At 42.5% G+C, this 72089-nt stretch overlaps 1 long non-coding RNA gene across 1 annotated transcript; it reads left to right on the forward strand.

Moving 5' to 3' along the window:
* The first annotated feature begins 17445 nt into the window (after nt 1-17445).
* Nucleotides 17446-45794, forward strand: LOC120888119 (uncharacterized). Its single transcript, XR_013431214.1, has 6 exons — nt 17446-17760; nt 20070-20155; nt 32651-32781; nt 42297-42411; nt 43179-43336; nt 44254-45794. It is a non-coding gene; the product is annotated as an uncharacterized LOC120888119 (long non-coding RNA).
* Nucleotides 45795-72089: the final 26295 nt, after the last annotated feature.

Below are 72089 nucleotides of genomic sequence, written 5' to 3' on the forward strand. Positions count from 1 at the left end.
GTTGAGGGGCTTACATAGGACTGAATCAGGCACCTGCATATTCAGAAAACCTCTTTTTAAAAAAAAAAATTTTTTTCTTCGTTGTGGATAGGTCTTTATTTTATTTATTTATACGTGGTGCTGAGAATCGAACCAGTACCTCACACATGCCAGGCGAGTGCGCTACGGCTGGGCCACAGTCCCAGCCCACCTTTGTTTTTAAAGTGTTATTCCCTGAAGAATAAGAGTGAATTGTGCCTCTACCTGGGTAATACATCCAGGTAACTTCTTCTTTTCTGGGTGATTCTGATTCACAGTTAGCTGTTGAGTGGGGCTGGGGAGCCTCACCCCATGGGTAAGGCAAAGACAGACTGTGCTTTCATGAACATGAGGTTGAGGGAGGCATCCATCTCCTTTTGAGAAGTAGCTGGGGCTGATGGGCCACTTGCTCCAGGTACAGGTGGGCCAAAGGTGCTGGGCCCTACCTGGCTAAGGGACTGCTACTGGGAGATACTCAGCATTTGTGCCCAGGCCCAGGAACCTCTATGATCTCTTGTGTGATGCTACCTTTGTTCCCAGGCAAACACCCCAAATAAAGGAAGATGAACTGTGTCGTCCCAGGAAACTGGGGTTTCAGAATGAGGATGTGAGGTTTTTGTACTTTTCTGCCTCACAGTCCCCTTCAGGGCAGGGGAACTATCTCCACCATCTCTCAGCGGCAGGATGGCTCTCCGGCATTGTAGCCTGTGCTGTTGATTAAACAAAACGAAGCTGATTGTAGCAGGTGGCTCAGAGTGGACGGGGAGTCGGTATTGCTACCAGCACACTAAGAAGCCATTTATCAAAGTTTTATCTGATCCAAAGCTCTGGATTTATCAGTCACTGCTTACAAATGGCATCAAGCTGGGCCCTGTCTGAGCGTGTCTGAAGTCGGCTTTGCTAAGTGCAGAGCTGCACCCGGTGGGTACATGGCCTTGAATGACACAGCTCAGGAGCACCCTGGGGTGAAGGAGGTGCGCTGGGGATTTTGACCCAAGAAATCGGAACGTGTAGTGATTTGGGGATGGTGCACTCATCAGGAGGGCTTGAAAGGCAGCCTGTTCGGGGAACGTGGAGCTTGAATTTCTAATTGGAGAGAGAGAATCTCAAAGTGCAACTGGAAGTCCCAAGGATGTCAAGGGACGCACCACGGCCTGGTGGGATGAACTCTCTGAGTTCTGTTCTCTTTATTTAGAACAAGTGCTGGCCAGAGAGTACCTAAAAGACCTAAAGAACAGTGACTAGGAAGCACCGCTAACTAAGGTCTTCTCTTGCAAGGCTTCAAACTCAGCAGATTTTTCCTACATATAAACCTAGAGAAAAAACCCATCTGGAAATGTACCACAAACAGAGGAAAAAGGCAAATTTGGACTGGAAGAAAAATATCTGTAGCCTTGTTCTGCTCTCTGCTATCTCACTGAAAAAAAAAATCAAAAAGAGTAATTTTGCAGGCAAAGAGAAGAGACTTAGCGATGAAATAGAAGAAGTGAAGTTTTGGAAGGTAAAAAGCAGGTGGATGAACAGGAAAGTACTTGGAGGAGTCAAGGATAATCGAAGGCAGGGGGAAAGCTTAGGGGAAGAGACCCATGGCCCAGGGATGGTCCAGAGTCTGCTTAAAAAAAATGTTAATATCTGATTCCTCCCTACCCCACACAGCTAGAAGATAGCCTTGAAGAAATCACCCAGAAAGTAGAGCAGAAAGACAAATGTGGAAAATAGGAGAAATCAAAGATCTGTATTATAGGAGTTCCAGAAAGAATGAATAGAGAAAATGGAAAGGAGGGAGGATGGAGAAAATAATTCAAGCAAATGGCTAATGACTGCAGCATCACAGCTTTCACCTTGAAAACCCGGCTCCTAGGGTGAGGACGTGGGTCCATACCTCAACTCATCCCTGCAAAACTTATCAATAAAGAAAACAGACAAATCTAAATGACAGACATACACAGGTTCATGTTTGCATGTGCATGCATACAATGATGATGATGATGATGAGGAGGAGGAGGAGGAGGAGAAGGAGGAGGAGGAGGAGTGTGAGAGAGAGGGTGGGGAGAGGGAGGGAGAGAGAAATGGTGAAATGACTTCGTTCATTTCCCCAGCAACACTGGAAGCTACAAGGCTTTCAAAATTTGGAAAGAAAAGGCTGTCCATCTTGAAGTCTCTACCCAGCCAGCTATCAATTAAAACTGAGGATAGCAAAAAAGACATTTTCAGACATGCGATTCTCAATTAATTTATCTTCTACATATCAGGAAGATGTGCTCCATCAAAACCAAGAAGAAACCTAGAAAGAGGTAGACCACTGCCTCTTTCCCCCCCTCCTCCCTCCCTTTCTTCCTTCATTTTCTCCTACTTCACAAGCATTCTCTGAGTGCCAACCGAGCGCCAGCGGGTGAGGATACACCAGTGAGTGAGGGGGAGAGACAAGGTGCAGACTGCATGGGCTTTACCTTCTAATAACACCTATGGTATCAACGCTGTGTCCCCAACTGGTGGCACGTTCAGGTGAGGATGCTAAGGCCAGAGGTCGAGGGTGCTCCTTGATGAAACTAGAACTTGAACCCACATCTCTCAATCCTTTACTCCAGTAAGCGACCTTTGACTGGCACATGCTGGTACACGCCAACTTTCACATCCCTTGGAACCGCTTCAGTGTGGGCCCTGGGAAATGTCTGGACTTTCCTCTGTGGACCATTCCTGGTCATTTAAGCAAAACAGTGACAAGTCCCAAGGTATATGTTTCCAAACACTTACTCTGGAAGGGAAAGAGGGGATGGGATGGTGCCAGTGGATGAGAAGGAGATGGAAGACCCCTACAAAGGCATTTCCAGGGAAGAGAGGGGATGGGGCTACTTTGCAGGTGACTCATTATCTGTTATCAGTAACCAAGATGCAAAAGAGATTCTGAGGCTCCTGGATGATGAGGCTGTGGGGAACAGCTGAATGGGAGGCTCTGAGATTCTAGGGAGAGACCTGGGCCATTGCAATTTTGATCACCACCAGGGCCTCAGTGCCCAGAAAGCTGTAGGTCTGAAAGGCATCAGCTGAGGCAAGTGAAGACACTGAAACAAGAAGAGAAATACAGGTCAGCAGGAAGAACTTGGGAGGAGCCATCTAAAGAGGAAGATGGGATGGAAAGAAAGAGGAACATCTCAGAAGCCACAGGAGCAGAAATTATCTAGAAGACAGAGAAGAACAAATTCATGATGCGACTCTCATGGGGCATCTTGGTCTCTTTTTAAGAAACGGAAAACCATGCTATGTGTATATACCAATGTATCAAAACGAATCCCACTGTTTTCTATAATTATAGGCACCAATAAGAAAATAAAACACAAAATAACCTGGTGCTGATGAAGAGGAGAATAGTCTGTGGTTGGTGTAATATGCTGCACTCCTCCCTGTAAAATTTGTGGATTTTATTAACTATCCTCTCAGATGCCTGAAATTCATGAACTTGAACACTACTGGGATCGCTTTCCAGTATCCTGAATGGACTTCTTTTTATTGGAAATTGAGGACATGTCACTTCATCAAAGACAGAAGTCCCTGCGAAAATGGAATATGCTTGGCTACACTTGGAGTCATTAAGGACAGACCAGCAGAGAGTCTTTGGCTGAGTCTCAAGGAGGAAACCCATTTTTGGGCGCCTCGTCCTTTGTGGAAAAAAAAAATAATCTGTAAATAGTTTATTAAGGTTGGAAATGCTGCCAGCGACCCTTTGAAAACAGATACAACATCTTTAAGAGATTGCAAAGGTAAATCTTATTGTCTGGGGAAATGACTTCTGCACAGTTATTTCTTTTATTGCTCTGTGAATGCGATGGCATTACTCAGTTTAATAAATCCTGGTGTATCTCTCAGTCCATGTAGCCTGATATAAATATCTCCAGTTATGTCACATTACCACCTTTGTACAGCTATACTGGGCTCTGATGGCTGGGCTCTGATAAATGCAAAACCTCATTTGGTTTGTGAGTGATTGAGCGCTAACACTGTTTAGATTTCTTAATATACTTGTATTAGCATGAATAAGTAATGAGCATGCCAGGCTTTTTTGAATATTTGATTGTATCTTGGTAATGGATTTGTGTCTTTCTCTTTGTGCTAATGTCATTGTAACTTTGTTGGTGTCATAACTCCAAGCCACCACAATTGATCTTTATCACCCCATCTTGAGTCAATTACCCTCTCCTTGCCGACTCATGGTTTGCTTTCTCTCACAAGTCTGGATGTTGTTGTTTGTGAACTAGTGCTGTCAACTCTCCACCCTAAGGAATGCCTTTCCTGACTCAGGTAATGGAGACTTCCAACCAAGAGGAGGAAGGCAAGGATTTCAGGTTGACAACTCATTGTGGAAACCACCCCATATGAATAGTGTCCTGACTCTCACCCCCAGCAAAGCCCTATCATTCTGTTCATTAGGACAATCTTAATGGTTCTACCATTATTTATGCACCTTCTACCGTGTGAAGATCTCCAGGCAGAGAAAACCCTTTTCTTAAAGATCCGGAAAATATCAGCAACGCTAACAAAAGCCTCTTCTTCCTTTAATGATGAGTTTCTTGTCTGAGGTGAACAGAGTACAAACACACTGTCCTTATAGACAATGAACCAATTTATTATTATTATTTTTTTATTGTTTGGAAAACTTATATTTTTATGGAAGATTCATTAATTTCTCAGATGTATTAGTAATTGACATCCGGGTTCAAATTCTTAGCCTGAATCTGTGGCCACCAGGATTAAGGGCACCCTGGGTGCTCAGGTAGCAGCCCCTTGAATTCACATGATAGGGGAGTGACCGGGAAAACCAGCTTGCATTGGGGCAGCACTGAGAGCTCACTGGAAGAGCAGGGAGCTGCTTGCATTTCCGTTTCCTGCTGAGTCATTAGCTAAGTGGGAGCTGTGGCTTGAACCAAATCCATTTGTGATGATTTGGATGTAAAAATATGTTCGGAGTTTTCCCATTTCCCACTTCATAGCAGAAATCCAGGCAGAGATGGAGCTTTCATGAAATGGCAACTGTGTGACATGTTCAAAGGGTCTCTGATAAAAGCACATAAATAATAATTATGATGATGATAGGGATCCTTCTTCTAAGCCGGATTTCAGCTTCTAAATGCTTTTCTGTATACTAATATTTTTTTGCTTCTTAGTCATAGTGTATACAAATTGAATAAATAATATTAGGTTTTTTTTTTTTTTTTGGAACTGGGAATTGAACCCAGGGGCACTTAACCACTGAGCCGCATCCCCAGCCCCTTTTTGTATTTTATTAGAGATAGGGTCTCGCTGAGTTGCTTAGGGCTTTGCTAAATTGCTGAGGCTGGCTTTGAACTCACAATCTTCCTGCCTCAGCTTCCCGAGTCCCTGAGATTACAGGTATGCGTCACCGTGGCCGGCGAGTTGTGATTTTTGATTTTGATTGTTCTTTGTGTCTTATTCTTCTTGCTCCACCTCTTGGTATCCTCTCCTTTGGCCTCTTTCTTGTTCACCACTCAGTGCTATAGTCTGGATGTGAAATGCTCCCCAGAGGCCCACGTGCTGAGGTCTTAGTCCTCAGTTTGGCACTTCGAGGAGGTGGCAGAAACTTTAAGAGGTCAGGTCTATGGGAAATCTTCTGGTCACTAGGGCTGCGTCCTGGAAGGGGATAATGGGACCCAGCCCCTCCCTCTCTCTCTCTTTTTTGCTTCCTAGGCATGAACCAAACTTTGGGAGACCTATGAGCACACTGATAGTGCCCTGGGAGAACCAAGTCACACAGTCCCTACAACCTCTTGGCATCAGAGGCCTAAAAGCAATGGGTCCAACTGCCCATGACAGAAACCTCTGAACTGTGAGCTAAATAAACCTTTTCTTAGGTGTTTACTACAGTAATGGAAAGGTAACTAAAACAGAGCTTAGTCAGACCTTTTGATTTTAGCAAGTGCTGTGTTCCTAGCTCCTGGGTGCGTCTAGGGCCACGGTAGTCTGGTGTCTGTGCCTGGCTCTGCTTGACTTCATTGTATAAAGGCACCGGGACCTGCAGCTTTCTGGGTCTCTGGCTCAGGCCGACTGGCGCGCTGGTCTCTGTGGATTGGTTTCTTCTGCTGGAGACTCTCTCCTCTTTGCCTTTGGAATCCACTCTCTTCCCTTCCTGCCTCGGAACCCCTGGGTTCCCCAGGAAGTACACCTACTGTCCTTTACCCTTACTGGATGCACATCCTTTGGATATTCTCACCTGCTGTTAGGAGCTGAATGGCGACCACCCTCCCCTATTGAAGCCCTCACCCCTAAACTTCAGAATGGGGCTGTGTTTGGAGACAGGGCCTTTAGAAGGATGGCTGAATTAAAATGAAGCCTTAGGGTGGCCCTGAATCCCCTCTGATTGGTGTCCTTATAGGAAGAGGAAATTAGAACACAGAGAGATGCCAGGGTGCACATGCACAGAGGGGACCAAAGATGACAAGAAGTGACAATCTGTCAGCCAAGTAGGGAGCAGAGAAGAACCAACTCTGCTAACACCTTGACCTTGAGCTTCCAGTCCACTTCCAGAAGTGTGAGAAATAAATTTCTGTTGTTTAAAATCTCTAGTTTTTTTTTTTTTTTTTTTTAAGGGCTACCTAAGCAGATGGCTACACCTGCTTTCTGAGGGTCCAGGTTTTGGAAGCTCATGAACCACAGGTGTCTCTCCTGGACTCCTGACCTGAGAAGCCAGTGACCTGCATCTAGGATGCAAAATTTCATTCCTTTTAAAGATTGGTGAATCTGGGCACAAGGGAGAAGAAGCCAGGGGGGAGGACTGCAGCTACTGTGTGAGGGAGAAATTTGGAGACATGGAGAAGATGTGAGAGAGGAGGAGCTGAAGAGTAAGGGTAAGAGGCTTAGTTGTGTAAAGTGGAAACACCTCTTTTAAGTTGAGGGCTTCTGCTTGGACTGCCCTTTAAAATATGATGAGGACATTTAAGAAAAAGAGGGATATTCCCAAGTCATCCACGTCACAGTATAAATCCTAGCAAGGTGGCTCCCCTCTACAGAGCTTCGGCAACAGGTGATGGTTCAGATAATGGTGAAGAGGTGGGAGACATTAGACCTATGTCTTTGCCTTCTCCAGGGGTCTTGGGAGTACAGGGGAAATGTGTATGGTCACTGTGGGGCTCTGGCTTGGGAATTCACCAGACCCAGCGGGCAGGGGGTCTGAATGGCGTTGACAGCCTAGGTGTCCAGAGGACTCCAGCCAGATCCAAGATTGTAGAAAAAGCTCGGTGGCCCCAGGCAAGACAGGGGGCAGCCACTGGGTGAGGGTGCCTTGTGGGGGGGTCAAGCCAGTGCTGGTCACCCGGTGCCAAGTTGGGACCCAGAGGGAGTCTCTGGGGTGACCGTGAAGCAGGTTCCATTTTCCCATTGAGTGAAGGGAGTTAATGGGACCATGACCCTGGGAGGGGCCCAGGCCTTGCAGGTCTCGGGAGAGTGAAGAAGAAGTAAATTGGGATGGGGGGGGGGGTGGACAAAGGTGAACAGTAATGAGACTTGCATCAGAGAAGAGGCCAAGAATCTAAATCCTCAGAGAGGGAATGAAGAGAGACAACGTCCAAGGAGAAAAATCAGTGCAGGTGCAGGTTGACCGGGAGCTTTCCCAGAGAGGATCAGGTGATCGGGCCCAGCTAAGACAAGGGCTTGACAAGCCAAATTCTCGAGCAACCCAGGAGGAAAGAAGAACCTACTTCCCAGTCCCATAGGTCAGGAGACCCCAGATAACAGTCATCTGGAGCCAGAATACTGTTCTCCAAAAATCAGCAGGTTCCAAATCCATCCCCTAGTTCTCCTTCAAACCACAGGGCAAATTTCTTTAGTAAAAGGTTCAAGAATCTTTTGAGGACCATGGGATGTTACATATGCATATTTCATTTTTTAAAAAGCACATAAAGACGTGACAGAGATTCCATATTCTGGGGTCATCATTCCTGCTTCTGCCTGGGTCAGGGATATCTCTCCCCTTTTCCTGCTATTTCCTTTTCTTTTGGGGGTGGGGGCAGGGGAGAGATATTGGGGATTGAACTCAGGGGCACTCAACCACTGAGCCACATCCCCAGCCCTATTTTCTATTTTATTTAGAGACAGGGTCTCACTGAGTTGCTTAGTGCCTTGCTTTTTGCTGAGGCTGGATTTGAACTTGGGATTCTCCTGCCTCAGCCTCTTGAGATGTTGGGCTTACAGGCGTACAACACTGAGCCCAGCTATTTTCCATTTTTATCATGTAAATCCATGGGACATCCTGAACCTTCATTTCACCCTTCTCTTTTTCTAAGTAGTGTCTTCCTCTGGGACAGTTATATAGACAGTACATGCACGTGTGCGCCCATACATGCAAACCATAGCCAGATGCCTTCTGATCTCTGCTCAGCTGAAATCAAGTCTGTCCCACAACATGTCACATGATGATAAGGAAAAAGATGTGTTAACACCGTCGACCATTTGTGTGTCTCCTTCTCCACTCGCCATCCGTGGAATTGAATGCCTGCAGCAAGCCAACTGCTCCCTAGATTTTCATCCTGATTATTAAACACTGAATGTGAAAAGCTAAGCATACAGAAGGAAGAGTTATCCTCTAGTTTATGTGAAGTCAGCAGCGAAAATAAAAATTGTGGCATGGACGTAGATGTTTATTTGCTTTACCTTATAGCCACACCGAACAGCTTTGTCTTCTGCGTCAAAGTTTTTTTTTTTTATTCCAAGCAATGACAATGGATTATTTCTGTAAGCAAGTGCTCTATCCATTATTAAATTGATTATTCAAATCTCATTTAAAAAAAGAAGCCAGATGGCAATTTTCCATTATTTGTTGCTACTGACAACCACCAACCCTAAACTGAAAGATTTTCCTATTTTTTTTTTCCTCCCCCTCTTCTACTGGCTAAAGAGCCCCGCTGCATTTCTATGCAGACCAGAGGTAGATCCCATATTGGAAACAAATAGCCAATTACTAAACAAGATTGTCGTTATTGATTATTTTAGAATCATCTTTGCATTGACAGAGCTGTTGTTCTTTTGATGATTCCATAATTAACTTATCTATATTCAGGCACAATGACTTTGTTCCCTGTAGTCATTCGGATGTGAGCATTATTGTTGTTATTTAGTTGTCATGACAGCAAGAAACATGTTTTTACATGTCCAGCATCCTGGTTATTTTAAGACCCTAATAAGTATGCCTTGCTAATGAATCAGAATAATGGCGATCCTGCAAAATAATGATTTTTAAAATTCTAAGGGAGGCTTAAAATCTAAATATGAGATAATTGCTTACACTTGTGATCATCGTGAAGTATGTTTCTTTCTCTACACGCACTCACGTGCACAGTCAAAAACATGACCTCATCCTCTCCATGTGAACAGATTTGGATATTTCTCTTGGGAGTTAATGTTCTCGGTGGCAATGGGATTTCCTCTAGCGTACCTTTCTCAACCAGCATTTGTCAGATAGTCTCACGGCTGGGGTTCTCTCTGTTTGGTATGTTTGTGCTTTTGCAAATCTCCCGAGGAAATTCATCTTCAAATTCTTTGAATTCAGCTAATTTTTAACACTTTTTATTTTATTTTTTTAAATTTTTGGTTAACACACCTCTTTATTATCCTTTGCTTGTGTGCAAACGGGGATTAGTTTTTAAGTAACTGAAAGATCACTCTTCTGGTTGATTGGATTCTTGCAGCTCAATGTGTTTTTCCTTTGGTGAGTCCAACGTCACCTGATGTTTTGAATTCTGCTGATCTTGCCAGGAGGAAAGATATTCCGGTTACATAAAAGAAACTCACTTGCCTTCTCTTTCTCTATGAAATGCATAGTCTTTGGAAGTGTCCTCAGAAAGTTAAAATGGTGGCCTCTCTATATTCCAGGGGATTTTTGTTTTCAACCTTTTTAATTAACAGTGAGCCAATTTTGTTGGCCTGTGGGATCTCTTCAAAAAAATCTGGCCAAAATAATTCAGCTGCTTCTACTTTAGTCAAATGGGATTGCTTCTTCTTTTTAAAGGTGCCTTAGGGGACACATAGAGTGGAATAGAGGGGCTGCTGTAGTTTGGATCTGAAATATCACTCAAAACCCCATGTGTTGAAGAGGTGGTCCTCAACTTGGTGCTACTGGGATGTGGTGGAACCTTAAAGAGGTGGGGCCAAGGGGAAAGTCTTCCGATCACTGATGACATGCACCTGACAGGGAGTTCTCACAGTCTCTTCCTCTCTCTCATTTTCCTTTGCCAGCCATGAAATGAGCAATTGCTCTGCCACCCATTCCCTACCATAATGTGTGCCTTGCCACAAGTGCAAAAGCGATGGAATCAACCATGGACTGAAAGATCCAAAACTGTGAGTCAAAACCTTTCTTCTGTATAAGTTGTTTATCTCAGGCATTTGTTACAGTAGTGGAAAACTGACTAATATATGAGCTGACTCCTGTTCCTGGTGGTTTCTGAGGAATGGCCACATGACTTAATAGCTAATACCCAGCTCTGTACTGAATGAACCCCATGACAACTCCCTCCCCACCCCCGAGAAGTGAAATACCTCTTTAGATTCAAGAAACACTTCCCCATGGAAAGACTGTTTTCATATTGTCAATCACAAATACACTTTTGTTCTGTAATTCAGATTATCTATTCTGGCATTAGTAAGAAACCAAATATTAACATATAAATGCTGTAATGGTAAAAACGTGCTAGCATACATGTTAAGTTTCTAATCAAACATTGCGAAAATGCATTAATCAGTATTTCATAGTTCATTACAGTCTGACTAATTTTGAAATCCCTCATGTAAATTGATTAAATGTCTTCTGCAAGCAGATAAATGGGCTTTTGTTTTAAGCAACCTTTACTGAGAAAACCATAATTCTCCGTGACTCAATTCTTGCACATTTGTGCTAGTTCTCTTCCAGGTGGCTCGAAATGACCCAGAATTTTCCTGTTGACGGTTGGACCTACCGATCAATTGTAACATATTCTGTAGGCATAAGTGGTGATCATCTACTTTGTGCCCAAGATTGTGTGGAGTGCAGGGAGAGAAATGGAGGAAGCTGAGACAGGATCCTCTTCCATCCAGAGAGGGAACAACTAAAGGCTAAAACTTGACCCACTTCATCAAGCCTGGACTGTGGGCACAGCCTGCAAGATTTCTTTACTTTCTGAAAGTGCAAACCAACTCTGAGTAGCTCTAACAAAAAGGTTGGTGCTTATTTTCTGGCAAGTTTTTTGTTGTTGTTGTTGTTTTCATGTTAAATCACAGGGCAGCGAGATCTGAAACTCTCTGTCTTTACCTCCCTTAACTGCTTCACTGAGGATCAGCCACCAGCCTTTCCACAAGGCTAGCACCTCCTTCCAGTTCATTCTGAGCTTGCCTTCTCAGAGAAAAACAGCTTGTTCTCACTGCTGTAGTAGAAATTCCTTGCAGGTGACTGATTGGCTCAGCAATCCCTGTGACCAACCCCTGTGACCTCCAGGAGGAATCTGATTGGTTCAGCTGGCTCACTCAGGCCAATCACTGTAGCCTTTGGGAGGAATCTGATTGGTTCAGCTCTGGCTAACTCAGGCCAATCACTGTAGCCTTTGGGAGGAATCTGATTGGTTCAGCTGACTCACTCAGGCCAATCACTGTAGCCTTTGGGAGGAATCTGATTGGTTCAGCTGGCTCACTCAGGCCAATCACTGTAGCCTTTGGGAGGAATCTGATTGGTTCAGCTGGCTCACTCAGGCCAATCACTGTAGCCTTCGGGAGGAATCTGATTGGCTCAGCTGGCTCACTCAGGCCAATCACTGTAGCCTTCCTAAGGACAGAGATTGACTTAGCCGGCTCCTTTGTCCTCCCCTCGGACTGTGGACTGTGGACTGTGGAATGAGTAGGTCTGAGTTGGATGCCAAATCTCTAAGTCCTAAGGGCAGCAATGACGTTAATATCTTATATCTGAAGAGGGTTCTTGGTCATGTAATCTGAAGTGGGGGTCAGGGAGTGATCTCCCCAAGAGGAGGTGGGGATTTTACTGGGTTGGGAAGGGTGAACCGGAAGGAGTAGGAAACATACAGAGGTGATCTGTGCACGTCCAGCGAGGGAGCAACGGAGGACACTGTTTGTGGGGACATCAGGGGAGACCCGTGACAGGAATGCATGAGGCCGAATATGGCAGGACTCAGAGCCCTGTCAGAAAGCTTGTCCTTGAGTGGCCAGAAAATAGAGAGATACTGATGACTCCAAAGCCGGGGTGGGGGGGAGAAGGGTGACCAGGCTACATTGGATTGATGGGGTCAGGGAGTGTCGCTGTCTAAGGGGTGCAGATTGCTGGAAGCTAGTGCTCTGAGCCGGGTAAAGTGCATGGAGATAATCTAGGAGTGAGAATGGGAGTGGAAAAGAGAGTGAGTCAAATGGCCTCTTCCCAAGGAGGGTGAGAAGAGCTGGGGGAGAGTGAAAGAAGGAGCTGATCCAACTTGAAATCTTTGCAGAATACTGTGTTTGGGAAAGAGATCCATTTAGTTAGATGTAATAATCAATGATAATTATAATCATTGCTCACACAAACTGAATGTTTTTATGTGCCAAATGCTGTTCAAAGTGTTTAAATGCATTAACTGTGAGGGTACAAGGACCCTATCAGATGGATGGTATTGTCATTTACAGATAATAAAACTGAGGCACATAGAGGCTAAGTAACTTGCTTCTGATCACACAGGTGTAACAAGGTGGGGCTGATCTTTGAATACAGCAGTCTGGTTTCAGACAAGATTCAGCTATTGGCAGGTTGAAGTTCTGGGGGTGGTATTGGCCCATCCCACCCCAGATCAGTAGAGCAAGGTTGGAAGAAGTTGAGGGAGAGATGGGAGAATGGATTAGAAGAAAAGATACAAGTTGGACTCATTGGGATATAGACATGAAATATTAAAGGGGATTCTGAGTCTTAGATCTGGAAATCTTCAAAGTTTTGCTTCATTCCAACGAAAGATCTTGTCTCAAACTTCCTTTTGGACAAAAGAAAGACTTAAAAAAAATAAGAGTCTCATAGATCCCTAGATCACTGGGTTAAGTAATTTCAAGTGTAGATGGGAAAGGTAGTACTTACCAACAGTCTGAGAACTTTGGAGAGTGATGTGGGAGGATCCCTTGAACCTGGAAATTCCACACCAAACCCAGGCAACAGAGTGAGACTCTATCTCAAACATAATAATATAAAGTAATTTAAGTGGTAACATAGACTTTGGTTTTGTTTTTATTTTACAAGTTTAGCAGCTCTAATCAGAAAACCCAAAATGTTAAATGCCCCAAATCTAACACTTTTTAAAATACAGATATGGATAGGAAGGGCAGCAGAATAGAATAGACATTATGATTGCTATATGTATATAGGTGACTCTATGACCAGTGTGATTCTGCAATCTGTACAATCAGAAAAATGAGAAATTATACCCCAATTGATTCAAATCTATGAATTCCCAAGATCATTGTAATGTCATGTGTAGTTAATAAAAAAATGCAGATATGGTGCTACAAGTAAAAAATTTCACACCTGACCTCATGTGACACGTTGCAATCAAAATTTAGTACAATGCTGTATGTGGTGGCCCACGCCTGTAATCCCAGGAGTTTAGGAGGCTGAGGCAGAAGGATCATGAGTTCAAAGCCAGCCTCAGCAAAAGCAAGGTGCTAAGCAATTCAGTGAGTCTCTGTCTCTAAAGAAAATATAAAATAGGGCTGAGGATGTGGCTCAGTGGTCAAGTGCCCCTGAATTCAATCCCCAATACTCCCCCCAAAATATGCAGGTACAATAAAGACATTGTGTAAAATTAGCTTTGTGTATAAAGTATATGTGAAACACAAATGAATTCCAAGTTTAAACTTGGGTCCTATATCCAGGATATCTCATTAGGTATATGCAGATATTCCCCAATTTTGTTTTTAATTTCTAAATCTGAAACACTGCTAGTTCTAAGCATGTTGAATAAGAGATGCTCAAGCTGTAATGTATGTCAGAAGACATAGGACTAGCACAGGAACTCATGGTTTTGGATGAGGTTAAAATGATTTTTAAGTTAGGCAATTTCTTTTTTTAAAAAAAGGAAATTTGACAAAAGATTGTATGCAGATAAGAAAAAAATCGGCGAGGTGTAATGAGTTTTGGTGAACATGGGGTCCTGGCCCAGCGAGCCACCTCAGCCTGCCTGTACCTGTAGTCACTCTGCCTGATTGCTCAGCATTTCCTGCATGCCAGAAGGAAAAAATGGTGGCCTTCTCACCATTCCCAGACCCACTGAGAGGGCTCCTGTGTCAATCCTATCATTGCTCCACTCCTGCCGCCTACGGCCTCCATCATTTCTTCATATCACGCACGATATTTAGAAGCTTTGAGCCTCTGAAGATTGTATTTCAAACGTGCGACACCTTACTTTGAGCTACTTTGAGTTTTGATGGATTTTTAAAAAATTATCAATATTATAACTGATTTCTTCAGTGTTCATCCCGAGAAGGAAGTAACTGATGGGGCTTGACTTGTTATTTATTTATTTATTTATTGGTACCTGGAGTTGAGCCCAGGAGCACTCAACCACTGAGCTAGGTTTCTGGCATCTTTCAATTTTTTTAAAATTTTGAAACAGGATCTCACTAAGTTGCTTTGGGCCTTGCTAAATTGCTGAGGCTGGCCTCAGACTTGCAATCCTCCTGCCTCCCGAATCCCTGGGATTACAGGTATGCGTCACCACGTCAGGCTTGAAGTGACTTCTGGTCTTATCACCTGGACTGACTAAAGCAGGAGGAGTCATCTCCTCAAGGGGCAAATGGAAGGGATCCAGTTTCTTAAATCACAGAGAATTCTGGCGGTGGAATCTGCCCGCAAAATGACCTCTGATCATTTCTTTATTTTTGTTTCTCTTTCAGATTCATCTGAGTAGACAATACTCTGTGTGGGGAACACAGTGTCCCACGTTAACTTTTTTTTTTTTCTTTCCCCCTGGGTTTTCAGGCTGATTTCTTCCTTGCCAAATTTCTGAGTCCATGGAAAAATTGTTCCAATCCTTTGAGTGTCATTAATAAAATTATGATTTAAGTTCTGTCTCCCAGGATATTCTGATGGAGAAACCACAGATACATAGTTAGGACCTTTCATGCTTTTGTCTGAAAGATGCTACTTGTATCTGAATAATTAGCTTATCATCGTTATCAGACGAAGGAACAAGATGTAAAAGCAAAGTTTCTGTTTTTAAGGATGTTGTGAATTTGTTTACCTGGATCCTTCCCCGGCAAGCAATGAGTAAGCTTTGGCATGAATGCCTTCCACATTTAAAATATTAATAAATCCCGGGTGCCAAGTTACTCTCTCGGCGTGTCTATAATTTCCCTTATCCTGCCATCTAAGAGAAGCTTTTATGCCAAGAGCATCTTCCGGGATAAATGGTGACCTCAGCAGAAGGGACGACTCTCAGGTTGGGTTTCACGTATGGACAAATCAATAGCCCTGGACCCGCCAGCGGTCCCTCTCCCCTGGCTCGACATTGAGCTTCAGCCCCACAGAGGCTGTGTTCATGCCTGTTCGTCTCTGTGGGTGTATGTCGTAAAGGAGACTTTGGATTAATTAGTACCAGGGACTTATTTCCAGGTGTGTCTTCATCGAGATCACAATTCTGTTTGGAGGTGAGAATCCAATTTGGGAGGGAACAGGGGAAGAATGAGTGGAGAGGCCCAGCTTTGTCCTTTTGGGGTAAAGTGACGACAGGGGCTAGGACTGGGGACACAGGTCTGAGAGCACAGGAGGTGCCATGGTACTGGGGCATTATTTGGGGAGAGAGAGAGCAATGTGCCCCAGCTTTCTCAGTCAGAAAGAAAGAAAGAAAGAAAGATGGCCCAGCATCTCCCCTAACTATGATTGCCTTGTTTTATTCGGATGTCAGATCAGTCTAAAGGATGTGAGTCTTATTCGAGAGCTCGTGATAAAGCTCGAAGTGAAGGCACTAGACCCTCCTTATCTTCAGTTTTGATCTGAGGTTTCAGTACCCACCTGTGGTCTAGAAATTATTAAATGGAAAATTCCAGAAATAAACAGTTCTTGAGTTTTAAATCGCATGCCATTCTGAGTGGCGTGATGAAATCTTGGGCCGTCCTGCTCTATCCTGCCTGGGACATGAATCATCCCTTTGTCCTGTATAGCCACACTGTGTGTGCAATAGACATTGATGGATGGAGAGAGAGAAAGAGAGGGAGATCACATTCACATAACTTTTATTACAGTTTATTTATTATTGTTTTATTTAATTACGAGATATAGTTATTTATCTCTTAAGTGTGCCTAACTTATAAATTAAACTTCAGCAAATATATAAATACATACAGAGCTTGCCACTGTGCATGGTTTCTGGCATCCATGGGGGTCTTGGAACACATGCTCGTTCATAAGATGAGACCACTGTGCTGATGGGATGGAGTATTTCAGCTTTCTGTGCTGAAGTAACCCTTGGCTATTGACCCAGCAGAGTGCAGATGGGTGCGTTCTAGAAGCATGGTAACTGTTTTTTGCTTTTGTCTACCCAGCCCCCAATGTCTTATTAAACTTTGGGGTAATAGTACTCCAATTTCCTTCTAGAAAGGATCTTTCCCTTTCCCCTTTGGGTTTAGCTTTACTAGGCTTGTCAACCAAAATATGGTATGCATTTAGTAGAAACTGTATTTCAAAGTTTGAATTTCTATCTTTTTCTGGGTTAGTGATATACAATATGATAATCCCTCAAGATGCTGGATGACAGTGGTAGTAAGGCACAGCTCCCAGTCAACTACAAGATCACAAGAGGAAACAACCAATATGTACCTTGTCACTAAGTTGTCACATTTGCTAAGTTCTGCATATTCAATGCATTTTGATTCATGGTATCCTGAATTTATAATGTGATTTTTTGGGACATTGCTCCATTGTTTAGAGGAGTGTCTGTAGTCCCAGATAATACGTGAGAAAATTGAGTTCTAGACGTGACAAAATTTGGTCAAGGTCACCCTGGAGATGGTGGAGCTGTGACTTGAATCCAGGTCGGCTGTCTCTCAGGCCTGTTGATGTTTGCTATTTTTGTGCACTGATTCTCAAGTTCATCTCTGTGTCTCATCCAGTGGTTCTTCTTCTGAAATGATTCTGTTCCCTGAGGGACATTTGTCAAGCTCTGGAGACACTGTTGGTTATCACAGTGGGAGAGGGGAATGCTACTGGCACCTAGTGGGTAGACAAGGCAAGAGTGACCTGGTCCCAGAATATCAAGAGTGTCCGGGGCTGAGAAAGCAATTTAAACCAAAAAGACATGTGAGACCTGGGCCCCAAATCTCAGCAGGTGAGAGCCAGAGAGGGAAGGAATTGTTCTCTTGGTAGTTACCTGTGTCTTTGTAGTTGTTTCTTAGTTCTTTTCTTTCCCTGATGCTTTGAGGAAAAAAACTACTCTTTCCTCCGCCTTTCTTCCTGCCCCTTTCCTGTAGCCTCTAGCCATTTTAGAAATGTTTGTGCTGGCTTGGAGTCATCCGGCCAGTGTTTACGAATGATCTCCCCTTGGCCTCTGCCACCGCCTCTGTGTTACTAGCTCAGATCAGAGCGAGCCCTCAGAGGAGAAGACTTCCACGTCGGGCACCTGCTTGTGCATGGGGTGAAACTCCATTTTTGCTACCTAGAGAGAGGCCTAACCAGGTGAAAGGGGGCTGAGTGCCTGAAGATCACCCAGCAGGGCCAAAGGCACCCAACGGGCCGTTATGATCTCTCAGGTAAATAAATACCCTTTTCTGAAATTGTCTAAAGCTTTATTTATAGAAGGGGCCCAAAGAGCTTGGAATGAATCTGCTTAAGAAGCTCTTAGCTCTCTGGCAATCCTCGCACAGGGGAGTGACACACTTTTCAATGGTTTCTTCTGCCTTAATGATGCTGTGGGCAAAGTCAACGTGGCCCCTCCTGCACAGGAAGGAGGATGGGGAAGGAGCTTGTCTCTTTGTGGGAGATGGAGAGGGAAATGCCCCAGCTCTCTCAGGTGTGTGACACCTTCCCACTCCTGGGCTGCCGCTGGGTGGGTTGTGGGAGAGGTGGGTGCTTGGCCACCCTTAGAGAACTGTTCACCATCCCCAGGGAGGGAGCAGGCAGCCCCGCAGGCCAAGGGCTGGGTGGGCCACCAGCAGACTCCGGTTTACTAATTCATTCTTAAAAACTATTATTGAGCCATTAGTGAACCCCAGGAAATTTCCCACAAAAATCCTGGTTTCCGACTTTGAATGTTTTTCTTTCTTTTTCAAGAGTATTGAAGTTAATATTTGACGATTGCTCCCATTCGCCTTTCCATTGACCAGGGTCCTCACCACATCCTCTTCCCTGAGTACTGGCCTCTTCGTGCAAGAGCTCTGGTCTGAGGTCCCTGCAGCATGTGCTGATTCACCTTCCTAGAATTAAAAAAAAAAAAAAGAAAAAGAATAAAAAGGGAGGGGGTTGCATGATTCTAGAGTTAGACTAAGTAATTAAGCACCCTTGGCCTAAGCCATCAGGAACCTTCCTGGGCAGGAGGCACAGGTGATGACATAGGGTCTGTGTGGGAAGGTGAGACTTCAGAGTGGCATGAGAACAGGTGTGTGAAGGCAGGGACAAGAGCTTGGCTCCTGTGGGCAGGTGAGACTGGGAAGGGGAGGGAGATGCAGTCTCAAAATCAGGAGCACTCTAGTACCCAGGCCACACAGGCCCATGGCTGCTGCCCCTCTGGGCTGGAGATTTCCTGGGGTCAGGGAGGAGCAGGAAGCTTGGTGCACCAGGCCGAGAGGTCTACCCTCATTTTTTCCTTATCTCCTCCTTATAACTCAACCCAGTGTCAGGTCTAACGACTCAGAGTCCAGTACGCAGGTTGCGCAGGCCCCAGATTCCGGTAGTATATGGTGGTGAACAGGAAAATCCAACTCAGTGTCTCCTCTAGTCTCACACAGACATCCTCACAGAAGACTTTGGGGACCCAGTGTGTGGAGGTCTTTTCCTACACATCAACCCGGGCGGTTGATTCTGAGGCGACACCAGCCGACCGTCCTTCAGTGCCATTCACTTCCGTCTGATTCAACTCGATCCTGACACTACCTACCTAGAGACAGCATCCGATCCCACAGGTTGAGGGCTCCGGTCCCCAAAGCGGTCCTCACCCCCCACTTCAGATGCCAGTTGGAAGCCCTAATTTGTGGCCTGTGCTTCTGACACCCTGGCTCTGAATCAGGGTTCCCACCACCTTCTCCTTGTGTTTGATTCATCTGTTGGAGTGGTTCTCAGAATTCAGGGAAATATGTTTACTGGTTTACTCTGAAGGACAGATAGAGATGAAGAGCTAATACAGCAAGGTAGTGGGGAAAAGGTGCAGAATTCCATGTCCTGCCCAGAAGAGTAGGTCAATACTGGTGGGCTTCCATGTGTGCAGTTTTCTGGAAACTCTCTGAACCCTGTCTTTTTTTTTTTTTTTAATGGAGAGTTCATTAATTAGGCATGAATGATTAAATAATTGGCCACTGAAGATCAACTTCATTTTCAGCCTCTCTGGTATTTGGGGGACAGGGCCAAAAGTCCTAACCTTCTGATCCTGCCTTGGTGTTTCAGGAAAGCAGCCCCTAGCCCGAAGTGACCTGGGGGCTGTCAGCCATCAGTCAATTCACTGACCTATAGAAAGACATTGCTTTGAAAATTCCAAGGATCTTAGGAATTAGATGCCAGAAAACAGGGATGAAGACTGTATATATGTTTCACAAGATCACAGGTGATCTTTCCCATCCTCTTCTTGGGTGCAGCAAGGATTCAGTCTCCTGTGTTTCCTGCTGCTGGGAAATTGCTTAAAACCCAGAGACCCTAGGGAGGTGATTTCTGTCTGTGGCTTTACCTGCCCAGGAATGGTCAATGGAAAATTCCAGTGAGAGCTAATTAGGAGGTTCTCACCAATGTAACTACAATTCCAGTCCTAAGTATGTGAGCAATACGTGTGCTATGTAAAATCATTTATATGCATTTAAAGCTCAGTTATTTTTATTTATTTATTTTTATTTCAACATCATTCTTTCTGACTCAGCAACTGGATGCCCTTTGGATGCAAACTTCTCACATCTCCATGGGAGGCCAGACTCTCCGGGTAGCAGGAGCTCAAGGGCACTACAGGTATGTCCTCCTCCTGTTTCCTTTTGCAGTTAGAAATGGCTTCCCTCAGATGTAATCTCTTCCTTGGGCTTTTTTTGGGTTTTTTTTTGTTGTTTTTTAAACCAAACTGGCACGCATGAGGCTTCAAGGAAGCCAACTTTGCACTGCAAACTTTGCATTTGCAAAATGGAATCAAATGGATGGGTGGGGCTGTGGGCAGGTGGGGGGTAAGGGGTGCTAGGTATCAACATGAAGTAGCAGAAGGGCACTTGGTTTCTTCGTTGGGCAGACCGTGTATCTTTTTGCCAAAGAGAAAAAGAAAGGCTTTGTATCAGCTGGGACCAGGCAGGCAATGGTTAGAGAGACTCACACACTGGAAAACTGTTCATGAGGGTGGAAAAATTCAGAGCCCCAGAAATTGCCATCCTTAGAGATAGACAGTCAGCATGACTGACATAGGACCCAGACTGGTATTGGAAGCACTTTATGTGTTTGAGTCTATGGAAACACATACATGATTCCAGAGACTATTTTTGACTGGGGAAAAATAAATTGCATGTTACAGGATTTGAACAGATTAAAAACATTAAAAAAATGTTCTGCTTCTGCTTCTATTGTGTTGTTCCTTTATCGCTGGTGATTTCTCCTTTGGCTCGCTAACGGGAATGCATTTTTTCTTGATACTGCCATTACCTCTTCCTGCTACTTTCCAGGTCACTAATTTTTCTGCTTAGAGTTCATTCTGTTTAGACCGATATGCTGTCTCTTTTAATGAGGTTATTTCTGGGTTATTAGCCTTCCCGTGATATGATACCTTATGGGGAGGACCTAATTGATGTAAATCAAACACAGCTTGCAGAGAGGGAAAAAAAAAAATCAAAGTCATCCTTTAGGTATCTGGTGGATCTTGAAGCATCTCAAGATTTCAGTATTTAAAACTAGTTTTTCAACAAGAGGTTACGTGTAGCTAATAACACAAATAAATCCTTTCTCATTCGTAAATTAGCAGGTTCAAAGAAGTGGAAATTGAAGGAGAGCATTGGCATTTTGGTTTGCTGAATAAGCTTTAGACAGAAATGAGACTGAAGACTATCGAGGGGGAGGGGTCTAATGGTACAGTCCAATAAGCTTGCCAACATATTTTTATTAAGGCATTCTTACATAAGCCATTAAGCTTTAGGTTAATTTTTACAGATATTTTCCAGCCGTACTTAACGAAGAGGGATAAAATGAAGCAAAGGGAATTTTTTTTTTCCTCTAGAACTCTCATAGGTCTCCTGGCGTGCCCTCGTTGGAGAGGGATTTCTGGGGCTTCCTGGTCATTGGAGGGGCCTGTTGTTAGGTTCGAATTAGCAAGAGAGGTTGCTTTTTTTTTTTTTTTTTTCCTATTTTGCCCCTGGACATTAGCTCTGTCACAGGAGATTCTGATGTGCTGGCATATTATTTTTATCTGGAAAGAAAAGAAAAATATGGTTCACTCTCTTTTTTCCTTAAGGTCTTGTTCATTCATTATGTTCTGTATCTGTCTCAGAGAGAAATTGCTCCGTGCCTGAAGAGGGGAGGCCAGCCCCAGCGGTCCAGAGGAAGCACTTGGGAGAAGGGGTTTGTGTGGAGTGGGGGTCTCTTAGCTGCAGGGATATGTGGGGGATGAGGGTTGGGTGGCAGTGGGGATGGTGGAGCCGGGGCCACATCCAGAAGATGCAGCCACTCCGGACAGTCCCAAGGGTCAGCAGAAGCTATGGGAGTTTTGGGATCTGGGTACTTGGGTTAAATGCCAATTTGGCTCATCAATTGCCATATGATGCTGATGGAGAGACATACCTGGTTAAAGAAAGTACCAGAAATTCAAGATGAACTGGCATCTGCTGTATTAACTGTCCTGAGGTACACACTTTGCCCCTGTTTTGGGAAAAAGACAATATCTCCTGCTTAGGTTTGTTTGGGGGAATTCATGAATGTAAACAGAAGCAACATGTGACCTGCCAGAAACCATATAAAATGACTGTTGTGGGGTTGGTTTTAAAGATGACAGTCCCCAAAGTCCAAGGGCAGTGCAGGAGACCGTTGCCCAGCTTAAGGGACAGTGGGTGCTCCATCACAGGGGAGGCACCTCAGGCACTCACTGTGGGGCAGTCTCGGGATGGTTCTTGCTCACTGCCCTGGATCTGGATTCAATCTGAATTTGGAGGTGGAAAAATTTTGAAGTGGTCAAAAGAGGGGACAAGTGTCTTTGTCTCTCACCCAAGGAAAGACAGACCCTGGAGCCTCAAGGGATGCCATTGAGCAGAGTAGCTGGGCCAAGGGTGTGAGCTGTTTCCCCGGACATGAGGCCAGTTTGCACCCAGTGTGACCACGAGGACTTTCTCCCTGCCTGGAGGTGGGGCCATCTCCTGTGGGCCCGGTCATCGCAGGGCAGGAAGCTTGGCTTCTCCGATTCTTTTTTCCTTTTTTGTTTTTACTTTCTTCCTTTCCTTTCTTCTCTCTTTTCCTTTCTTTTCTTCCTCTCTATTATAGCAATTTGCTGCCATAGATCTTAATTTTCCAAAAGAAAAATTCAGAATTTGTGTTCTTGGATCATGGGGAAGGATTCAAAATTCCTCTAGCAGCATTTCCCAAACATTCTCCCAAAGAATTCTGCCATATTCCAGACAAAATGTATCCAATTTTTCAGTAGAGTTTTTTGTTGTTATTATTTTTAATTGGTCCTGGGGAATGAACCCGGGGTGATTTACCAATGAACTACATCCTCAGCCCTGTCTATTTTTATTTTTTATTTTAAGACAGGGGCTCACTAAGTAGCTGAGGGTCTTGCTAAGTTGATGAGGTTGGCCTTGAACTTATGATCCCTCTGCCTCAACAACTGTTGTCCCCAGTTGCTAGAATTAGAGGTGTGCACCACCGTGCCCAGTGAGAATTTTATTTAAATAAACTTCCTTTAAAATTTTCACTTTAAAGGAAAGTTTCAATCAATATACTACCTGGAAATCCCTATCATTTGCCATGAAGAGAGGATAATTCTGAGCTGGATAATGATGTCACTTGCCTCGGTCTACTCTGCTTCACGCAAACTCACATTCACACGTAGAAAACATTGACCAGAGATAGCACATACTCACCACTCATTCACTCTGATAAAATACACACTATGTACGAACATCAAACAATACACAACACAGACGATGCATAAATGCAAGACACAAACACACAGCACACAGCACACACCTGTACTGTACTCACACTTAGAACATAGGATACGAAAAGCACATCACACGTGACACAACCCACATGCACACCATGCACACATACTCACATTGAATATCCATGAGACAGTCTCATACCTAACCCACGTGCACCTAAACCCCCTGCAGAACCCCAAACCACATACTACAGCACCAATGTACAGCACATGATACAATGCAGAGTGCATGTAATGTGCACACAGATTGCACACACTCCATGTATTTCACACACACACACACACACACACACATGCACACACTTAACACTCCACATTCTTAACAAAGATGGATATGAGAAGAAAATCCCCCAGTATTAGCAGCACTTAGGAGGTATGGTGTGGTGGTATTATGGGTAACTAGCATTTTCTTCCTTGTCCTTTTCTATATTGCCTGTCAAGAATGGGGATTGCACTTGAAGCTTTTGAAGATAATCACCATTTCACAAGCTGGTGACCCTTTCTTGTGGCTACCCCCCGCCCCTATGGATCAGCGTCCTGATGCCAGTCATGTGTGTTCCCAGCATGGGGGGGGGAGCCAGAGGGGGGAGGAAGCCTGGAAGACCCCAAAAGGACATCATCAAGTTTGGGCCCCTCCACCTCCCCTCAGCCCCCAAACTAGTTTGGCTCCAAAGACACTGGGGTGGGGGACTCAGGAGCCTCTGGCTCAGTTCCCCTCTCTATCCTAGCCCCCCTCCCCACTCCCTCTGCTCCAGTTAGCTTAAGCTGTCTTGTGATCTCGGACTCACCATTTGTCCTGGGCTTGAGGTTGTATTCATCTCTTTGCCTTGATCGTCTTCCATTCTGTGGACATTTTTCCGTGGGTGGATGCCCAACTTCAGATTCTGTATTTCAGTAAATCAATCAGTTACTAGTTATGATTCTGGCACTGTGCTAGGATCTAAAGATGCAGAAGTAAATCTGATAAAAAATCTAGGGGGAAGTTGGTTTCCAAGTTGCTAAATATATTCACTGGCTAAAGTTGCAGAAGCCTGGTGCTCAGACTTAATATCAACTTAGTAACACATATTACTCAAACAGAATTGTGGTTAAGGATGGCAAACTTGTCCCCTGTGTGCTCACACATGACCTCCAGAACATGATGACTTTTGATTTTGTAGGGGTTTTTTTTTCTGTTTATTCTCCAATTTAACTAATTCCTTCTCAAACACCAGAAATATTACTGCTCCACCTTTTTGATGGGGACCCACATTTTCTGCTAGTCCCCTTCACTTCAGTAAGACTTTCTAAGCTCCTTGCTGGGTTCATTGCACTGATATTAGGCATGGATTGTAGGAGGAGCTAAGACCCTGAGACAAAACAAACAAACAAACAAAAAACACCTTTGAATTGCAATGATAAAGTGAGAAACCTGGGGCAAAATATTTTAATCCTGGGACTTCCAAAAATCCTCATTATTTTCCCCGAGTGAGGCTTGAATATGGTGTGAATCTTCATGGAGGTGACAGATGCTACCTGAGGAATAATGCTAGCTTTCTTACACTGTATGGATTTCTTCAGGCTCCAAAGACATCATGGCTATTGGGCATATGGTCCCAGTGCTGGTGATGTCGTAAATATGCTGTGACAGGGCCATGAGCAAGGAGAGTCGTCCACATGTATACCAGATGCACTAGAATCTGGGGCAACAGGGAAGTCTTCTTAGTAGTGAGATATTTAAACTGGAGTCTAAGACTTAAATAAGGGTTGGCTGAGCAAAGACAGAGAGAGGAAAGTATTTCATGCCAAAGGAACAGCATGGCAGGAGGCCCTAGGGGCAGGAAAGAGTGGAGGATGCACAGGACCACAGAGTGGCTCATGGTGATAAAGAGACAGCAGTGTAGGCGGCCCTTGCCCAGGCTGAGAACAGGGCTGGGAGGCAGACCAGGTGGTCCTGCAGGTTTGGATGTTTACTCACAAGGCGATTTAGTACCATTAGAGATACACTTTGAAAATGAATCCAGTGGTATTAAAGGCATCCCGAAACAGGAAAAGTAAGCAACTCCTATCAACCATGCTGGACCTCTCTGCCTCCCGGAGGGCTCTCCGTTCTCTACCTGCTCTGTGTTCCTAAGGACCACCCCTGGCTTCCTGTTGGCCCATGAGGAGGAGACTGGAGGAAGTGAGAAGAAAACTCCATATCCATCCAGCTCCACTGCTGAGATCCACCAGGCATCTAAGAAATAAATAATGCCAATCCCAGCTACACTCCTACAGAAACTGGAAGAGGAGAGGATATTTCTCAGCTTACCCACTAAGACCAAAATAGCCCTGATATAAAAATCAAACAATATAAGAAAATTACAGTCTGATATTTCTTATGAACTAGATGCAAAATTTCTTTTTTCTTTTCTTTCTTTCTTTTTTTTTTTTTGTAGCTAATCAAAGTCAACAAGCCAAAAGGTAATATATCATGACATGAGAGTTGGAGGATAGCTAGAGAGGTGTGGGAATTTATGGAAGGATTTTTGTAGTCAGAGATAATGTGTCTAAATGATTGACAGACAGAAATCAGCACCCCAAAAATCAATAATGGATTGCACGATCTTTTCTAGATCAGTTTTTTAATTCTGGTTGGGCTTTCACAACCAGAGAACTTTTAACAAAAGTTGAGAAGCCAGCCTCTCTTCCTAGTCTCCAGAGTTCTTGTTTGGAAGGAGGCTGGGACATGGGACACTTTCATTAATCTTATTATTTAAAAATTACAAGCTCAGAAGGTGATTCAAATATGCAGCCATGATTAAGAACCATTATTCTAGAAGATATGGAAATCTGGGTTCCCAAATATAGTTGAAGCAATTAGGTGGAATGTTAAGGTGGGTCCCCGTGGTCCAATTATGTTTTTAAAAATATTTATACAAAGTGTCCCCTGTAATTCTTAGCTGAACCAAACTGAGGATTGTCAGACAAAGTAAATGCATAGGACTAAGTGAGAGAGTTACCTGGGGTTCTACAGAGGCAGAGTTGGAACAGGTGGGAAGATGTCTTGGCTCCTCATCACACCATGGTATTGTGTGTCTGATGGGACCTAGTTTCTTCAGCTCACTCAGAGAATTGAGGTCAGGGAGATTTGGGAAAGAAAAAGCTAGGTAAATACTTACCAATCTTTAGGAGTTTGCCCTTTGGCAAACTCTGAAGTATTGGATCCTGATTCATTTCAAAGCAGCAAGGCTTGATGAGTAACAAATTATTAAGAGATAGGTATTGGTTATAAGCATGCTTATTAGTCCATTTTTTCATTACTGTAATGGACTACCTGAGGTGAGGTACTTATAAAGAAAAAAAGTTTATTTAACTCCAAGTTTTGGAGGCTGAAACTCCAAACAGCATTGCATAGGCTCTGATCAGGACCCCCTGGAGCACCACCTCATGGTCCATGGCATCATGGGTGGGATGCATGTGAGAGACCATAAGGTAAGACAAGAAGCCAGAGTGATTCAGGGGAGTTACCAGTAATGACCTCCCACTAGGCCCCACCTCTTAAAGTCCCACCGTCTCTTAATATCACTGCCTAGGGGGCAACCTTCCAACACATGGACATTTAGGGGATACACTTAAGCTTTATCCAAACCATACAATAGTGCAAAGGGTTAATCTAAAATAGCATAACGATTTCTTCTTATCACCATCTCTTCACATTGCCTTTACTATAAATTAATAATTTGCATTCCTTTAATGCTAGAGTTTGATGGTGATGGGACTTCTGAGCCTAATAAGGTAGACTGACAGGTACCACCTACACATCCATCTTTTGAGAATAAGGGATGAAATTTTCACTGAAATCCAACACAAAAGCAGAACATCATCAAAACATGTTATTTTTCTGGCTTGTTTTGCAATTTGGAAATTGACTTTTCCGGTCTTTCAAAGTTAGTAATTAGCATGGAAAACTGATTTTAAGGAGACTCAAACCTTGATGTCAGTGATCCAAACCAAACAGGATTTTTGAGCTTCCTTTCACTCCAGGAATTGTCCCTGAGGTTTCATGATCGGGATGGGAAAAGAAGCTGTGAACTTGAACTTGCAGGATGCACCCTGCTGCCAGCGAAACAGTGATGAGTTTCTTGAGGCATTTAGAACTCTCTTATTTTGAGATTTTTCTGCCCAGGGCCATGGAGTTGGAGACTCCAGAAAGGATTTTGACTGGGCTTAGGGGGAAAACAGGAAGGATCCTTGCTGTTTAAATGTAGTGATTTTACTATTTCAAGTCAACATTTACCATTTCAAGTGCATGAATCAATTAGTACTTGCAGCCAAGGCAATATCAAAATTTAAGGAAAACTTAATAAATAAACTTCTGAACAAGAGAAGTATTTAACCTACTTAGGAGGACATGTTTTAACTGTTTCACCTGCCTGACTCTAAAAGAGAGGTGTTACTTCCATTTACCCAGTGACGATTGTCAGTAATAAATTTGGATTAGATTCCATCTGTTTTCCTTATCTATTTTTTTTTTTACAGTGTATATGGTACAGTGTGGCAGGTGCATGGAAATGTAGTTGGAAGAAAAAAAAATAGCCTGTGGAATTTGATCAGATGGGAGTTTGCCATTACATTCTCTTGGCAGGTGCAAAGTGGTTGTGTGGGGTCTGGGGGTTCATTTTGAGGACTTCAACTAATGAGCAGAAGATTGCCAGAAAGAGATAGGATTATCACTTGAGATTTTTAGAATTTTTATGCGTGCATAATTAACATATAGTGAAGTGCATAGATATTAAATTGAATGTGCAGTTAGATCAGTGTTGGATACATATATACCGAGCGACTTGTTCTGAATTAGATACGAAGCATTTCCACAAACCAGAAATCTTTGCATGGGCCTTGCCAGACACTTCCTGTTGTGCTCCATCCAGAGGCAACCATGAGTTCTGATTTCTATTGCTATAGATTTGTTTTTATCTGTTTTGGGACTTCATGTAAATGGAATCATACAGTATCCCTTCTTTTGTCTGTCTTCTTTTGTTGAGAATAATGTTTTTCAGATTCTTCCATATTGCTGCATGTATTAGCGGTTTGTTCTATTGTTGCTGAATAGAATGCCATTGTATGAAAATACTATAATTTATTTAATTTATTTATCTATTCAATTGTTGATGGAGAGCTGATTTGTTTCTTTTTTTCTTTTTTTTCTTTCTTTTTTTATTTTGTTGTTGCTATACTAGCGTTCTTGTATTCTTGTGCAAGTTTGTGGACATATGTTTTAATTGCTCTTAGATAAATATCAAGGAGTAAAACACTGGATCATGGGTTAGCAATGTGTAATTTTATAAGAAATCACCAAATTGGTTTCCAAAATGTCTGTACCATCTTACTCTCTAGGTGCCCCCACACCATTACCAGCATTTGAGGTATCCATTCCGTTTAACTGTAGCCACTCTAAAGTCTGAAGTGGAAGTTCACTTCAGGGTTTTAGAGTGTCTCTGATAATGATGTTGAACAGTGTGCATGTGCATACTGCCTATCTTCCTTTGTGAAGTTCACGTTCAATTATTTTGCTTGATCTTACTGCATTCTTAATGAGTGAAAGGACTTTATATATTCTAAATGCAAGTCATTGGATGTATTTTCCCCAGTCTGTAGGTTTCCCATTAACTTATCAATATCTTTTTTTCTTTTATCTTTTTATTGGCTCTTTTCATTTATATATAACACTGGGATTCATCTTGACATAATTATAACAGCCTGGAATAGAATTTGCTCTAATTCAGTCCCAAATATATTTTGATGAATAGAGGTTTTCAGTTTTGGTGGAATTCAGTTTATTTTTCTTGTACACATAATGCTTTTGGATTTTCTCCAAAAAAGTCTTTTCTTGCCTTGAGGTCATAAAGATAATCTCCTTTGTTTTCTTTTAGGAGCTTTGTAGTTTTTGCTTTAAGTTTTCTGTCTATCATATACTTTGAATTATTGTCTATGGTGGGAAGGAGACATTGAAGACCATTATTTTCCAGATGGATTGAGATATTCTAGAAACAATTATTTAAAAACAATATCACTTTAGTGTCTTGGTCAAACATTTCTTGACTCTATAGATGTGGACCTATTTCTGTACTCTTTATTCTATTTCATTGATCTTTTTGTTTCTATACAAAACAATAATAGTATCTTTTTATTATTGTTTTATAATAAACCTCAAAAGACTTTGTCCTTCTTTTTCAAAATGGCATTGGATGTACTAAATGTATGTTTATTTAAATTTTAGACTCAGCTTTTTAATTTCTTTTTTGTAAAAAAAAAGGCTTATTGAGTTTATTTGGCATAAAATTGAATCAATAGATCAATTTGGGAAGAAACATCTTAAAAGTTTTAAGAATTTCAATCCATGGAGTGGGTATGGATTTTTATTTACTTAAACATTGTCAAATTTCTCTTAGATATTATTGTCTAACATAAAGTAACTTTGTTATCTATAAGTTTTCCATGGAAAACCATTATCTGATTTAGCAAGTTTCCTGCTATTTCTGTTATACTGAGGAAAGGTGGTGTTGAATTTTATCAAAGGATTTTGTTCTAGAGGTAGAGATGATCATCCGGCACTTCTGATTTATTTTTTGATGTGGTGAATTACAGTTGTTTTTCAATGTCAATTCAGACCTGTACTTTGGGAATAATTTCATTCTTTGAGATATATTGAACTTTTTGTACATTGGTAGGTTAAATTTTTGAGTACTTGATAGATGTTTTGCATCGAAGTTAATGAAAGATTCTATACTGTTCTTTTCAAGTATAGTCTCACAAGATTTTGGTGTAGGGATTATATCTGCTTTACAAAATTATACAGAAAAATGTCTTTTTCTCCTTTAATTTCTGAGTTTGTAAAAGATTATTGTTATTTATTCTATAAATATCTAAAAGAACTTGCTAGTAAAGCCATCTAGTTATGGATTTCTCTTTGTGGGAAGGTTTTAATGGTGAGTTTAATTTCTTTAATAGATATAGGACTAAGTATGTTTTCTTTTTCTTAGATGTACTTGAATAACTGTGAATTTTAAAAAAATACTTTTTGATTTTCTTAAAATTGTCAAATATATTGGTGTGATATCTCTGAACTAGTCTTCTAAATGTCTGTAGGACCTGTAGTAATAGCTCTACTTCTATTTCTGATGTTGATAATTTGTGTTTTCCTCTTTTCCTTGATCAGTCTCACTAGGAGTTTATTTACTTTATTTATCAATTCAAAGAAAAAATTTTATTTTATTAATTGATTGCTTTTAATATATTTGCTACTTTCTTCTCTTAATTTTTAGTTTCATTTATTCTTTTTGTTAAAAAAGATATTTTTTAGCCCTTTGAGTTGGAAACTTAGATCTTCAGTTTTAAACCTTTCTGCTTTTCTAATGGAATTTAAAAAATTCATAGAAAATTAATTTTGAAATTAAAAAAAAGAGGTAATTATAAAATTTCCTCTAGACAATTTTGGCCATATCCCCTAGATTTTAGAATGTTGCATTTTTATTATTATTTCATTCAAAATATTTTATAATTAATGTTGTGGTTCCATATTTGGCCCACTGAATATTTAGATTTTTTTTTAATTTCTAAAAGTGGTGGAGTTTAAAAATACATATTTTATATTTTTCACTCTCTAATTGATCTAATGATGTAACTCTATAATAGTCAGGGAAAACATTCTGTATGATTTCAATGCATAATTTTTATTGAGTCTTCTTTCATCTCTCTACAGATGGTCTATCTTGGTGATTGTTTCATGTGAACTTGAAATAAATATGGATTTAGCTTTTGAATGTTTTCTTTTATTCAGCTCAGTGAGATTAAATTGGTTGCAAGTTTCAGATAATATTGCAATTTTTTTCTTCTTGTTCTGATATCTATTGGAGAGAGAGTAGTTTGCAGGTGTAATTGTAAATTTGTCTATTTATCCCTAATTTTTTTGATATCTTTACTTTATTTATTTTCTTTATTTTTATGTGGTGCTGCGGATCAAACCTAGTACCTCACATGTGAGAGGCAAGCACTCTGCCACTGAGCTATAACCCCAGCCCCATATTTATCCCTAATTTAAAAAAAAAATATTTTCTTAATGTATACTGAAGACCTATGTCATATGCACATTCATTTGCATTGTTATGTGTTCTTGATGAATTGGGCCTTTATCTGTAAGAAATGTCTCTATTTTTACAAACATCATTTGTCTTGAAGTTTTCTTTGTCTGATTATAATATAGCTTGTGATTTTTCTCATTCATATTATGTCCTATGTCTTTTTATTTGAAGACTGTTTCTCACAGAGACTCTAAATTTATAGTTCCATCTTATTTTTTCAACTAATATTAATAACATTTAAAATTATTATAATTGTTTTAAGTATGTGTATATAAGAATAGTATAATCAATGCATTCTTAATTCTTTGCAGATTGTGGCACAAAATAAATCAAGTAAAAATCTATAGCAATAACATGGCGTTCTCCTCTCAGAAATTAACAGATTTAGCAGATAATAACAAGAGGAGAAATTTAAAACCATTACAGACAAGGCTAATTCTATATATAAATCTAAATCTGCATATGTCTGTCTCTATAATATTTGTGTCAAACAATAAAAATAGACACTTTTAAATATCCACAGCATATTAAGAATTATATACATGCACGCACACACACCCCCACATTTTAAAACCCTAAAGAATAGAACTAATTCAAGCCAAATATCTGACTACAATATAGAAAAGAATAAAGAAAGAAAACTTTAGGCAAAAAAATTTAACCCAATTGCAATTTAAAAGTACTCTTCTAAATATACCTGTGTTAATGGAAATAAAAACTAAACTGGTGTATCATTTATAAACACTACATGCTGAAGATAAATGATTGAAACATTTCATAGGGAAGCATAGGAAATGAATTTTGAAATGAAAAAAAATCTGTGGTTGATTGTAAAAATGGACAGACACAAACACACACACACACACACACACACACACACACACACACACACACCCATCACCCTGCTGCCTGAATCACTCAGCCCACCAGCGGAAGCCTGAGCTTATTAATTGGTGGCTACTTTTAAGCCACCAAGTTTTAGGGTTGGTGTGTTACACAGCATAAAACCCAGGGTTGAGAAAAGGAGACACTTGCATGCCAAGTTGTAAGCAGCGTCATTTACTCTCATTGCCTGTGCTAACAAAATAAAGTAAGAGCTAGATAAGCAGTGTCCAATGGTCTGGTTGGGTGTGCATTATAAAAAGGTGCACAGGGTTAGGCTGTATTCCCCAAGCCTGGGCCCACCTTGCAAGCATCCCTTCTTCTCTCTTTCCACAGGTCTAGCTTTCACTTGAGCGATTTCTACATCTGTTTTTCATACCACTTCATCTGAAATCAGGAGAATCAACAAAATGATGGTCAGAGCTGTGTTCTCAATGCTGTGGGTCCTCTGAGTAAGTGGTCAGTAGGTGAGTAATGGGAAACAGCCTGTGCAATGGGGAGTCGGCCCACAGACATCAAGGCCAAGCTGTGCCTACACAGTAGGTCCTCCACGTGTTTGAATAGATGCTTACAACATCATGTGCACATGACACGTGGATGCATAAGTGCCTTGGATTCCCCTGTGGGTGGTTCTTCAAGGCAGAGGAACCCAGAATTATTAGCAAACAGGATTGCTGAGCTTGCTGGCTCAGTCACAAGCCATCTGAACGGAAGTCAAGGATTTCTGCATCGACCCTTTCTTCCACAGGTGTTCTTGCAGCATCATAAACAAAATGGAAGGGACAAGCTACATCTGTCTGTTTGCAATTAAAAAAAAAAAAACCTTAAGAACAGACAAGATGGTGCAGAGGAGTCACATCTGCCACAGTGGGACCAGCGGCTGCCAGCAGTTTTTATTTGGCTTTGTTTGTGCAGCTGGGAGGTGTCTGGTGGGAGGTATCGGCATTTGCCTTCTAAATGCCAGCAGAACCAGGGCGTTAGAGTTCGGTCTGGCCCCTCAGGATCCCTTTCAGAGGGGCTGTTGACCTCTCCCTGGCCTGTGCTGATCACTCAGCCCCTCTGCACTGCCTCCAGGGCACCCTCGCCCCTGCCTTGGTATCCGTTCCTGTGCTTAAGAGCTTGCTAAAGGCCCCAGGAATCGGAAAAGATGATGAGACAGGCAAAATTCAAAAGAAAATTCTCTTTTCCCCCCAAATGACAACTTAAATGTAAGTTGAAATTAAAATGTCTTCATTCTTGATTTTTATGATGAGGGCGTTTGGGATAAGTTCACTGGAGCTGTATTTTCCTCCTTGAATGGGGCCCTCAGCTTGCTGAGGCCTTGGTAGCCCAGCTGTTCACAAATGATAAGTTCCAGGAGGGCAGGACCTCAGTGTAGCTCATTCTGTGTTTCCAGACCCAAAAGAGGCCTGCCCTGAGATAGCCCAGGCATTTTCATAGGAGCCGTGTTTAGCTTGGCATAAATCGGGAGGCCACTGGCACAGAAAACTTCAAGGATGTTTGTCCCAAACCAGAGTGTGGGCAGATGTTGGCCGACATTGTCAATGTAGTTCCTGTTGACATATCAGTCCATCAGAAGAGGAAAGACAGGCCTGATGGTGGTGGTGGCCGCTCAGCGGTGGCTCAGTGGTAGCCTGTGTGAGGCCCTGAGTTTGATCTCCAGCCCCAGAAGGGGGAAAAAACAAAACAAAACAGAAAACGAAGAATAAGAAGAAAGATGCCACTTTCCCTTAGCTTTGAGTGGAACTTATTTTTGTTCTGCAAGAATGCAAAAAGTCTAGATCCATGATACCTATCTAAAAAATCCAGCCATATCAAAAGAAAGCCCTTGCTCTATCAACAAGATTAGCTATCTCCCAATTTCGGTGTATAAATTGGCTCTCAATTTAGACTTCCTTCCCTGCAGTACTCCTTCATTACAAACTATCATTGCATCAGGATAGCATGGGAGAAACAGAAAAGCAACACAACAAAATACTTAATTTCATTAATCTGTTCAGCAATACCAATATAATGAGGCATAATATTGATTTTCTTACTTAGGATTTAAAATCTCTACTCCTTTCCACAGAATTAAATGCTTCAAACTGATATTCCACCTCTTTACAGTCGCATCTTTAATTTAGTTGTTATAATTAGGCATTAACGGGTGTCAGTAAGATAGCCAGTTAGAGACCATTCTGTTCTGCTTGTCTTGATTATCACAGTTTAGATGTAAAGTAAATTAGAATGAAAGACTATACAGTCCAATTACAGATAAAAGCAGCAAACTGCACTGTTGTAATTAGATGCCAGGACTATTTTTCTTAGATTTTGTATCTCTGAGGGCCCTTCTTGTAACTACTTGGCCGAAGCCACAGCTGAAGATTTCAGTGTGTCTTTTCAGCCATATTGTCTCTCTCCAGAATGGGCTTTCTTCCTGGGAACCTTTCCTACACCAAGTCCTGGTTGGAGGCCTGGTTGGAGCTTTTCTCCCTGGTGGCCAGGTGTCTACAGGCCTCCCTGTCTGGGCAGCTCAGGTAAACTAAGCTAAAAGGGTCAGTTTCTTTCTGTGTCCATCTGGCTGTTTACCCCTCTTCCTTCTCTTCCCTCCCTCTTCGTCCTCATTGATGTTGGAATTTGGATAGTGACCTGATGTTTTGGCTTGGAATGGGGATCAAACGCTTCAACCCTGGAGTGGAAGGTTCTACAAGGGAGGAGATGCTAGGTAGTGTCTTCTCATTAGCGGTGCTTATCTTTGAACAGAAAGATGACCCAGGACGGCCAAATGTGTGACTTAAGAGGCAAGAGAACCCATTAATTCATTTAATAAGCATTTATCAACTGCCCCTCCTTCCTGACCAGACCCTCAGCCTCACCCCCACAGGGATGTGTCTGGAAACCTGTTGTCTGACCTCCTGCCTCACTATGTAATACAGTGTGAAACAGTATTCCTGAGAACAAATGCTCTGTCCTGAAAGGGGTGGAGCAGGGACATCCAGCTCATGTGAGACTGGGGGGGAAAAAAAAGAAACCCCTCTAATGCCCCCAGGCTGCATTAGTTGAGTTGTTGGGAAGGATGAGAGAAAATGCTTTGGTGAATGGAGAAGCTGCAGAGAGGGAGTTCCAGAAGGAACCTCATGTTCAAGTCAAGGACACAAAGATGATTGCAGGTGGCTGGAGTGTGGTGGGGATGAAGTTGCAAGAAATGAGCAGAGCCAGGCCCTGAAGGATCCTGTGAGCTGAACTAGAGAAGGTGACTTGGTTAGGATCCCTGTCATGGAAAAAAGTCCATAAAGCTAGGTGTGGCAGTGTGCTGATGGGGAGAACCACTTGAACCAAGAAGTTCAAGAGCAGCCTGGGCAACATAGTGAGACTTGTCACCCTGTCTCAAAAAAAAAAAAAAATCACAAATGCAAACAAACAAACAAACAAACACAAAGTCCATGCAGGGTCCTCCCTCCACTGACATAGACTCCCCAGGCCTTGGTTCTGTTGAAGCCCTGGTGCAGAATGGCATCTGGTATCTAACCCAAACCCATGAGGACACCTTATTTTCTACAAATGTTTTAGGACAGAGTCCCCGTTGATTTAGGAAGATTCCTTTTATCTCATGATGAATTAATTCCCTAGAGATCATTGAAGGTGTGATCCAAGCATATATTTTCTTTTGCGACCAAATGGATCTGACCTCTTACTAATTTTGCCTACAATTAGTTCGGTGTAATTACCACCACTTACAATTCAGTCTGCTTTCACTAAAAAAAATTATTGTTCATGCGGTCATAAAACTCTTTAAAAATTGCCTAATGAAAAATGGAGTCTTGGGAATGTTGCACAAGATAAGCCCAGCCATTAAATCCTGGACTTACTGTGTGCACAGGGGAGTGGCTTGTGCTAGAGACACTTCACAGCTTGTGTGAGTATATGTGTATATGTGTGTGGATACATAGGCAGTTGTGCATGAAGTAGGCATGTGAGATTCAGGGCTTGAGGGCAAAAATGGAAGCTCTTTTTTATTGGTACCCCTTGTCCCTAGGTGGATGTCTTGCAGCCTGGATGGGCCTGGGATACATACTCACAACTTAGGATGCTCAATATGCTGTCTTTATCTCCTTTTTTATTCCCCTGATGGGTCAGATTGGATAGATCCAGCCAGAATAAAGAAATGTCGAGGACAAAGCATTGAGGACCAAATACCAGCCTCCAAGTGAAGCCCACTCTTCCAGGATACCAGCATTTATGGCAATCCCAGCCCAGGGAGGCCCTGGGCATCCACACTCCATTTCTTGACCTCCTCTCCACACTAAAGCCTCCTCCTCTTCCAAGTCATCTTTTACTATGTGTCGAGGCTGCATATTCTTAGTTATCCCAAAAGGATGAGACCCCCCCCCCCCGATAACTCTTTCCCTTCCCGTGGGACTGGGCTAGAAAAAAAAGTGAAACTAACAATCCTTAATCTCTTCAAAGACACATCTCTGAAGTATGATGAGTTCACTGGCCACTTTTGTTCTAATGTTCTGGGTGTGCACACACATATTCTGATATTCTGGGTGTGCACACACTTGTTCTGATGCTTTGGGCGTGCACACGTGTTCTGAAGCACAAGTGATCTCCAGAGAAATATAAGCAATAGGAGACAGGTAGGTAGATAGGTCATAGAGAGTGCATTAGTTGATTTTTATCACTGTGACTAAAATACCTAATGAGAGCAACTTAGAGAAGGAAACATTTGTTTTGGCTCATGGTTTCAGAGGTTCAGTCCATGGTTGGCTGACTCCTTTGCTGTGGGCCCAACATGAGGTAGACCATCCTGGCAGAAGATGATATTTTACTTGTGAAGGTCAGGAAGCAGACAGAGGGCAGGGGGAGGAGGCTGAATCCTTCTATGGCATGCCACAGGTCACTACCTTCTCTAACCATGCCCTACCTGCCTACACTACCCAATTAGTCTATTCAAGCTAGGATGGACTGATTATATCACAGCTCTCATAATCTGATCAATTCACCTCCTGCATTAACAGAGGAGCTATTGGGGGATACCTCATATCCAGACCATAACCAGATGATAGATGATGGATGATAGACAGATGGGGGGATTTATTATAGCAATTGACAACATGATCATGGAGACTGAGAACTCCCACCATTTGCTGTTGTCACACTGGAGAATGAGGGGGTCCTGTATGTGACTCATACTATAACTAAGGTCTGAGAATCCTGGCGACTGGGTACTCTATTTTGAGTTCTGCAGTCCAAAGGTAGGAGCAGCTGCAGTTCCAATGCCCAAGGGCAGAAGTAGATGGCTAGATTGGCTCCCAAATAGAAAATGACTTTGACTTTCCTCTGCCTTTGTGTTCTGTCGGGGACCTCAACCAAAGGGTGGTGGTGCTGGCCCACACTGGGTGAGGATGGATCTTCTTTACCTGGTCCATGGATTCTAATGTCATTCTTTTCCAGAAACACCCTCAAGGACACACCCAGAAATAATGCTTTACCAGCTAGCTGGGTCCCTTACCACAGCCAAGTTGACACCTTAACTTAGCATCATGGATGTCAACCCACCTGTGCTCACGTTCTGGGTGTTCAGATCGGAGCCAGCACACCTTTGCATCCTTTCTTCGAATTGGGACAGGGCATGGGATTGACAGCAAGGAGACCCTGTTTGTAAAAATGTGTGAGGTGAATGAGGATCTGACTGCAGAGGTGCCTGGAGAATTGCTACAGGGTCTTCAGAGTTAGGTGTCTGAGTGTGTGGCCAACAGGGACAAACCTTTCCTTGAGGTTGACCCTGTAACTTAAGCCCGCAGGGGCACACATGCCCTAATTCCATTGAGTAACCCAAATACGTTTCTTCAGCTTAGATTTCATTAGAATAGGAGTGAGAAATAGAAGGTGAGACTCCAGAGGAGACTATGTGTTGGAGAAGACAGAGCCTGATAGAATTTGAATCCTGAGCATTAGGGAAATCAACTCTCCTCCATGCACCAGCACGCATTCCCATCGCCTGGAAGGAGAATAAAGCTTCCTAATATATGGGTTCTGGTTTTCAGACCTGCATAGTTTAGCTGGGAAGACAAAACACAAACCATGGACGTAGCACAGAAGACAGGACAGGGATGCGGGAGAGCGTCAAATGGTCCGGGTTGGTGTGGTTGTCATCTGCAGGTGTGTTTTGCTTGTGCATGCCTTATTTTGAAAACTTGCACATTTGGGGTAAGTTTTTCTTGAAACCTTGGGAGATCTAGGCCTAGCAGCCAGAGCTGATCCTGGAGTTTGCCAAACACTATCCCTGTGGCTTTATACCTCAACCATTCCCTGTACTGATTTGCCTTCCTGCCTGGTCCCCAATTACAAGAGCAGTCCCCTCTCTCTTTCCCATTTTCCTCATCTGGAAACAGAAGGGATGACTGTACTGCCTCATCCTATTGTGGGAGGAAATGAGGCAACACCCAGAAAGTGTTATCCATTATTATCTTTACAGTTATATTGATATAGCATTTAACTATATAATTTCATAATATGCATTTTAGATGTAGTAATAATTATAAGCAGTCCTTTATTCCTGGTGAACTAATGCACAAACCTGTATGCAGTTAAACCCAGGGATTAAACTGAGGATTCCTACTTGCATTCCACATCCTGCCAGCCAAATGACACGTGAATATGCATGAGTGCTGAATGTTTTCTTTTTACAAAGGCATGGTCCAAACTTTATTCCCTGAAACTCTTTGTAAAAGGAAGCGATATTTGGCAAAAGTAACCAACTAACGCCTGCCTAACTTAAATCAAGAACTTTTAATGTTACAGACTGTTCCAAAAATCTGAGGGACAATATAATTTTATAGAATTCACCAGTGCATTGTGTGAGGACGATATCCTAGTCCCTGCTGTGGGTGAATTCATCTCTGATGCTCAGGATGCTCAGAGACAACAGAACCCTGGCACTTGATTGCTGTGAGTGTGGATCATGATAAATGAATGCCTTTTGTTTATGAAACTTAAATCTGGTATTATCTCCAAGGGTAGGTGAGCCCCTTCCAAAGTACCATTATGGAAAAAAAAATGGTTCTTTAGATGTAGTGTTTGCTTCCTTTAAGGGAACAACATTTTTCCATAAGTAGAATCTCTTTCCAAAAATTAGTGCTCGGGTCTTGTTAAACTGGGCTCAGTATTCTGTTGCAACTTTTATGCTGGTTTAGAAAGAATATATCTTATGAAATGAGACTTGTGAATTAAAGAATGTGATAAATGGCACTAGTGATTCAACACTCAAGCAGAAGGGGCTTTGTGAGGTTCTAAAGTATCATATTCCTTATCTTTGCTAAGAAACAAAATACGGTGGTCTTTGCAAAGTATGTTTTATGGGTTTGAGGATGACTGGAAAGAGATACCCAAGTCAGGGTTTCATTTTCACTCCTGAAATCCCTGATTCATCCATTGGAAGGCATTGGAAGGCAATTCTGGACCTAGAGAGACTGGCCCCAGGTAATAGCCATTTTGATTGTTTAGACTCCACATAGAAGTGAGATCACGTAGTACTTTTCTTTCCAAGTCTGATTTATGTCATTTAGCATAACGTCTTTTGGGTTCATCCACACAATTGCAAATGGCAGGCCTAAGGGTTGGGCTTCTGAGTAGCCTGTAGTGTTCAGTAATTTTTGAGCTTATCCCTGGGAAGACAACTCACCCAATCAAATTCTTGCTCTAATCAAAGTATCTGAAATTTCTGCCCTGACCTTGTTTCTGGGTCTCTTTAGCCCACAGGGTTGCTGAGACATGTGGATTTGCAGGGAAGCTCTGTTTCTTCTCTCCTCTTCACGAGCAGGGAACAGGTCCACCTGCATGACAAAGTCCGCATGCTCCCATAGGCACTCTATGTGGTTGTGTTATCAGTGAGTTGTGGCTTAGGCAAGCAACATGTTGCTTCTCCACCTTGAGGTTCCTTCTAACTCTTCCTTGCCTACTGAGCCAGGACAGTTTGGAGCAGGAACGGAAACAGAACTGGCCTGAAGATGTGTCTGATGCATATGGGAGCCTCATCACCACCCTTAGTCCTAGGAACTCTGCTCCACATGCCTTCTTCAATAAGCCTGGGCTTTCGAGATGGGCTGTCACAGGGTTCTGAAAGCATCAGGGAACCAGTGATTTTCCCACTCCTTGGTCTTTAGCAGATTCAAATCACTGCAGAGGTGCTGACTGGAGGCCTCTAAACTCCCTGAGTCCGTGTTATTATGGCAAACTTAAAAGTAGTAAATAAAAGGAACAAATGAAATAAAAACACAAAATGAAAAAATAATTAAAACAATAACTATTCCATTCATTCTGGGCACATCATCCAAGATTGCATTAGAAAAAACTACAATAAAAACATGCTTTTAATCTGATAGTAAAAAAGCCCAATAAAATAAAAATGAGCTCCATTAATGAAAATAATGGCTCTTACCCCAGCCAGTTAAAATGCTGAGCTTATGTGTTTTGGGGTTTGGGGTAGCTGAGGACGTTTTTTTTATTATTTTTTTCTACAGCTGGTGATAGATTTGCTTTTGTTACAAACTCGAGATCGCCCCAGCTAATTAGCATGGCTCAATATGGAGCCTTACCTTTGTATGAAGCCCCAAAGAAAAAGTGCATGTAGGAAGACAACCAATTCCTATGGAAATAAGGAAAAAAAAAAAAGGAAAATTATGCTCTATTTAAGATCTGGACTTCAGAAAGGAACTGAAGGTGGCTGTGTGTGGCTGTGTGCATGTTGTCTCTTTCTTTTCATTTTGTGTGTGTGTCTCTCTCTCTCAACCTTTTTCTCTCTCCCTCCTCATTACTTCAATTTCCTTTTGCCCCTTTTAGGAAATGACTTTAATTTTCTTACAGATGACAGGTAAGCCCCACCTCAGACTCTTTTTTGGACGAAATGGAGGTATAAATAGATAAGTCCACAATAATAGGAGACCTCAGCAAGACCCTTTTATTTTTGCTAGAAAAATTACAGGGCTGAGTTCAGGACTTCCTCCCCCATTACACATCTGCTTCTTGAAGGCCTCCTCCTGGTCCTCTTTTCCCCACTTTCTTGCACGTATTACAAATTGCAATTTGTAATTACTTGTATATTTACTTGCTAAATTCTGAATCTTTTGCATGTAACGATGATAGGGGGGAATAACACCATTCACAGTGTGTGCCTTGACCTCCGAAGACTCAGAGAACCAGCCTTACTGAATGGAGGATCAAACTCCTCCAAAGAAACTGTTTGTCCATTTCATCAGCCCCTCGGCTGCCCGCACAGGGCCCCGATGTAACTACTACAAGTACTTATTTGTTCAAATGAATATTAACATTATAATTTAGTAGGTAATTATGCTTCGCTAGTCATAACTGGAAATGTGGTATTAAAATCCTTACATGCTCTGTGGCTATCAGCATGTACCTTTGTCAATATCCTGGAATTGCCAGAGATTTCTGTAATGTACAGTCTTTGCGCTCATATCTCTCCCCTTTGCCGTCCTCCCTTGTCATGTCCAGATTTACTCTCCGCCACTGTAGATTGCAGGAGGTACTCCAGTCTTGCTTGAATACAGAAAGATGTCAAGAGTTCGGCACCTTCCTGAGGAAGGGTGTGTGTGTGTGCATAGATGGTTTTCAAAATGGCTTCATCTTTTCTCTGACATTGTTAGCCGCAGGGCACAAGAGCTTAGAGGCTTGGATCCTACCTCTGCCTGACCCATAAGTACCCAATGAATATCTCCTTAATTGATGCTTCCTGGCTGTGATGGTTTGGATGTGAGGTGTCCTCCAAAAGCTCACATGGGAGACAGTGCACGTTTGGGAGGAGAAATGATTGGGTCATACCTTAACCTAACCAGTGAATGAATCCCTGGTGGGATTAACTGAGTGGTAACTGGAGGCAGGTGGGGTGTGGCTGAAGGAAGTGGTTCACTGGGGGCATGGCTATGGGGAATATATTTGTACCTGGAAAGTAGAGTCTCTCTCTCTGCTTTCTGATCAGCATGTGGACTGCTTGCCTCTGCCACAATCTTTTCAATGGTGTCCTGCATCACCTCAAGCCCTGATCAATGGAGCCGGCCTTCTATGGACTAAGACCTCTGAAACCTCTCACTATGGTAAAGCACTGAAAACAGCTTGTTGTTTTTATTATTTTTTTCCCCTTAGTACTCTAGCATTAAATGATATCGGGACAATTTCACCTGAGTGTATTTGGATTAAAGGTCCCAAGCATGAACCTTTGCACTATTTGAGCTGATTCCTCCCAGGGTCAACCATCAGAATCACCCAGAGAACTTCCAAAAAATTATAGTTTCTAGTTCTGAACTCTGGAGATTCTGATTCTACAAGACCCTCAAGTGATTGAGGCAACCTGGCTCTTGGGAACCTGGGCTGGAGTTGAGTGCAGATGGGTCAAGCCTGCCTCCCTTCTCCTTCTCAGATATACTGGGATCTTGGGTTAAATTTCTTTTCATTAGGACCTGGTTTATAGGTCTTCCAAGGACTGACTGTGTGGTCAGAGCAGATGATAAATAACCGAGGCCAACAGTTCCCCTATGAGTATCCCTGGGACGTAGGGAGTGAGTGAGGGACTGTCCTCACCATTGGAAAAAAAGAAAAATGAAATCAATAAAGAAAAACCAGAAACCACTAGATCCAGGTCACTGTCAATGGATGGTTCTAGAGAGCCATCCTCATGAGCAAAAGGCGGCCCATCCACCCTGGGCATGGCCATCTGGGGCTCTTCTATTGCTGTCTGTTCTGACCACAACTCTGTCTGAAGGACTATGGTTTGGAACTTTGATCCAGAGGTTTGGGGAAATGCCCCCCACCTTCCTACCTTCTGCATTTATTTTTTTTAAAATTTTTTATTTATTATTTTTAGGAATCTCTTCTTTCTTGGTTAAACAATAATGTTGCCCCTACCATGAGAGAGGCAGCATGGTCCATAGGAAAGGGCTTGGAGTTGGAGAGAGGAACACTGGACTCTTGCCATTCTGCAGTGGGCATGTCCTCACTCCTGACGTACTTCAGCAACTTTGGGTGAGTGTTACTTTTTTTTTTTTTTTTTTTTTTTTAGGTAACAGGGAAATGCAGGAAATGCAGGAATCAGAAAATGTGCCAGTATATTGCTTGCTTAGGAAATTCTTCTCCAACTTTGGGCCTGAGTTTTTTTCCTTAAAGGGCAGAGTCTTTCCTCTCGGGTGGTGGCAGAATCTCAATTGAGCTGGAAGAGTGACTTGGGTCTGAAGCTTCAGCTTGTTGGGAGGGAGCCCTGAGTGTCTGAGTCGCTGCTTCTTGCCATCTGGACGTCTGATTCCCGACACTCCACCCAAATTCATGGGGTGATGTGGGCTCTTTTACAACGAGCGAAAAACCAAAAACAAAACTCTGCTTGTTGTCGGTATCCTGAGAGATATAAGCTCCTTGCAAATGTGTTTTAAAAGCCAGAAGAGAAAGAAAATGACCACTTCTTACCCCTCCCCACAGGGAGAGCAGTCCAGCATTTATTTGATGCTATGTAGTCGATGCATATTTTTTAAAAAATAGGATTAATTATTATATTATTATTAAAAAATATATATAAAATACTGTATATATTATTTTATGATCTGATATTTTTTTATTGAAAAATAAATCATGGATGTACCTCTTCCTTAGTCAAATATTTTTCTAATATGTCATTTGAAATGATCTTGCAGTATTTAATTATCTGAAATTATCAATTTATTCCATTGCTCAGTATTACATATTGAGGCTGCTGTGATTTCTAGATCTTTTTCCCTATTTCTATATAATTAAAAATAATATTGCTAAAACACACACACACACACACACACACACACACACACACACGACGGCTTAAGATAAATTTCTAAAATGGTTTAGTGCTCTTTTGATCGGTTTGAATCTGGAAGAATTTACAACAGCAAAGACAAACCCACATTTGTTCTCTTAAGGGATCCTGTGGCCAGTGCCTCACCTGAGCCTGGCCACCTGCTGGTGTCAGGAGGCACAGTTGGCAGCCGGAGTTAAGTGATTCCCCAGGGATGATCTGTAAAGCTATCAGGTGAGAGCTGGGGTAAGCCCTTGGAATTTTAAGTACCTGATCTGACATCTTTCAGTAAGAAGACACCCCCCGGAAGTTCATGGAAACCTCTTAAGCGTGAGGACCAGGGGCACCCCTGTTCCTTGACAGGCTCTTGTGTCCTCCCCACTCCCTGGGCATTAGGAAGATGGGGAACAGCCTGTGTTTCTCTTGGCTGCTGATTCCCCATGAACGCAGGTGCTGGTGGCAACAGGTTGTACCCTCATGGGAAAGGGGACGACCTGGCCTCCTGACTGCATCCCTGCATCCGTGGCAATGACAGGGTGCCTGACCACACGGGGGCACCTGAGGAATTGAGTGGGGCTCCAAGTCAGGAGAGAGGCATCATTGATGTAGTCGGCTTTTTCACCGCTGTGGCTAAAAGACCCAACCCGCACAATTGTGGAGGAGGAAATTTTATTTGGGGGGGCTCATGGTCTTAAGTCCATGGACACCAGGCTCCATTCCTCAGGGCTTGAGGTGAAGCAGAACAACAGGGCAGAGGAGTATGGTGGAGGGGAGCTGCTCACGAGAAGATCAGAGAGCAGAGAGCCTCCACTCTTCAGATACAAATCTATGCCCCAAAGTTATGCCCCCAGTGAGCCGATTCCTCTAGCCACACCCCATCTGCCTCCAGTTACCACTCAGTTAATCTCACAGTTAACTCACTGATCAGGTTAAAGCTATCACCCAATTATTTCTCCTCCGAACCTTGCATTGGCTCACACAGGAGCTTTTGGGGGACCCCACGTCTAAACCATAGCACCATACTCTACACTTTCTCTGTGTCTGTCTCCGTCTCCTCACCTCTTCAGCTTCAACTTTCATAATCACTCTGTTTAAAGGAATTCATGCTGAATTATATCACTCTGTAATTATTTTCTTTCACCCTTTGAAGTTGTTTATTTTTATTCAGTTTTTTATGCTCACTATTCTTGCCAGAATCTGGGCTCTGGGAGGGCAAAGACTATGTCTATCTTGTTCTCCACTCTGTTTCTGACACCTCGACCAACATGCAGCGGACAATGTACATAGGCACACCACGATTAACTAATTAAGCTAATAAAAATTCTCATTCTAACATAGAGAGTAGACAGTAAGAGGGCAGCCTCGGTATCCGGGCTATCTGCATTTCATTCTGTGCATGCAAACTTGGAATGCACACGAACCCTGGCTGAGTTATGTATCACTTTTGTGTCTCCATTTCTTCATGGGAAAAAAAATGGTAGGAAGTGGGAATGGTATATAACTTATGAAATTGTCATGATCAGGAGGAGTAATGAATTTTTTTTTTAGAAAGTAAAGTGCTTAAAATCGTGTCTGGCAACTGTTCACTTTTAACAAGCAATAACAATAATGGCAATCAAATAAATATTTGAGGGCCATTTTTGGAAAACAATAATGAAAACAGTAAAAATCAGAGAGGATAGTTCTTGGCCCATAACATGCACTCAATGTCATTATTAATAATAAATGCCATTATTACCTTAAAGTTGAGTGTACTGAATACTTCTGGGGACTTTCAAATTCTAGTTCAGTGCTCAGGAAGAGAAGAAGCCATTTTGACTTCCCGACATCACTAATTGGTTACTGAGTGACCTTGAGCGGGTTCAGCACCTTCTCTGGGCCTTCGTCTCATCATATAGAAATTAAAGCGTTGGACCTGGGATGCCTCTGTAGCGCCCAGCCTTAGTTTCCTGAATGTCCACATTGAAGGATGTAAGAGGTTGAGTTGTCACTACCTGGCATTTCAATCTGGGCTGCTTATGGGAAGGAGGGTCTGGGTGGCAGAGGGGATTTTTCACAAAGGCCAGACTCTCCAGAACCAGAGGCCCTAAGTTCTCAAGAGCAGAATGGGCACCCCAAACCTGCCAAGTATCAGTACCCTCGCTGCAGACAACTATGCTATGAAAGGTGGCTCCAGACCTTTGACAATCTGGCCTCAGAAATTCCTTCCAGGCCCAGGGGGATAGGCTTTGGGTAGCTACCCACAGGTGCGACCTTTGTTGTGATGAGTGAGTTGGTGTGAAAGCCACTCGCGTGTGCGTGCACGAGCCTGTAATGATAATAATTAATAAGCCCCTGGCAATTATACCCAATGATGTGTAAGGTCAGGAACAACGTGCGCTGTCAGTCAACACTGGTGCTGGGTGGCGGGTGAGTGGCAGAGCCAGGGGCATGCACCTCCTTGTGCAGAATTAATCGTCTCTCAGAGCAGAGCTGTCACTCCTTTGCCCCTGGCCCAGCACGAGGTATTGGGAAGCTTGTCAGTCTCCCTGATGGGGAGGAGGAAAGTCTTTGATGACAAGTACAACTCTGTGCATAGGAGCTGGGAACAGCCCCCACTGGAGGCCCCCACACCCCATGGTGTCCTAATCCCTTGCAATAGGCTTGAGCTATCAAGGAGAGCAATACCTTTTGTTTGAGGGTGGCTTTGCTCTGGATTTACTTGGTCTGCCCGCTTGCGGGTAAAGATTTGTGATCACCATGCTTTGGTGCTTTGAATGCACAGAGTAAGTCACCTATGCCCTCCCTGGGGGAGCACCTCTGGGGAGGGGCTGTGACTGGAGACAGAGTAAGTGCCTGCGGACAGGACCCCGCCTGCAGACTCCTGGCCCCTTCTCAGAATCCCTAAGGTCTAGTCCACATTCTGCCACTGGCTCACCCCCAGACCTTAGGAACTCGTGTTATTTCTCCATGGTGGGATCTTATAGCCAAGCATCAACAATTTTTTTTCCTTTCAATTAATCTTTAGTCCCAGAAATCTCTTCCATCTCCTTTTACTCCCTACCCCTCGACCCCAGGAACACACCCAGAGCAAGAATTCAAACAGAATAATAAGTAGTTATTGTTGTTGTTGTTGTTAATCTTGGAGCTTCAGGTGGCCAATGTTTTGGCCTTAAAAAAAAAAAAAGGAGGTGAACTTCTGGAAGCAGGTGGCAGAACCTCCTACAGGGAGATTTTGGGGTGTGAGAGTGGAGGATCCCTGGATCCTCCTTCCCAGAAGGACCCGCACCCTGACCTGGGCTGATCTCCGTGGCGTGGTCTAGGAAGACAAGGCACCTCAGCTGAGGGGAGCAGCAATCAGCCGCTCCTCCCCAAAGGTGCCCTGCTCCAGGGCCCGAGGACTCAGAGGGTGGGTGGCAGGGTCTCCTGATCCCTGAGGATCTCGTGATGCTGGTGAGGGAGTGGATGCCACTGAGTGCTCTAGCAATAAGAACGGGGCCGGGAACCAGTGGGAGATGGATGCATCTCCAGGATGCTCAAGGGACTAGAACACCTGCCAGGGACAGAAAAGCTCCAAAGATGTGCATGGACAGAGAAAATTGCATCTGGAAACTGCCCCGCCTCTCTCCATGACCAGGGAGGGCGGGTGAGGTGGAATCCTGGATGGGCTGACTTTGAAACTGATTCTTGACTCAGAATTCAGGCTCACTGAATTACAAACAAATGAAGTTGATCTTCTCCGTATCATACCCAGCTCACTCAGTGACTACCTGTCTTCAGAGGTGAAATGCATCCTTAATGAACCATGAAGAGGCTCAAATGTGGACATGGAGAAAGTGATTTATAAACTAAGAAGAACCATGAGAACCCAGAGGTGTTTGCTTGGGTGATCTCAGTGGAGGGCGGCTGGCGCTGGCAATCCTAATCCAAGTGTGTCTGTAGCTTTCTGAAGATGCCAGGCCTGAGCTCTTCTGAACCAGGGCTTCTCAAAGCCAGGTGAGGGCCAGAATCCCCTGGGGTGAACAGAATCCCCTGGGGTGATCAGAAGTCCCTGGTGCTTGGGCACCCAGTCCGGGGCATTCCTATGATATGAATCTGACTTGGGGCTGAGAAGTTGATTTTTCTAACTCGTCTTAGATGAGTGTGGCCACCTAGCAAGTCCAGGAGCCTCTGCTTGGAGTGAGTGGGACACCAGAATGGCCACTTATATGAGGGTCAGGTGAGGTCTTGAAATGCTTCCCAAACTCTTTGCTGTCCTCTGCCCAAGGTGGAGGTAAAGCTGGGTTTATGTCACTGCTCAGAACAGCTCCAAGACTCCAACAGAATAAGCCGTCTCTGTTGTGCGAAACTTGGAGGAAAGAAACAGCAGGTTCAGAATGAGACAGGCTTTCTTCCTGCTGCAGCAGCTTCTTTAAAGGATGGTGAATACACACAACAGGATACCCTTCAGCCCTCAAAAGGGACAGCATCTGGAGATCAGAATGGTAAGTGATCACAGCCATGGCATATCCTAGGATCCAAAATGGCTACAAGAGAGGACTTTGAATGTTCTCATCTAAGGATGAAATATTTGGAATAGTAGATAACCTATAAATAGTCTATAACTAAGTTTCTTGGATTGATCAATACATAATATATAAATATGCCAAGACCTCACACTGCACTTTCTAAATGTATGTATACATGTTATCTGTCAATTAATATAAAAACAAGCAAATACATAGATTAAAAAGACATTAGCTTCTTTGGGTAGAGTGAGTTGTGTTAATTGAGGTTGACTGCCCACAGGAGGTTGGGAGAGCACCTGTCAGGGGTGCTGAGGGTGAACATCCCAAGAAAGTATTGGGTGAGGTTGATCATCAGCCTTTTGAAGTTCCACCTTTAAAGACTTCTGGGTGAATCATGGACTTGAGGTCGATGGATTAGGTCTACAATATTAGTTAGCCTACAGGGTTGAACATCTGATGTGAACTGAGCAGGTGGTGCTTGCCTATAATCCCAGCAATTCAGGAGGCTGAGGCAGGAGGATCACAAGTAGGAGGCCAGCCTCAACAAGTAAGCAAGGGCCTGAGTAACTTAGTGAGAACCTGTTTCAAAATTAAAGTAAAATAAGAAAGAAAGAGAAAGAAAGAAGAAAGAAAGAAAGAAAGAAAGAAAGAAAGAAAGAAAGAAAGAAAGAAAGAAAGAAAGAAAGAAAGAAAAGAATCTGATGTGAGAGGTATGTCACTCCAATGGACTATTTGTAATAAGAACTTTGTCTTTTTTTCTTGCTTTTGGGTTTTTCATTTGACTTGTAGTTTTTGATTTGCATGAAGTTAAGACTATCATATTTTCTTTCAAATTTTGTTATTGTGGTGATGATTTTAATTGTGTTCAGAAAAATCTTTCTATGCAAATTGACACCAAAAAAAGGGGATATGGAGCAGAGCAGAGGATTTCAAGCACACACAGGTGACCCATGCATCTTCTCTGAGTTTGCTTACTGCTTGGGTTAGACCCATGATATTTGGTTCATGAGCCTCCTTTAAAAAAAAAATGGCTTGTTTATCTTCTTCTAATTAGTTTGCTGGAGTTTTAGGCACTATGAAAATTAACCTTATTACAAATATTACTTTCTGGGTATATCATTTGTACATTGTCTTTGTTTACTATGTATTTTCCAAATAAATGATTCAAATTTGTATAGGGCCATATATAGTTCCTTTTCCTTTTTTTTTTTTTTTTTTTTTAAGATTCTGAGTTAACCATTCTAATTTAGGAAAGCTACATTAACCCCTAGATTGCACGAGTAGTCTTCAATTTTTCTCATAAGATTCATTTATTTAAGCTCTTTATCTATTCAAAACTTATTTTTGCCTATAATTATGTGTTAAAGGTCTATATTAAAAATTTATTTTAAAACTTATTTTTGCCTATAATTATATGTTAAAAGTCCATATTAAAAATTTATTTTGCTTGGATAACCAGTTTGGCCAGCATTATTTATTGAGTGGTCCTTTTTTTTTTTAACAACTGAATGAGGGCATTTGCCCACTATTAGCTTGACATCAATAAATGGTTTGAAAATCCAGAAATTGATTCGCTTATTAGTCAAGCTAATATTTTGGATTTTCTCCCTCCCCTTTCTCTCTCTCTCTCTCTCTCCCCTTCCCTCTCCCTCTCCCTCTCCCTCTCCCTCTCCCTCCCCCACTCTCTCTCCCTCTCCCCCCGCCCCTGCTAAATTGCTAAGGGCCTACCTAAGTTGCTGAGATGGATTTTGAATTTGTGACCCTCCTGCCTCAGCTTCCCAAGTGGCTGGGATTACAGGTGTGCACCACTGCGCCAACCATTTCTGGATTCTCAATTCATTTCCATGGATCTGTTTGTCTACTCCTAGGTCCATACTATGAGAGCTTAATATAACCAGTTTTGAGAAGACTGGTGAGTCATAAAACATATGCCCAATCATTTTCTTTTTGTGAGCACGTTTTACTCATTGTCAACCATATAAATTTAAGGAACATTTTATTTTATTTCTTTCCAGAATCACTTTGATATTTTGGAATTTTAGTGGAAATTGATTACAAATTAATTTGAAGAGAAGTGAGTACGTGATAATATCATCTCATCCAAGAGCATGATAGACGTTTCTAGATATTTGTTTTTGTTTTACTTCTTTTATTACAATTTTAAATTCATGTTGGGTATGACCCCTGCTTTCCTGTTAAATTTATTCTTTATATTTTGTCATTTTTGTGGCTGTTGTAAATGGAATGATTTCTACCTAATTCTATTCCAACTGCTTAGTACTAAGTAGCTATTGATTTTTATATATTTAATGTCCATATACTGATCTGATAAAAGTCTCTTATTATTTCTAATAGTTTTCTTCTTAATAAAAAGTTGTGAGGATTTTTTTAAGTGCACAATAGACATTGTGTGTTTTCCAATATTTGAAGCAATTATTTTAACTTGGTGTCTTACATTTTCTAGAACTGCACTATCCCTCTGCCACTTCTGAACACTTGAGTTTAAATTAAATAAAATAAATTCAGACCCTTTCTCAACTCACATCGCAAATGTTCAGCATGCACCAGTGGCTAGTGGCTCTCATCCTGAATGGCACTGAACAGAGAACATTTCTATCATGGCAGAAATTTCTAGTGGAGAGTACTGTGCTAGAATATTTAAGAAAAATGTAGAGTAGTAATAGTCACAGTGGAGATTTCTGTGCAATTCTGGAATCATAGAAATATTTTGCTGTTTGGCTACTTTACACAATTCAATAATAGTTAGGGAAATGCAACTTAATGATGAGTATTTATATTCAATTAAAAATATACATGTGCTATTGACTAATACTGCAGGACTGAAAAAAACTACCTTCATTTCTTGCTGGTGAAAACGTAGAATTTTACAATCTTATGAAAAGGCTGTTTGACAAACATTGTTTGACTATTTTAAAAGATATCTGCCATCAAACCTCCTGAGAAACTGATAAAATCAAAAGGACCAATACCTAAGGACAACGTATAAGGATGTTTATTAAAACTGAAAATAGTGTGACATTTTGCCACTCAGAATGGCTAAAGAAAATGAGCCATGACTTCATCATGGAATATCATGCAGCCACTATAAAGAAGCCATATTTAGTGATTTGGAGAAGCTGCTATGAGGTACTCTAGAGGAAGAAAAATAAGATGCAAAAATGTGTACGACGCTCCATTTTTGCAAAGTCAAACAAAAAAATACTCCATTTTATATGCACACATACGCATATAAAATAGGATTGTAAAGAATTCAATGCATGATGTACATAGAATCCTATGGCATGGAGAAACATGTCTGTTATTTATGTGTGCCTCTTAGCAAAGCAGACATGGGGTATGGTTTTTCAAAGGATGTTCAAGGGAAGGGCAAGAATATTCCATGTATGCAATATGTGTGTACATATATATGTACATGTCCATGAGTAAAGAAAATTTATAAGTAAATCAGGTGTGGTGGTGAACACCTGTAATCCCAGCAACTTGGGAGACTGAGGCAGGAGGATCACAAGTTTGAGGCCAGCCTCAACAACTTAGCAAACCTGTTTTTTTAAAATGAAAAATAAAAAGGACTGGGGTTGTGGCTCAATAGTTAAGTATCCCTAGGTTCAATCCTTGGTCCACCAAAGAATTTTAAAAAATGAAAAAATCTATAAATAAAAAGCTAATTGTGAGTATTACGAATGGTCGTTTCAAGCTTGTGAGACTTCAGATCACCCTACTTTTTTTTCTTTGTAATTTTGCATGCTGTTAGAATCTATATAGAAAGCAAATTGAACCCATTAAACAACAGCCTCTTTGATTGCAGACCCCCCCCCCATATTGAGCACAGTGCATGGCCCATTACTATGTGCAGAGAAACCAAGAGAAAAAAGTGAGAGGCATTGTACTTTCCCATCATTCCCTGTAATTATTTATATTATTTCCTGACATTTAAAAATATAATTAAAAATCATATTTATTACATTACGCAATCCAGTTGTTTTGGGGAGAGGAGGGATTTTCTTTCCTAATGTAATTCCATTATTCTCTTCTCAGATACATAAAGGAACCTCTTAATCATTTACTGTTAATTTTTAAAATACATTATTTTTTTAAAAAATTAAGACTAGGACAGCATTACTTTTTATCTGAACTACATCCGCTTTTCTGAGATGTTCTGTAAAGTATCCTTTTCTTTTCGTCAGACCACGTCTGTTGCCCACAATGTGCGTGATCCATCTGCTCACATACACAAAAGCTCACACACATCTTTCAGCTTGAAAATCACTACTTGGGGGGTGTGTGTGTGAAATCAAACAGTTTACCTAAGTGCTTTGTTTTTCTTTTTGTTCTCCAGCATTATTAGTAGTTAATTTTTCCAGTTAAATTTAAAAATCATTTTGTGAAGTTTCACCTCTCCTCCCCAAAAGATGTTAATAGTGTGTTCAGATCTGCCTGTGTCCAGTACATGAGTTTGAGAAGAACTGCTAGCTTTGAGATGTTCTGTTTCCCTATCCAGAAACACAAAGGTTTGCGTTTTTCCTTAACAATTCTTTGAGTTTTCTTTATGTATTAAGACTCCTCTTTAAAATTCAAGTTTCTTGTGTGTAGTTCATGTATAATAAAATTCACCTTTTGTGGGGGGGGGTTGAAGAGTTCTGTGACTTTTGACCATTATAACACAGTGTTTTAGTCAGCTTTTTGTCCCTGTGACCAAAAGACATGACAGGAACAATTTAGAGAAGGAAAAGTTTATTTTTGCTCACCGTCTCAGAGGTTCGGTCCATGGTTGGCCAACTCCACAGCTCTGAACCCTGCGGTGAGGCAGAACATCATGGAGGAAGAATGTGGCTGAGGAAAGCTGCTCACTTCGTAGTGGGCTAAAAAACAGAGAAAGTGAGGTGCCAGGGACAAGATATAACCCCAAAGGCACACCCCCCTGACCTGCTTCCTCCAGGCACACCCAACCTGCCTAGAGTTACCAACCAGTTCATGCATTCAAGTGGATTAATCCATTGACCAGGTTTCACATCTCATAACCCAATCATTTTACCTTTAAACATTTTTGCATTTTCTTACACATGAGCTTTTGCGGTACACCTCACATCTAAACCACAACACAAGCATTGCAACCACCACCACAATCAAATTAAGAATATTTACATCACTGCAAGAAACGCCTCATGCCATCTGTAGTAAACTCCTCTTCTTACTCTGGTCTCTGTTCCTGGATTTTTGAACCCCCACCCACTCTTTTTTATTTCTAACATTTTTTATTGTGATAAGTACATATAACGAAAAATGCACCTTCCTAACCATTGATAAGTGTATGGTGCAGCCATATGAAGCTATGCGGTTCAGTGACATTGAGGGTTGTGATTTTCTAACCATGTTGATATCTACTTGTGTCTTCACCAATTGTTCTTCCCCCACAAATCATCTTGGTCTCCTTGTCAGCATTCATGCTTCTGGGTCACTATCAATGCCATCCATCTCCAGAACTCTCTGGATTTTGCAAAACTGCGAGTCTGTATTAAATAGTAACTTCCTGTCCCTCAGTTCTCAACACCCACGATTTAACGTCCTGTCTCTATGGTTTTTGACTCTTCTTCCTTCCATAGCCAAATCAGAAAGCAGTTTTTCCGCTTGTGGCCAGCTTATTTCACTTAAGATTCAGTGTCTTCAGGGTTCATCCAGGTTGTGATACGTCAGAATTTCCTTGCTTGATAAGGCTGAACAATCATCTGTTGTATTTACCTACAGCTTCCATTTATCTGATATCTGTCAATGGACATTTGGGTTGCTTCCGCATTTCAGATATTGTGAAGAATGCTGCAGTTAACGTGTACAAATATTCATGATCTTGATTTTATTTCTTTGGGTATGTATTGAGAAGTGGAGTTGTTGGATCATGTGGCGATTCTGTCTAGTGTTTCGAGGAATTGCCGTTCTGTTTTCCACCAGGGCTGTGTTCATTTTGCATTTCTGCTCACAGGGTCCCAATTTCTCCACATCCTTGACACTGTAAGTAACTGGTGGAGTCTAGATTGACATTTCTCTAATAATTAGCAACATTGAGCATCTTTTATGTGCCTATTGACCTTTTGTTTATCATCTTTGGAGACATGTCTTTTCAGGTCCTTAGCTTATTTTTGAATCAGTTTTTTCTTTCTTCCTTCCTTCCTTCCTTCCTTCCTTCCTTCCTTCCTTCCTTCCTTCCTTCCTTCCTTCCTTCCTTCCTTCCTTTCTTTCTTTCTTTTTCTGAGTATTAGGGGTTCTCTATGTAATCTGGGTACTAAGTCCTTACATGATTTGTAAATATTTTCTCTTCTTCTTTAGATTGCCCTTTTACTCTGCAATTATGGCTTTTCATGCATGGAATTTTGAAGTGCAGTATATGCATTGTTTTTGTCTTTAGTCTTTTTAAATTTTAATCATTTTAATATGTGTGGTGTTATCAGTCATTGTGGTTTTAGTTTTAATTTCTCTATTAGCTAGTGCCTCTGAGCATTTCCCCCCTGTGCTTCTTAGTCATTCCATATCTTTTTTGATAAATATCTGTTCAAATGTTTTGCCTAGTTTTCTATTGTGCCATTTTCTTCTTATTGAATTCTAAGAGCTCTTTATATATTCAGGATATAAGTCTTTTAGTATATGCTGAAAATATTTTCTCCCTGTTTGTGACTTTTTTTTAATTGCATATTTTAAAAAGCAGAAGTCTTGCTCTGGATGAAATGCTTTCTATCAAAATTTACTTTTGATTTGTATTTTTGTATCCTAGAGTTCTTGACCTAACTCAAGTTCACAGTGGTTTTCAGCTGGGTTTTTTGTTGTTGTTCTTATTGTTGTTGTTGTTGTTGTTCTCAGAATTAGTTTTAGCTCTTACATTGGGTATACATCCATTGCAAGTTCTTTTAAGGATTATGATTTTCTTTTTCCATGTGGATATTCAATTATTTTATTTCAATTTGTTAAGGGACTATTCTTGCTCAATGAATTATCTTTGTCCCTTTGTCAAGAATCAATGGACTGGGCTGGGGATCTTGCTCAGTTGGTAGAGTGCTTGCTTTGCATGCACAAGGCCCTGGGTTCAATCCCCAGCTGCCACCACCAAAAAAAAAAAAAAAATTAAGAATCATTGGACCACATATGCATGGGTATATGACTAGAAAATCTATTTAGTTTATATCAGTCTGTATGTTTATTCCCGTGTCCATGCAATGCTGTCATGATCACTGTTACTTTACATTAGGGATGAAAATTAGATATTTTGATTCTTTCAAACTTTTTCTTCATAAGGTTGTTTTAGTTACTCTAGGCCCTTTGATTTTGCAATTAACTTTTAGAATCATTTTGTCACTTTCAATCAATTAAAAATGTATACTAGAATTTAGTTGAGATTGTATTGAACTTGTAATTAAATTAGCAGAGAACTAACTAGGATTCTATGATCAATGGTGACATGAAGATGGTGTATTTCTCCTTTCTGTTAGGTCTTGTTCAATTTTTCTAAGCAATGTTTTATAGTTTATTTTATTATTGCTCTTGTATATATTTTGTTAAATGAGTCTCTCTCTCTATATATATATATGTGATATTTTAATACAATCAGAGATGGTATGTTTAATTTTCAATTGCAATTATGTATCACTACCATATATAAATGCAATTGGTAGTTCTTTATTGAAATTATATCCTGTGACCCTGTTAAACTCACTGAATAGTTCTAATAGCTTTTATCTAGACTCCTTAGACTTTTTCATCTTGAAAATTATGTCATCTGCTAGCAGTTTTATTTATTAATTTCCAATGTGTACATCAAGAGAAAACACACCTTCACCAAAATTTTGCAGAACGTGATTTGTTAACAGTGGAAGAATGATCACCTTATGAGATAATTGCTGAAATGGCACTGTATTCTCCACTTTCCCCTCTTTCTCTTATATGAAGTTAAAATCTGTCTGTGGAGAGTAGAAGCAACGAGTCAGAAGCTGGGTGAATTCATACTGCATACACACATCCAGAGTATTCAGACTAATACACGTCCTACAGCACAGTGTCCTGCAGGTTCATGCATTTTATTGCAAAGGAAGGATCACTTTATTTTTTTAAAGCTAATATATACACATACATATACACATATGTGTGTATATATAGATATATATATAGATATATATATAGATATATATATAGATATATATATAATTTATGTATATATAAATATTTCGAATTTATTATTCATTAAGCCATCCTTGAACATTTAGTTATTTCCAATTTGGCTACTGTGAATTATAAGGTATGTATTATAAGGTATGTAAGATATGGAAAGAATGACAATGAAAGAAAGAAAGAGGCCAGGTGTGGTGGCTTACACCTATGATCCTAGCAGCTCAGGAGGCTGAGGCAGGTGGATCCTGAATTCAAAGCCAACCTCAGCAAAAGTGAGGCACTAAGCAACTCAGTGAGACCCTGTCTCTAAATAAAATATAAAATAGAGCTGGGGATGTGTCTCAGTGGTCGAGTGCCCCTGAGTTTAATCTCTGGTGTCCCCTATCCCCCAAAAAAGAAAGAATAAAAAGAGCTGGAGTGGTGACATGAGACCTCCCAGCTACTCAGGAGGCTGAGGCAGGAGAATTGCTTGAACCCAGGAGTTCAAGGCTGGCTGGGCTGCACAGTGAGACTCTCTCTCTAAAAATAAAGAAATAACAACCACAACAAGCACCTCGGGAGGTGATGAATATGCTAATTATCCTGATAGTGGGGGTTATTTAAAAGTGTGTACTTGCATAAAACACCAGGTTGTAGACCTTAAATATACATAGTTCCTACTGGCCAACAATACCTTAGTAAGGCTGGAGGGGAAAAGATCAGATCCACACCAAGTCCTTAGCTCACAACCTGGTCACCATAAGTTCTCAACTGGTTGTGTAGGGATATTAACTGTGACCTCTATTCCACCCGCCAACCCCACCCCTCGCCCTGACTCAGCTGAGAGAGCCTCTCCCCCAAGCCCACTCACCTGTGGCCTGGCTGTAGCCTCTCCACTCTGCCTTCCCTGACTGCTGCACACCCCGTCCCCAAACACCTCTGCTGAAGGGGTCCATCATTGCAGAGTGTGACATTTGTCCCCCAAAACACCAATGAAATGAGCAAAGTGGCAACTTCCATCAGGGATGAGTGCAGAAATCTCTGAGATGGTTAAAAGTTACTAGAAAGTTCTGCTCTCTCAGACAAAACGTAGTTCCTAATTGCAAAGTCCTAGCAAAGGCTTCTGCTATTTGTTAGCTGAACAGACGCAGCCACTGAAACCAAAAGGCCATTCAAATCATAGCCACAAAAGTCTACGACATCTTAGAAGAATATGCAGAATGCTGTTTTTGGAAGAATTTCAGATGCAATCAGTAACAGTTGAATTGTTAATAACATTATGGATAATTTTATTATTAATTTGACTATTATTTCAATACCAATGAAATCAATATTATTATTACTCTTACCAGATGATTATTAGTATCATAATTATTTATGATGATAATTATATTCTTCACGAACTTGCAAAAAAATCCCCTTTTTATTGGTAACAGCAAAAGCCAATTAAAAAGTCAAGAATATAAACATCCAAAAAAAATTTTAAGAAGAATGATATAGAATTTACTTGAAGAAAATAGAATTTAAAAAGTAATAATAAGGGGGAAGAAAAAAGCACTTTCAAATGAAAATCTGTACATACAACCCAATGAGGAGACTGAATGTCTAAATTCTCTTAAAATTAGATTTGGGTTCATTTTAATCCCAATCCTAGTGTTGAAAGGTTTTTTTTTTTTTTTTGAGTGGGTGGAGCATGCAGAAAATATTGCTAAAATGTACCTAGAAGAAACTATTTGAGTGAGCACCAGTTAAAAAATTGAAACCAAAAATTAATTGGAGGAGAAGGACTAGTTCTACTAGATAAAATGTATTAGGAAGCAAAAACTATTAAATGTGCTTCTGGCACTAAAATAAGTACAGTTGGTTGTCTGTATCCATGGGTTCTGCATGTGTGATTCAATCGACTGGGGATGGAAGATCTTGGAGACAATGAGACATTGCTGCTGACGGGTAGTGTGCACAGAGTTGAGCTTTGGATGACCTGTTTGTAGCGAACATGCACAGACTCTTTCTTTCTGGGTTATTCCCTAAACAATACAGCATAACATCCATTTACATAGCATTTACATTGTATTATTTATTATAAGTAAGCTGGAGATGAGAGCGTATGGGAGGATATATGTAGGTTATATGCAAATAGAGTGCCATTTTATATAAGGGATTTGAGCGTCCAAGGAGTTTGTATTGGGTGGTTCCTGGAACCGATCTCCCTTGGATACTGAGGCATGATTGTGTACAAATCTGAATATCAGACTGGAGAGCACCCAGACTGCTTCATTAGAAGACTTTAATATTTGAGCTGTATCCTCTAAATGGTACTGGGGTAGATGGAATGGCAACAGAGGTTAAAGAAGCAGATGTTATATTTGCATCATGTTCCAAAGTGAGCTAAAATGGGTTAAAATGTGAACTCTCAAATACAAAAATCCCATCACAAGAAACTGAAAGAGAACATTGGTGTGTATGGAAATAATTCTTGTCTTGAAAAGGACGAAACATGAGGGGAGAAAATGAGAGCGGATGAATGGATTTGACTGTCTCAGATTTAAATATCTTGTCTATCAATAAAGTCATAAAGAGAACCCATAAGTGTAAAATAATTTCTACAAATAAATAAACGGTTTTTTTTCCTACCTACATAAAGAATCCATATACACAAAATAAATCAAGTTTTCAAAAGAAAAAATACGAAAACAAGAAAGACCAACATGTGCAAAAATTGACTCATAAGAGTCAATATAGACAACTGAGTATAAAGATTATTAATCTCCAAATAGGTTGCAGGGATAACAATTAAACTTTACTATGATGCCATATTAAAGCATCAAAGGTAGAGATCTGTAAGAACTGCAGTTCCCAGCACCAGCTAAAGAGACGGAAAGTCTCTTTATATTTGCATATAAATGTTATATTTGCATCATATTCCAAAGTGAGCTAAAATGGATTAAAATTTGGGGACAGAGTAAATGGCTCTGTTAAGAAGGCAGTCTAACATTGCATCTCAACAGTGTTGAAAATGTTCACATTTTCAATTTAACAACTGTATTTTAAAAATCAAATTCTTATTTTCAAACTGTGCTACACTGTCACATAGAAATACCACAAAATATAGACAAGATGAACACATGAGCATCAGCAATGGTTAGGAGAGATTGGTCAGTACCTCCTCACTCCCAGACAACAGGCAGAAGGCATCTGTACAAAGAGGGTTAAATGATGAGGGACATTGTGTGTGATATAATGATAAGCAGATTGAGGAAAATATAACACCTGGCTGATAAGAAGTATTACATATAATATAATTCTAAAAATTTTAACTGATATGTAAAATCATTAAAAATTGTATGTTTGTGGTGTACTATATATATATATATATCTCCCTTGTGTTATGTTTAAATCGGGTTAAATGTCTCTACCTCTTCAAACATTTATCATTTCTTTATGTTAAAGCATAAACTCCTTTTTTCTAGCTTTTTGAAAGATAACAGCTCATTATCATTAACCACTATCATCCTGCAATATGCAAAGAGTATCTCCTGATTTAAAAAAAAAAAAGACATGACCCAGTTACAAACACGGCAAAGGTTATCAATAGACAATTCGCAGAAGAGGAAATCCAAATGATCGATGAACTTACGAGATCATATTCAATTTCTGGGAATTGGGAAAGTAAAAGTTGAAGTAGAATGAAATATGATGAGTTATGCATCAGGCATCAAAAATGTATGAATAATGGTATTAAGTGCTGGTGAAGATGCATGGATGGAAGCACCTCATAGATTGCCACGGGAACTTGTGACTTGATTCAGCTTTTTTGGCAAAATAATCTCAGAGTATCTGTTAAAACTGTGCATGTCTGTGGACCCAGCCATGCCACTTTAGTTCTTTGTCTTATGGAAATAAAAGCCACGTTTTCAAAGAAAAGAGGGAGGAAAAAATCTGAATGTCCATTAATACAGGAATGATGGAAAGAATTGTGTTAGAAATACAGAGTAAGATGAAGGAGGGAGGGCGTGGGGTAAAAGATTAACATTAAACAGAGACATGAGATGGGAGGGAAAGGGAGAAAAAAGGGAAATTGCATGGAAATGAAGGGAGACCCTCATTGCTATACAAAATTATATATAAGAGGTTGCGAGGGGAACGGGAAAATAAACAAGGAGAGACATGAATTACAGTAGATAGGGTAGAGAGAGAAGATGGGAGGGGAGGGGAAGGGGGATAGTAGGGGATAGGAAAGGTAGCAGAATACAACAATTACTAATAGGGCATTATGTAAAATTGTGGATGTGTAACTGACGTGATTCTGCAATCTGCATTTGGGGTAAAATTGGGAGTTCATAACCCACTTCAATCTAATGTATGAAATATGATATGTCAAGAGCTTTGTAATGTTGTGAACAACCAATAAAAAAAAAAGGAAAGTCCTGTATTTGTATTCCTAGAGGGATAACCACAGAGAGAGGGGGTGGGAGGGGGAGGGGGAGGGGAGGGGGAGGGGGAGGGGAGGGGGAGGGGAGGGGGAGGGGAAGGGGAGGGGGGAGCGGAGGGAGAAATCAGATTGAGAAATGAAAATGTGAATAAGAGTAAAAGCCTATTTTGCAATATATTTCTTTTTCTCTCCTTGTTCTTTTGCTTTTCTATTTAACTTTTGTTAAATAGAACTTCCTTTCTTCCGCCCCTTTTTACTGCCTGCTCACCTCCCTTCCTTCTCTCTCCTCCCTCCCTTTCTCCTCCTCCCCTTGATTTCCCTCCTACAGGAATGGAAGGGGAAGGTGGGTGCTTTTAGCATTCACTATTTTTGGGGAATGGAATGGTGGAGAAGGGAATGGGATAGATTACTGTTGTTTGTGTGTCTGGTTTTCAACATTGGTTACAGAGAACACAGGGTGATTTAGGGGTTTTGGAAAAGGGATTTAATAAAGGAGAATCTAGGATAAAATTAGGCTCTGAAGTCTATGTCCTTTTACACATAAAAGAGATAAAAAATACAAAGTATCAAAAGTTTTTTTTTAATATATATATGCTTCTTTTAGTCGTAGGTGGGAAACAATACCTTTATTTTATTTTTATGTGGTGCCCCATACATGTACCCCATACATGCCAGGTGAGCGCTCTCCCACCAAGCCAGAGCCCCAGTCCCCCAAATTATTATTTTTTTAAAGTGTGCCTGAAGAGCAGAGAGGTTTCGTGATTTGCCTCCTTATTCCATTCTGGACTTTCCAAATTTAAGTTAAAAATAATTCACTCCATTTTTTTTAAGTGTATAATGAAGTCATTTTTCTTCCTGCTTTTTCCTTCAAGGTTTATAGGGATTTTGCTTGTTCCGAGGTGTTTCCAGGGATGAAAATCCACACCCACTTCCCCATGCAGTTCAGAGATGGCGTTGCTGTCCCTCAGCTTCTGACAGGCTCTGCTCTGGGACCCAGGGGCCTCCAAGGAGGAGAGGGCTGACTGGTCCTCCCTGTTGAGCCCAGAGGTGCCCCTCTGCCGTCCACTGACCTGTGGCAGTAGCCTGTCTAGGGGAGGGACTTTGTCAATGTCCTCCAACTTGTCAGTCATAGAAGGTGGCCACAGTTTTTGAAAACAGAAGGGAGAAGGGGCCCATGGGGCAGGAAAAGCAGTTATGGGGCAGAGAGGTGGAGGAGAGCAGAGCCAGCCACGTGGAGACCCCGTCTGGTGCTGGGTGGGTTTGGGCCTGAGCCTGCCCTGCCCTGCAGGGCTCAGAGCACCCGGCCAGCAGCTCTGGAGAGACTGGGTTTCAGGGCCCTTCCGTTCTGGGCTCTTCCACCCTGGCAATAAAGTGGGGAAGGAGACAGTAAATAAGCAACAGGCAAAATTAAAACCCGTAATGAGCCGTATGAATATTGTGGTGCTATAATGTTGGAGACACATTTATTTGGGAGCATTGCATGTTCTGGGAAATCATAATGGCCTTGTGGCTGTGCGGACTCATTTTCCTCCACCGAGTTTCCGCTTATTGGCCCTGGAGGCTGGCAGCGCCCGCACCTGTGCCCAGATGCTTTTACAGCTTTGGCAGGGAGAGGGAGGCCATTATGGAGGGAGGGTGGGCTCTGAGAGCCTTCGCAGCGGGGGAAGGGCCCTGTAGCCTGAGTGAGGCCCCCTCCACCCACCCTAGGGACACCCAGGGGAAGGAGAGCCTCTTTCAAGGCCAAGTCCACCAGGAAGGCTGCCAAAGACAAAGGTGTCACCGTGCCCACGCAGGGGAGGGAGACACCGGTCCTGAAACCTTGCCCCCACCCTGGGGAGACCCTGCATGTGGTGGTGGGGGGGGGTGGAGGGGTGTCTAATGATCGTGCTGAGAACATAGCTGGAGGTCATTTGAATCTACTTTGCCCTCTCTGGAAGCTTCTCCTGATGGGTCAGGCTCTAGCCCATCATGGATGCTTCTGCAGGGCTCTAGAAAATTCCCTCAGGTCCGAATGCCCCGGAGCAGGAAGGGAGCTGTAAGGGGCTGGAGTAGAAAGCTCTGCTGAAAAGGCCTTGGGGAAATCTGGTAAGAGTGAGGAACTTTCTAGAGCTCTTGCACTCTCAGGAGCTGATTTGGGGGAAAGGAACCCTGATAGGGAATGAGGGTTATGTGGGAAAGTGACCTGGACCACCAAAGTGGGCTTTGTACCTCCAAGCTACCTTGGAGAAGGGCCTTCCAGGGAAGGCTGGCCGGAAAGTTAATGAAAACAAGCCATCGCATGCTCAGATTAGCAAATAGAGAATCCGGCCAAGATGGGGAACCCTGAGGCTCTGTGCATGGCTTGTTTGTGGCTTTGCTACTGTGGACAGGTTGGCAGGAACACTTTTATGGCCGTTCGCAATTTCCAAAGGGTTTGTAAGAAAATAACTTCCTGTTGGGAATTTCCAGCTGAATCATTCTGAAACCAGATTCTAGGGCTTAGCCTGTAGAAATGTCATAGCGTTGGTCATATTCATTGCATGAGTATTTGTGAGTTAAATATACATGTTTGGCAAAAAGGAATGATTTTAATAGTAGGATGCATTCCCATGTTTCAGATGCACTCTAATCTGCCCTCTCTGAATTGCACACAAGACAAGACGTCATGCAGAGAGAGTTGAAGACAGGGAAACAGGTCTGCAGCAGGCACTTTGGGTGGTTTTCCGGGGCCGGGAGTGGGGGGGGGGGGCAATCCTGAGTCAGCACGACTCTGACCCTGTGCTGGGTCTGGTTCCTGGCTGTGCATGAGGCAATCTCACTGGCAGCTAGGAAGCTCCAGAACTCTTCTGAGCATGGCTTCCATCCTAAGAACAGGAAAATCAGAGCTCAGGGAGAGGAAGGTATTGGTTCAGGATCAAGGGACAGAACCCAGGGAAAACCCCCACGATTGCATCCTTTATCACGTCATTTTTCACGGTCTGTGGACCCTGTGCTCTCTCACTGCTTCCCTAACTCTACACTGAGCTCTGGGTAGCTGAGCACGACATTCTTCCTTTATCTCTGGGTGTCCCTACTCCTGCACCCCGGAGCTGCGCTGAGCTCATGGAAACTTCTCGGTGAACAGACTCTCTGATCCAGCCACACACCTGCCAGAGGGCAAGTTCTTTAAATTAACTGAGGCTTCCGGGCCTCAGGACATTGGTACTTCCCCTTCCCCGTTGTTCCTCAAGTTTCAACACATTGTACCCAATGTACCATAAATGCATGTATGTGTGTGTGTGTGTGTGTGTGTGTGTGTGTGTTGCAAATGATCTAGATGTGTTGGCATCCCCTCATTTCCCACGCAGGGCCAGGGGCAAGAGCAGGTCTGTGGATGCCCTGCGCACAGTGGCCCGCGGTAGGGACGTGTCATACACACCACAGGCAGCGTCCTGCAGGTCTGGGCCACGGGATGGAATATCCGGCCTGTTGGATGGAAGCCGAACTGATAATCGGCATCAAGAGGGAATTGGCTCTTTTAAGACAAATGCTTCCAGATGCCAGGATCACTGGGTCCATGTTATACCCAGATGGGTCTGGGTGGGAGCCAGAAAAGACACAGCAGTTGATAAAACCAGAAAAGTAGTTCATCAAAAAGGCGCTCGCGTGGGAGGGTCCTAGAAGGTAGGGTCTGCCCAGGGCAGGAAGTGCACCCCGAGACCCCAGGGAATTTGGGGCACTTTGCCATCTCTCTAGGGACCGTCCTGCTGGGGGCGCTCTGCTGTTTGTTACTGCCAGTGGGAACCGGTTTCCAGAGATGGCCCAGCCACGTGGGGTTTGCAAGCGTCTGACAGAAGCAGGTTTTCTATGGAGATTACAATTGACGACTGCTTCCTGGTGGCTGGGAAGCCTTCGTGGGCAGGAACTGTGTTGACGCGTCTGTTTCCTGCTCCAGCTGGAAGCATTTGAGGTAAATGAAGAGCCGGGAAACTGAGTGGAATCTAACCTCTGGGAACTTGGAAGGGAACTGTTTTATTTATTTTTATTTATTTATTTTTGCTTAGAATGTGATTTGGGACACTTGAATGTTTTAAGGAATCCCTCAGATGATCTGACATTGCAGAGCGCTCTCCCTATACCCCCCTCAGAAGGATGGAAGCTATAAACTGACATTCCTTTTCTCTAGGCCATTCCTAACTAAGCCTGTGTGCTCCCAGTGGAACCCAGGAAAATGACTGTTTTGGAGCCATGAGCCGTCAGGTTCCCTTGTCTCTCACCTGGAGGACGGCAGAAGACTCCCTACTAGGCTCCCCTGCTTCCCTCTCACCCTTGGAAACTCCTTGTCCACACAACCAGCAGTCAGAGTGGTTTTAGGTCTGGAAATGAGGTATCAGTGCCCATGCCCCAATCTCTCCTGTCTTCCCACTGCCATGAGAATAATGTCACCCTGTCTACTTCTCTAACCTCATCTATTGCCCACACCAGCCACACTGGACTCCTCGTTCCTCAAACAGACCAGAGAGCTTCCTGCCTCAGAACACTTGCCCTTGCCCTTCTCTGTGCCTGAAATGCTCTCCCCACGTTTAGTCCTAGCTTCCTTGGGTTTAATCAACCATCTTCTTACATTGATCCGTGAGCTCCAGTTTCACCTACGGAGGAGATTATTCCAAGTAGTGCATCTTGGTTATTTTCCATTATTCTATCTTATTTTCCTCAAAGCGTTGGTCATTTTCTGAAATCATGGTGATGATATTTTAATTTGTTAAATTGTGTGACTTCTCCTCCTAGAATATAGGCTCCCTGGGAGCAGAGTTTTGTTCATCGTTATGTCCCCAGAAGCTACAGCCAAAGTCAAGGCTCTATAAAAATTTGGTGAATGTATGGATGGATGGACAGGTGAATGTATGGGATGGATGGGTGTGATGGTTGGATGATGGATGGCTAGGTGAGATGGGTAGATGTATGGGTGGGTAGATTGGTGGGTGGATGGTTGGATGGTTGGATGGATGGATAAGTGGGTGAACAAGACTGTGCTACCCAAAAGAAGTTCAGGATTTCCAAGTAAATTTCATCCATTGCAACAAAGCTCCTTGAGAAAGTCAAGTAAATTGACAAAAAAAAAATTAGGCCAGAACCATTCTGATAATAAATCTTCTCTAGGTTCAAGAATCCTTAATTCAAAAGAAGCCCACCCCAAAGACTAGCTATTAGGAGCTCACAGGTATTTTCCCATTCCTCCTCCTCCTCCTGGTTTCTCCTTTCTCTTTCTCCTCCTCCTTCTTCTTCATCTTCATCTTCATCTTCCTTTTCTGCTTCTAACACCCAGAAATGAATTCTGGCTGAGCCAACTTTGATAATGGACTCTCTCTTCCCACTGTAAAGTTGCAATAGTGATCACCATTTTTTTTTTAAATCGGGTCATCATTTGTTGTTAAATAGATGCTTATTTGAAGAATTCTTTTGTGTGTGACCTAACTAAAAACTGTACTTTCATGAGATTGATTTCCTCATGAAAACAGTTTATTCCATGATGAGATGTTACTGGGAACTAAGGATGAAGTGTGCTTGTAAATTATTTATTTTAGCCGGTGCTGAGCAGAACAGCTAGCTGCATGTAACAATCCTAATTTTTATGGGAAATAATTTCCTTTCAAAATAACATTTATTTTTATTTAATAATAAACATGATCAAATGCTCTTTGAGGAACAATTAGAAATGGATGAGGGAGACTATCATAATCATATTACAGTCTGAGATAAACTTCCTTCCACAGCTAAGTTCCTTCTCTTCCTTTTATTCTGTTTGTATACATGAAAAACACATAGGTGTGTTTACATGGTTTTAATTATCCTCTATATGCATTTTTACCCATTTTTTAAACTTAAAATTACATTTCATATTCTTTGAGTCATTTTAAAACTCTGGGCAAACATCATTCAATTACTCCTTAGTGTTTAATTGGGTAGACTGGCATTGTTCAACAGGAAAATAATGAGAGTCAATATAGGATTCTAAATTTTCTAGGAGCTTCAGTAAACAAATAAACATAAAACAGGTGAAATTCATTTGAATCACGTATTTTATTTTTACTCTCCTATATAAATTTTTGTCATCTCAACACATCGTTAATATCCAAACTATTGAAGTGTTCTACATTTTTTTTTGAACTAAATCTTTGAAATCCATTTGAATTTTATCTCAATCTGAATTGAGCCACATCCCAGGTGGTCAGTACCCATAGATAGTGGTTAATATATTCAATGATACTGATCTAATCCATTAAAAATTGGTAGTATAATAGTTTATGAATAGTGGAAGGAATTCTAACTAATACCCATATTCCAACTGAAAAGACCATCTTCCAAGAATAAAAGCAGTCCTAAATTAGAGTTCCAGTTATCTTCCATCAGGTCTGAAGGTGATTAATTCAGTTTGATAGCTACAAGATATAGCCTCAATTCCTCAAAATGCTAAATGAAGTGGAAAGATGTTGAAAACAATGTTTTCAAATTACGCATTTGATACCATTTTGCTTCTTTTCAAAGATGATTTCCTAGACCCTAATAAAAGTTGATGTCTCCTAGTATATTAAGATCATACTCAATACAAAGCAAATGAATTGAATTAGCTTGGATGGTATTGATTATGATCAGTCCTGTTTCAGCTCTGGGTCTGTCTGCTCACTTTTCTTGATATTATGGGGTTCTCCTGCTCCCCTCCACATATAAGAATAAAATACTTATTGTTTGCTGTAGCAGCTACTCCTGGGAGCCCAACTCGGGTTGTACCTCTGTGAACTCAGTTTTAAACTTTATTCTTAGACTGAAGGCGTTTGAAGGAAACCCAGTGGATACAATTGATCCCCAAGTGATGTATAGCTCTAGCATGCACCCTGATGATGTGCATAAGGAAAATCTTAGGAAGGAGGAAGGAGTGGGTAGAGGGAGAACTTTCCATGTCGTTTGGGAACATTCCTTTCTGATGATGGGATTCAGTTCAACCCCTCAGGGGGCCAGGAGAGACATCCCAGAACCCATTTAAACTAATGGAGGCTGCGTGGCTTAAGTCCAACATGAGTCCCCCCAAAACAACCACATGTCATATACTGGCTTCTGGGGGCAGCACAAGGAATCCAATGCTTTACCTATCTCCAAGGTGCCCCATGGAGGGAGAGGCATAAGCAAACTCCAAACCACAACATATTATCCACGATGAGTGGTGTATCTGGAGTGTTGTGTGAGGCACTTAAACCTCCTCTGGGGAAGATCTCCAGGAGGATGACTTCCTGGAGTCCTGACTGTCAGTGTGACCTCAACCAGCCTCCTCTTCCTCCCTGAGACTTGTGGAATGAGCATCATAAAATTGTAAGTTTCTTGCTTAGCATCTGGACGGCCATTTTAAGAAAAATTTCACTTTTCCCCCCAAGGGCGTGTCTGAGAAAGGCTCCCCCCTCCCTCATATCAACCCCACCCTTAACCACCTACATTAGGACCTGCCCAGCTGCAATCCCTGAGCCTGCCCCATAAAAGTCCTGATCCCCAAGCCTGTTTGGCCTCTCTCCGTCTATAGAGAGATGTGCCTTTATTTATCAGCTCTGACAAATAAACTCTTGTGTCTATCTCTGCCTGGTCTCTGTCTTCCATTTCTCGCTCACCTTCTCCTGGTTCCTCACTTTCCTTTAAAAATTATCAGCATCATTGGGCTGTGAGAGGGAGAAAATGGTAAATTCCCAGTGGAATATGTATGATAGGGTCATGGCCAAGTAGTAGCCACCATAACTGTTACTACTCTTGTTGTTTTATTTTTAAAGATGGACAAGTAAACAGGGTCCGTGGGTAAGCAGATTAGCAATTTTGGGCCATTGGGCCAGCATAAGGGCTCCTTGAGAGCCACAGCCCAAGGGGCCCCAGCAAACTTCCAGCTGATTGGCTCACAGTGGCCCCAGCAAATTTCCAGCTGCCAGCTGATTGGCTCCTCTGCGTGATGCTCATTGGGCTGTTTCCTTGCCCTTTCAGACCACGGAGCTGCTCATTGGGGGACTCTTTTGGCTCCGCCCACGAGACCCAAGCAGATTGGTCTCAAGAGAGGGAGGAGTGGGGGTTGAGAGGCTTGGGCAGTTGGGCTCTGAGGGAATTCCTGAAAAGCTGATGTGGCATGGTGTGTGTTCTAAAAATAAAGTTCGGTAGTGCTTGACAAGTGGCTCTGAATTGTGCCCAGCCAGACTGCGGGCATTTGGTGGCCCCAAGGGGCCCCAGCAAACTTCCAGCGGATTGGCTCACAGCGAGGGCTGTAGACCTGCCCTGTAGGAAGGACTCTGGGCGGCCATCCAAGGGAAGGTGGCATCTAGGGGACTCAGCGTGGAGCTGCATTTGCCCAATAAGGGCGTTGCTTTTATCAGATTCTGAGTGATGATCAATAAAAAGCAATATGTTAAATAGATGCGTTTATTCTCGGCTAATATTTCCATTTTATGTGTTTTTTCTTCTCTTTGCTGTCATCATTACTATCATCGCCGTCACCCTAGGGTGTGTCTTGGAAAGCGCAGGACGTGGGGGTTGGGAGTTCCCATCCTTCTGCCCACTGGATGGAAGAGGGACACAGTGTGGCCATGGAAGAGAGGAACTTACCTCGAGTGACCGTAAAAAGTAGTCCTCCACTCCACCCTCCACAGGGCCTGGCAGCTCTTCCCAAATAGTGGCTCCATATTTACACAGCCTCCTCTTTTCCCCTTTATCTCCGTCATCAAAAGTTTAAGGAGATTTAAAAACCACTGGGGTGTTATGCATAAAATACAACCTCGGGTCCCTGATGGAATTCATGCGCAGGTTCCGCTGAGGCAGGGCCGGAGCCCACCCCTCCAGGGTGTCTGGGCTGTCACTCTCCCTATCCGTCTTCCTGATTGTAAAAATTAAACACATGCACAGGAGGGCTTGGGAGGCAGAGTTATGGGGGATATAAAGTGCCTGACAGCAGATAAACCTGGCCATCCCGCAGTGGAACACCCAATCATGGCAGGCCGAGAAGGGTGAGAGGGCTGAAAGGGGGTCCCGGAGTGGAGGGAGCCACCTGCACCCTGCAAAGGGGAGGGGAGCAGGGGGGTCTGGTGGCTGGAGTGTGGGGGTGCCACTGACCCCAGCGTTTCCAGGAGGTGGGTGATCCTCTGAGGCCTCCTGGGCCCTCCTCTCAGCCATGGCTGGGTGCTCTGTTTGCAGGAGAGAGAAGAAGGCCTCACCTGCCGGAGAAGGCACCCAGGCAGCTGCAGGGCGGTAAATCAGAGCAGGAGACCCTGTAGAAAAGGCAGGTGCAGGACACCTAGATCCCCCCTCCCAGGAACAGAGTCTCTGCCATTGACAGAGGGCAGCCCCAACTGTCGATGCAGAGGTGAGACCCACAGATCCATGCGATGGGCAGCAGCAGCTGTGACTAGGGAGCAGCAAAGGAGAGCTTCTCCACAGAGACCTGCCAACACTGCAGGAGCTGCCCCGGGGCTCCCGGGCACAGGGGGATTCATCTCCATGGCACCAGGAGGGCTAGGGTCACTGAAGGGGAGGCTCGAGCCAGCTGCGCCTGGGGGTCTGGCTTCATGCAAGGGCTCGGAACATTGGCTACTGGGGGCTTAACCCTCCCGCCCTGAGTCTCTCCAGCAGACACTGCTGCCAGGACATCTGGACAGCAGGACCGGCAGGAACCCTCAGAGCCTCTTGTGGCCTGAGGCTGTGGGTGGGGCTTTCTGGCCAGTGTGTGTGTGTGTGTGTGTGTGTGTGTGTGTGTGTGTGAGAGAGAGAGAGAGAGAGAGAGAGAGAGAAAGAGAGAGAGATGAACAGAGAAAAAGAGACAGGGGGCAGACAGAAACCATCACACAGAGAGACAGAGACACAGAGAAACAAACATACAGAGACCAAGATGAGCAGTCACAGAGAAGCAGAGAACAGAGAGGTGCAATCCAGGAAGAGTGGAGGAACACAGGAAGGACACAGGTCTCAAGGCAGAAGCTGCAAGAGCCGTGGGGACTGGGTTCATTCATTCGTTTTTCTGTCCCTCTTTCTAGGAGACCTACTGTGTTCAGTGTTTTGCACACCGGCCAGAGTCTGCCTCAGCCTCCCTGAGCTCACGGAGGGACACCAACCAAGCCCTCACACATGTTACTCAGTTTTCAATTGAGGTAGGTGTCTCCTGCAGCATTGGAATCGGGCACCACGGGCCTCCACCTGCGTCTTCATTGTTGGGAAACTGGTCTGTGCATCTTTGAAGGAGGCACAGTTCATTCCGTCCTGTGAAAGCCAAGGGGGATCATTTGGTGTCTGATTGATCGATCAAGGTCTGATGCTGATTGGTGCTGGCCAAGGGCTAAGGAGCAAAGGCCAGTGGACAGCTCTCAAGTCCAACATGGCTGCTCCTGCCCAGAGGATGCTGTAACTGCCTTTCTCCAGACACTTGCTTTGATGTGTAGTATTCATCCTGAAAAGATCACTGATTATAAGGTCCCAGCCACCCTGATGGAATGTTCCAGTGTGACCAGCACCCAGGTGAATACCTAGAGCAGAAGAAACCTCTCCCACTGCCCATGGACACCCACAAGGTGCTCTCCCAGTGGGGTAGAACAGGTTCGTGTCTTATTCTCGTGTCTTAATGGACTCGTTTAAGACTTGTGCTCTGCATCTTCCCTCACACGTCCATCCATGTTGTGTGGCTCCATTGGGGACTGAAGTGTCTTCCCATAATGTCTGACCAAACCACAGGCTTGAGGGTTGCTGGACCCTGAGAGTGACCAGTGATTACACCCTCTTCCCTTTGGCCTGGTCTTTCCTGTGGGCCCTTCCACCATCTTAATTGGGTTCCTCAGAGCCTACAAGGAACACACGTCCCTCAAGGCACCACGGACCTGAGAACATCTTTTGCACACACAAACCTTTGCTCTTGATGGTATTTCCCAG

Source organism: Ictidomys tridecemlineatus, chromosome 15 (genome assembly GCF_052094955.1).
Source record: "Ictidomys tridecemlineatus isolate mIctTri1 chromosome 15, mIctTri1.hap1, whole genome shotgun sequence".
NCBI classification, from domain to species: Eukaryota; Metazoa; Chordata; class Mammalia; order Rodentia; family Sciuridae; genus Ictidomys; species Ictidomys tridecemlineatus.